Genomic DNA, 63,208 nt, shown 5'->3' with positions numbered 1-63,208 from the left:
CCTGGTACGGCAACTGCATCACCCACCACCGCAGGGCTCTCCAGATGGTGGTGTGGTCTGCACGACGTATCACCGGGGGCAAACGACCTGCCCTCCAGGACACATACACCACCCATGTCACAGGAAGGCCAAAAAGATCATCAAGGAAACAACCACCCGAGCCACTGCCTGTTCACCCCGCTACCATTCAGAAGGTGAGGTCATCAAAGCTAGGACCGAGAGACAGAAGCTAATTTTCAATCTCAAGGCCATCAGACTGTTAAACAGCCATCACTAACAGAGGCTGTTGCCTACATACAGACACTTTATTAATGCTACTTTACTCATTCGATATGTATATACTGTATTTTATACCATCTATTGCATCATTGCTCATCCATGTATTTATATGTACATATTCTTTTTCCATCCCTTTACTTAGATTTGTGTGTATTAGGTAGTTGTTGTGGAAGTGTTAGATTACTTGTTAGATATTACTGCACTGGCGGAACTAGAAGCACAAACATTTTGCTACACTCGCAATAACATCTGCTAACCATGTGTGTGACCAATAAAATTTGATTTGACTCACACACACACAGTATATGTTTTACTATCCTTGTGGTGACTTAAAATTGATATGCATTCAAAATCATGTTTTCCCTAACCCTAACTCCTACCCCTAATTGTAACCCTAACCCTAACTCCTACCCCTAATTGTAACCCTAACCCTAACTCCTACCCCTAATTCTAACCCTAACCCTAACTCCTACCCCTAATTGTAACCCTAACCCTAACTCCTACCCCTAATTGTAACCCTAACTCCTACCCCTAATTGTAACCCTAACCCCTAATTGTAACCCTAACCCTAACTCCTACCCCTAACCCTAACTCCTACCCCTAACCCTAACTCCTACCCCTAACCCTACCCCTAACCCTAACTCCTACCCCTAACCCCTAACTCTAACCCCTAATTGTAACCCTAACCCTAAACCTAACCCTAAACCTAACCCCAACCCTAACTCCTACCCCTAATTGTAACCCTAAACCCTAAAAAGTATTTGTCCTTGTGGAGACCTGGGAAATGTCCCCACAAAGGAGATTTCCCTTGTTTTACTATCCTTATGGGGACTTTTGAGGAAATCCGGGACACAAACACACACACACGTTCTGCTGTTCTATTCTCAACATAATAACAGATGTAGATGAATGACCTTTGGAGAAAAATAGGTGTTATTGCAACAACTTTAAACAGTTGTAATAACATTACTTTTTCTGGATTGGTCGAGTACACATATTTTGCAAATGTTATCGCAGGTGCAGCGAAATGCTTATGTTCCTAGCTCCAACAATGCAGTAATACCTAACAATACAAAACAATGCACACAAATTCCAAAAATAAAATAAAGGAAATACAAACATATTCAGATTTTCATGTAGATTTAAATCAAAACTGTAACTCGGCCACTCAGGAGCATTCAGTTTTCTTGGTGAGCTACTACAGTGTATATTTGGCCTTGTGTTTTAGGTTATTGTCCTGCTGAAAGGTGAATTCATCTCTCCCTGAAAAGCAGGCTCAATCAGGTTTTTTTTGCAAACAGGATGCATGTTTTGGAATATATTTTCTTTCTGTAGAGGCTTCCTCCTTTTCACTCTGTCAATTAGGTTAGTAATGTGGAGTAACTACAATGTTGTTGATCCATCCTCAGTTTATTTCCTATCACAGCCATTATGTTACAGCCTTATTCTGTACCTGCTCATGATGGCGCCGGAGGGGATGACTGCCGTCTTATCGGCTCGTAACCAACCATGCTATTTTGTTTGTTTTTCGCAATGTTCGTAACTTGATTTGTACATAATGTTGCTGCTACCATCTCTTATGACCGAAAAGAGCTTCTGGACTTCAGAACTGCAATTTCTCACATCAAATTAGACAAAGCGTTTTTCTTCAAAGAGTCAGATGGGAGGGATATACTACAGACACACAACCAGGCCCCGATCCCCGTCATGCGCTGGAGAAGGAAACTGAGATTTCGCGGATAAAGATCAGGGTGCCTTGTGAGGATCAGGCGACGAGTGGCTAATCTGTCTCTGCCTTTCGTCCTGCTAGCTAACGTTAAAATCGCTGGAAAATAAAATGGGACAAACTGAAAGCATGTATATCCTACCAACAGGATATTAAAAACTGTAATATCCTATGTTTTACCGAGTCATGGCAGAACAACAACATTAAGAACATACAGCTGGCAGGTTATACACTATTGGCAGGATAGAACATACAGCCTCTGGTAAGACAGGGGGAGGGGGGCCTAACAATATATGTAAACAACAGCTGTTGCACGATATCTAAGGAAGTCTCAAGGTTTTGCTCGCCAGAGGTAGAGTATCTCATGATAAGCTGTAGACCACACTATCTACCTAGAGAGTTCTCTGTTTTATTCATAGCTGTCTACATACCTCCACAGACTGGCACCAAACCGTACTCAATGATCTGTATACCGCCATAAGCAAACAGGAAAACGCTAATCCAGGTGGTGCTCCTAGTGGCCGGGGACTTTAATGCAGGGAAACTTAAAATTAGTTTTACCTAATTACTATCAGCATGTTAAAATGTGCAACCAGAGGGGGAAAAATCCAGACCACCTTTACTGCACACACAGAGACGCATACAAAGCTCTCCCTCGCCCTCCATTTGGCAAAAATGTAAAGCAGGAAGCACCAGTGACTCGGTCTATAAAAAAGTGGTCAGATGAAGCAGATGCTATAACTACAGGACTGTTTTGCTAGCACATACTGGCATTTGTTCCGGGATTCTTCAGATGGCACTAAGGAGTACACCACATCAGTCACTGGCTTTATCAATAAGTGCATCGTCCTCACAGTGACTGTACGTACATACCCCAACCAGAAGCCATGGATTACAGGCAACATTCACACTGAGCTAAAGGGTAGAGCTGACGCTTTCAAGGAGCGTGACTTCCAACCCGGAAGCTTATAAGAAATCCCCCTATGCCCCCCAACGAACCACAAAACAGGCAAAGCGTCAATAAAGGGCTAAGATCGAATCATACTACACCGACTCCGATGTTCGTTGGATGTGGCAGGGCTTGCAAACTATTACATACTACAAAGGGAAGCACAGCCGAGAGCTGCCCAGTGACATGAGCCTACCAGACGAGCTAAATAACTTCTATGCTCGCTTCGAAGCAAGTAACACTAAAACATGCAAGAGAGCATCAGCTGTTCCAGACGAGTGTGTGATCACGCTCTCCGCAGCCGATGTGAGTAAGACCTTTAAACAGGTCAACATTCACAAGGCCGCAGGGCCAGACGGATTTCCAGGACGTGTACTCTGAGCATGCGCTGACCAACTGGCAAGTGTCTTCACTGACATTTTCAACCTCTCCCTGACTGAGTCTGTAATACCAACATGTTTCAAGCAGACCACCATAGTCCCTGTGCCCAAGAACACTAAGGTAGCCTGCCTAAAAGACTAACGACCCATAGCACTCACATATGTCGCCAAGAAATGCTTTGAAAGGCTGGTCATGGCTCACATCAACACCATTATCCCAGAAACCCTATACCCACTTCAATTTGCATACCACAACAACAGAGCCACAGATTATGCAATCTCTATTGTACTCCACACTGCCCTTTTACACCTGGACAAAAGGAACACCTATGTGAGAATGCTATTCTTTGACTACAGCTATTCTTTGACTACAGCTTAGCGTTTAACACCATACTGCCCTCAAAGCTCATCACTAAGCCAAGGACCCTGGGCGCGTAACACCTACATCTGTAACTGGATCCTGGACTTCCTGACGGACCACCCCCAGGTGGTAAGGGTAGGTAACAACACATCCGCCACGCTGATCCTCAACACAGGGGCCAATCAGGGGTACGTGCTCAATCCCCTCCTGTACTCCCTGTTCACTCATGACTGCACAGCCAGGCACTACTCCAACACCATCATTAAGTTTGCTGATGACACAACAGTTGTCGTGTCTTTGACTATGCCTGATTTAGTGATATGACATGCTATTCTATGAAATAATTTCTCTGTAATTAATATTACCTGAATAAGCTAATCAGATAGATAATTAACTAGAAAGTGTAGTAAAACTCTTAAAGACCTGGTAATCTTTTACATCAATAGCAGTCAATATTTAATCCTCACCTTATTTAGTCTCAACCAAGAGTTTACAACTTTCAGATATCTTCACAAACCCTGGCTAACAAGTTGAATCAGCAATACAACATTTGGTTAAATTATTTATTTACTAAATAATCACACAGAATTGATTGATTACAAATTATGTCAAAGAAAACGTCCCTGGTGGACGGAACAGATACGACGGCTGGTTACACAAAGAGAGGGGGTTGGGTTTGAGTGAAAGAGCGGGAAGACTGAGGAACAAAGGGAGAAGCTATACTATTGTAAATACAGAATCTTATGCATTCTACATAACCGCCCATTTGAAAAAGGAGAATGCAATAAATATTTAATCTGAGCTGCGCTTCGGTAGATTGGTCGTCGATGAAAGGCCGGTTTGTCCTTTATGAATCTCTGGTCCTCTGAAGACTGTCTAGTGGTGAACTGGAGCGTGGTAGAATGGATACTCTGTCCGTCCTCTCCTAGCCCACGCTTAGCGACTGCTGCTAACTCAACGGCTAGGAGGTATCACTTCTGGAGTGAATAAGAGTTCAAAGTTCATACCAAGTTTCCATGCTATATGCTCATGCTATATTCTGGCTGGTATAGTCGAAATTCATCCTTCCAGCATGTAGGTCGTCAACTTCACATTGAAATTCTATGCTAATTTCGTTAGAGAACAAAGGTTGGCTTAGTTCTGTAGGTGGTCTTTGTCCTTTCAACGTGGGGATCTTAAGTCCACACGTCCTTGGAACAGCTTATTCTCTGAGCCCTTTTAAATGTAGGACTGTCGCACTAACGTCCTCGGAACAGAAAGTTACATTTTCGGGAAGGGCTTTATATAGGAGGGGAGAGAAGGACGTGTTTCATAGTTTATAAACAATGTCTGTTCACATGTGCAGGGCCACTGAGGTGAGCATAGTTCACTCATGAAAACCCAATTCTCTCATTTGGAAGCTAAAATTACATTTCATCTTTTCACAAATAGTTTCATATTTAAACATTTAAATTGCGCAACAATTTCATGTGAATCTGATAACTATAATGTGTAGACTTTCCAAGATACATTTTATGTCGTCCTATCATCAGTAATCATGTCTCAGAAGCCAACTGAACTGACATTATATTCATTAAGTCCCAAAGCATATTTTCAACTGGTTGGATTACTGAAATATGGTTCCTTTCCCCCTACCTTTTAATGTTCCCAGACTCTATGTTTAACAAAGGCTTTTCAAGAGTCCTTCTGTAGAGTCAAGAGAGAGGAAAGGGAGAAAGGTATTTATGTGGGGATCATAAACCTCACCCACAGGCCAACGTCATGACACAGTGGTAGGCCTGATCACCGACAACGATGAGACAGCCTATAGGAAGGAGGTCAGAGATCGGACCATGTTGTGCAAGGACAACAACCTCTCCCTCAATGTGATCAAGACAAAGGAGATGATTGTGGACTACAGGAAAAGGAGGACCGAGCACGCCCCCATTCTCATCGACGGGGCTGTAGTGGAGCAGGTTGAGAGCTTCAAGTTCCTTGGCGTCCACACCACCAACAAACTAACATGGTCCAAGCACACCAAGAAAGTTCTGAAGAGGGCACGACAAAACCAATTCCCCCTCAGGAGACTGAAAAGATTTGGCATGGGTCCTCAGATCCTAAAAAGGTTTTACAGCTGCACCATCGAGTGGTTGCATCACTGCCTGGTATGGCAATTGCTCGGCCTCCGACCGCAAGGCATTACAGAGGGTAGTGTGTACGGCCCAGTACATCACTGGGGCCAAGCTTCCTGCCATCCAAGACCTCTATACAAGGCAGTGTCAGAAGAAGGCCCCAAAAAATGGTCAGACTCCAGCCACCCAAGTCATAGACTCTTCTCCGTACAGCAAACGGTACCGGAGCACCAAGTCTAGGTCCAAGAGGCTTCTAAACAGCTTCTACCCCCAAGCCATAAGACTCCTGAACAGCTAATCAACCTCCTGAACCCCCCCCCCCCCCCCCACCCCCCCGCCTCTTCCACGCTACTGCTACTCTCTGTATTACCTATGCATAGTCACTTGAATAACTCTACCTACATGTACATATTACCTCGACACCGGTGCCCCCGCACACTGACTCTGTACCGGTACCCCCTGTATATAGCCCCATTATTGTTATTTACTGCTGCTCTTCAATTATTTATTATTCTTATCTCAATTTTGTTATTTTTGTATGTTTTAGGTATTTTCTTAAAACTGCATTGTTGGTTAAAGGCTTGTAAGTAAGTATTTCACTGTAAGGGCTACACCTGTTGTATTCGGCCCATGTGACAAATACAATTTGATTTGATCCTTCTTAAATGGATTAAATAAATACAAATTCCTCATTAATCTACTCACAATACCTCATAATGACAAAGCAAAACCTGTTTTTTAGACATTTCAGCTACTTCATTAAAAATTAAAAACAGAAATACCTTATTTGCATAAGTATTCAGACCCTTTGCTATGAGACTCAAAATTGAGCTCAGATGCATCCTGTTTCCATTGATCATAGTTGAGATGATTCTCAAACTTGTTTGGAGTCCACCTGTGTTAAATTAAATTGATTGGGCATGATTTGGAAAGGCACACACCTGTCTATATAAGTTCCCACAGTTGGCAGTGCATGTCAGAGCAAAAACCAAGCCATGAGGTCAAAGGAATTGTCCATAGATCTCAGAGACAGGATTGTGTCGAGGCACAGATCTGGGGAAGGGTACCAAAACATGTTTGTCACCAAGACTCTTCCTAGAGGTGGCCCGCCCATCCAAACTGAGCAATGGGGGACAAAGTCCTTGGTCGGGGAGGTGACCAATAACCCAAATGGTCACTGACAGAGCTCCAGAGTTCCTCTGGGGAGATGGGTGAACCTTCTAGAAGGACAATCATCTCTGCATTACTTCACCAATCAGGACTTTATGGACTCTCAGACCATCAGCAACAAGATTCTCTGGTCTGATGAAACCAAGTTTGAACTCTTTGGCTTGATTGCCAAGTGTCACGTCTGGAGGAAACCATCGCCTGGCCAATACCATCCTACAGTGAAGCATGGTGGTGGCAGCATTATGCAGTGGGATGTTTTTCAGCGGCAGGGACTGGGAGACTAGTCAAGTTGGAGGGAAGGATTAACGTAGCAAAGTACAGAGAGATCCTTGATGAAAACCTGCTCCAGAGCACTCAGGACCTCAGACTGGGGCAAAGGTTCACCTTCCAACAGGACAACGACCCTAAGCACACAGCCAAGACAACGTAGGAGTGACTTTGGGACAAGTCTCTGAATGTGCTTGAGTGGCCCAGCCAGAGCCCAGACTTGAACCGGACCTAACATCTCTGGAGAGACCTGAAAATGGCTGTGCAGTGACGTTCCCCATCCAACCTGACAGAGCTTGAGAGGATCTGCAGAGAAGAATGGGAGAAACTCCCCAAATACAGGTGTGTCAGGCTTGTAGCGTCATACCCAAGAAGAGTCGAGGCTGTAATCACTTCAACAAACTATTGAGTAAAGGGTCAGCATACTTATGTAAATGTGATGTGTATTTTCTTTTTATAAATTAGCAAACATTTATAAAAACCTGTTTTTGCTTTTTCATTATGGGGTATTGTGTGTAGATTGATTAGGGGAAAACGAATTTAGTACATTTAAGCACAAGGCTGTATTGTAACAAAATGTGGAATAAGTCAACAGGTCTGAATACTTTCTGAATGCACTGTATGCATGCCTCCGGAGTGGGACTAAAAGCCCACTCCGTATTCCTCTTTCTCCATCAACGGCCTCTTGGAGCAGCCCCTGTGATGAGTGGAAGTGCCTTGGGGGTACAAATAAAGGAAAGTTGAATTTCTGGTTGAAAGGCTGTCACTCACCAGCATATCTAATATCTCAGCTGTAGGTAATAATGCAATAAACACTCTGCGCAAATCATGTAAGAAATAACAAAATAATAACAAAACTAAAAATAAATATACACATATACACACACTGTTTGCTAGGAACAGGGTGACTATGTCTGTCAATGTCATCTTGTTTCTGTTCCTCTCCAGGGCCATGACTAGAGAACACTTGATTAGCCTTCTAATTATTCACCTCTTACAGTGCTTAACGAGTCATATCTGTTTAATTACATGAAGTAGGTCTCTCTGCAATCCATGTGAGTGCTCTGTTGGTCTGACTTAACATTGTATCAATACATTTTTGTTCTGCCTTTTTTAACCAAAAATGACCTGTCCTAGAAAGGGCAATGAACAGGAGATCTGGCTGGACTAATAACTAGCACACATCTAATATGTACAACACTTCACTGAGATATCAGTAAGCAGGACCAGGGACATATATTCAGCAGAGTCCTGAAGCTAGTTAGGTTAATGCCCTGACTGTGAACCTGGGTTTTTGAACCTGGTTTGTCTGCATCCAAAAGGGTGTTACCCCGAGTTTAAAGGGATAATCCACCTCCAGAAATAAAAATAATTAAATTCTTGTCAATTTGGTGAAAGCCTGTTTGTGAAAGCCAAACAATTTTCTCCATGATTTAACTTGTAAACGGTCCAGCTGTAAAATCAGGAAGTCGTGTAGGAACGTGTCATAGCTACATGGTTCTTGTCACTACAAATAGAGGATAACACACCATCATGTCATTACCTCCAGATCAACAATTCAGCCAGTATATGGTATGGGCATACTTGTCTAGAACACATCCATCCATTTATATTGTCATGACAGTGTATATATTTCATTTAGATGATGTGCACAATCTAAACAGTGTAGCAAATTATTCAACTCAGTTTCTCCTTCAAGTACCATCTCGCAATGCGCCCTGTGTGTCTGTGGGGAAACATGGGAAAGGGTCGGTGTTACCATAGCAACATGCTATGCACTCGCTCTGGGCGGAGAACTGCAAGTTGAACTCGGTGAGATACACTCCCCCAAATTGATAGTTTAGGTAATTTTACAGCTAGCTAGCTACTTCACATGCTGATATTGACTTTGGTATTATTGTGTGTAGCTATGTTTGCTTGCTTGTCGTTGATTTTCACAACAATTTTCACATTTCTACCAACCTTGTTATAACAGACAAAATAAACATTTGTTCACAAAAAAACAACAAAAAATGCACGTGTTATTTAACACTGTTTAACACAGGAATTAGTGGTTTGGTGTTGTTGTGCTTTAAGTCCTGTTCTCTTGGTCTATTTTACAGATGAGCACTGCACAAATAAATCAAACATACTAACATTTTTTTTTTTTTTTAATTAAACCTTTATTTAACTAGGCAAGTCAGTTAAGAACAAATTATTATTTACAAGGCCTACCCCGGACAAACCCTAACAACACTGGGCCAATTGTGCGCACTATGGGACTCCCAATCACGGCCAGTTGTGGTACAGCCTGGAATCGAACCAGGGTCTGTAGTGACACCTCTAGCACTGAGATGCAGTGACTTAGACCGCTGCGCCACTCAGGAGCCCTATATTTTAAACACATAAAGGGTGCAAATAAAATGAAAAGCAGCTTTACCGCCCAACTCTCTGAGGACTGAAGGGGCCTCCAGTGTTGTCCAAGCCGGAGACCGGGTTTGGTCATTTCTAAGTCTAAATGCAATTACTTATGATAGATACATAGGAAGTTTCAGCATGAGTGCTTTGTAGATAAACACAAGAAAATGCTGCTCTCTCCTTACATACAAAGAGGCCCAACCCACTTTTTGATACAAAACATAATGTGAGTTCTACAGTCGTGGCCAAAAGTTGAGAATGACACAAATATTAATTTTCAAAGTTTGCTGCTTTAGTGTCTTTAGATATTTTTGTCAGATGTAATTATACTTCAGTATTCCATAGTAACAAGTATTTCATAAGTGTCAAAGGCTTTTATTGACAATTACATGAAGTTGATGCAAAGAGTCAATATTTGCAGTGTTGACCCTTCTTTTTCAAGACCTCTGCAATTCGCACTGGCATGCTGTCAATTAACTTCTGGGCCACATCCTGACTGATGGCAGCCCATTCTTGCACAATCAATGATTGAAGTTTGTCAGAATTTGTGGGGTTTTGTTTGTCCACCAGCCTCTTGACGATTTACCACAAGTTCTCAAGGGGATTAAGGTCTGGGGAGTTTCCTGGCCATGGACACAAAATATCGATCTTTTGTTCCCCGAGTCACTTAGTTATGACTTTTGCCTTATGGCAAGGTGCTCCATCATGCTGTGGAAAAAGTGTTGTTCGTCACCAAACTATTCCTGGATGGTTGGGAGAAGTTGCTCTCAGGAGGATGTGTTGGTATCATTCTTTATGGCTGTGTTCTTAGGAAAAATTGTGAGTGAGCCCACTCCCTTGGCTGAGAAACAACCCCACACATGAATGGTCTCAGGATGCTTTACTGTTGGCATGACACAGGACTGATGGTAGCGCTCACCTTGTCTTCTCCGGACAAGCTTTTTTTCAGATGCCCCAAACAATTGGAAAGGGGATTCATCAGAGAAAATGACTTTACCCCAGTCCTCAGCAGTCCAATACCTGTACCTTTGGCAGATTATCCGTCTGTCACTGATGTTTTTCCTGAAGAGAAGTGGCTTCTTTGCTGTCCTTCTTGACACCAGGCCATCCTCCAAAAGACTTTGCCTCACTGTGCGTGCAGATGCACTCACACCTGCCTGCTGCCATTCCTGAGCAAGCTCTGTACTTGTGGTGCCCCGATCCCGCAGCTGAATCAACTTTAGGAGACGATCCTGGCGCTTGCTGGACTTTCTTGGGCACCCCTGAAGCCTTCTTCACAACAATTGAACCGCTCTCCTTGAAGTTCTTGATGATCCAATAAATGGTTGATTTAGGTGCAATCTTACTGGCAGCATGGCAAAGAGGGACTTTGCAATTAATTGCAATTCATCTGATCACTCTATAACATTCAAAAAAATCTAAAATGGACAAAATAGCCTGGACAATTTTACAAAACATATTAACAAAAGAAGACATTTATAAACATAGGTCTCCAATACTCTGAACTGATAGATATAATAACACCTTAATCTAAAATGTACATAAAAATAGCCTGGACAAATTCCTTCCAATTATCAAAAGTTCGACATGCTTTATTTGTGTAAAAGAAACCAACCTTGAACTTCAACTTCTTCACCAGCTCACTGACATGTTCTTTAAATGACAGTTTGTCATCAAGCCAGATACCAAGAATTATTTAGGAAGGAAGGAACTCAATTTGTGTTTGCATTAACTTTAGATTCAATAGTGACCTCTGCAGTGCTTGACAATCAGACTTTAAATGTGAAAAGGCTTGGCCAACCGATGGAGCAATGGAATACAACACTATCAGCAGCATACAAACTAATATATATTTTTTTACAGCATTTCCAATGTTATTTATATAGATTGTAAACCATAGTGGGCCGAATATCAAACCTTGGGGCACCCCTTTATGTACAGTGCCTTGCGAAAGTATTCGCCCCCCTTGAACTTTGCGACCTTTTGCCACATTTCAGACTTCAAACATAAAGATATAAAACTGTATTTTTTTGTGAAGAATCAACAACAAGTGGGACACAATCATGAAGTGGAACGACATTTATTGGATATTTCAAACTTTTTTAACAAATCAAAAACTGAAAAATTGGGCGTGCAAAATTATTCAGCCCCTTTACTTTCAGTGCAGCAAACTCTCTCCAGAAGGTCAGGGAGGATCTCTGAATGATCCAATGTTGACCTAAATGACTAATGATGATAAATACAATCCACCTGTGTGTAATCAAGTCTCCGTATAAATGCACCTGCACCGTGATAGTCTCAGAGGTCCGTTAAAAGCGCAGAGAGCATCATGAAGAACAAGGAACACACCAGGCAGGTCCGAGATACTGTTGTGAAGAAGTTTAAAGCCGGATTTGGATACAAAAAAAATTCCCAAGCTTTAAACATCCCAAGGAGCACTGTGCAAGCGATAATATTGAAATGGAAGGAGTATCAGACCACTGCAAATCTACCAAGACCTGGCCGTCCCTCTAAACTTTCAGCTCATACAAGGAGAAGACTGATCAGAGATGCAGCCAAGAGGCCCATGATCACTCTGGATGAACTGCAGAGATCTACAGCTGAGGTGGGAGACTCTGTCCATAGGACAACAATCAGTCGTATATTGCACAAATCTGGCCTTTATGGAAGAGTGGCAAGAAGAAAGCCATTTCTTAAAGATATCCATAAAAAGTGTTGTTTAAAGTTTGCCACAAGCCACCTGGGAGACACACCAAACATGTGGAAGAAGGTGCTCTGGTCAGATGAAACCAAAATTGAACTTTTTGGCAACAATGCAAAACGTTATGTTTGGCGTAAAAGCAACACAGCTCATCACCTTGAACACACCATCCCCACTGTCAAACATGGTGGTGGCAGCATCATGGTTTGGGCCTGCTTTTCTTCAGCAGGGACAGGGAAGATGGTTAAAATTGATGGGAAGATGGATGGAGCCAAATACATGACCATTCTGGAAGAAAACCTGATGGAGTCTGCAAAAGACCTGAGACTGGGACGGAGATTTGTCTTCCAACAAGACAATGATCCAAAACATAAAGCAAAATCTACAATGGAATGGTTCAAAAATAAACATATCCAGGTTAGAATGGCCAAGTCAAAGTCCAGACCTGAATCCAATCGAGAATCTGTGGAAAGAACTGAAAACTGCTGTTCACAAATGCTCTCCATCCAACCTCACTGAGCTCGAGCTGTTTTGCAAGGAGGAATGGGAAAAAATTTCAGTCTCTCGATGTGCAAAACTGATAGAGACATACCTCAAGCGACTTACAGCTGTAATCGCAGCAAAAGGTGGCGCTACAAAGTATTAACTTAAGGGGGCTGAATAATTTTGCACGCACAATTTTTCAGTTTTTGATTTGTTAAAAAAGTTTGAAATATCCAATAAATGTCGTTCCACTTGATGATTGTGTCCCACTTGTTGTTGATTCTTCACAAAAAAATACAGTTTTATATCTTTATATTTGAAGCCTGAAATGTGTCAAAAGGTCGCAAAGTTCAAGGGGGCCGAATACTTTCGCAAGGCACTGTAACTCAAAGAACTCAAATTTGACCCCATCTACCTTGATGGCCTGAGTTATGTCCTTGAGATCATTATGAAACAAGCATCAGTACCCAACCCTATTGAGTACAGCTTATTCAACAGAATAAAATGGTTTACAGTATCAAAAGCTTTTCACAAGTCTACAAACATGGAAGCACAATTCTTTCTAGAATCTAAGGCCTTTGAAATATAATTTACAACAAGCTAATGTTTAGGTCTGATTCCAGATTGATTAAACATTAAGAATATAATTTACAGATAGAAATGTAGCTGTTTGTTGACCAATGATTCTAGCATTTTCGCAAGACGGAGCCTGGAAATAGGTTGATAATTATCGAGATCATTACTATCCTCGCCCGTGTAGAGTGGTAGCACAAAAGCTGCTTTCCACACGTTTGGAATATTTCATGATACTAAATTTAAAAAATTGTGTAACTGAGGCAGCAATGACGGGCACTGCATACTTAAGCAAAGAGGGGTCCAAATTGTCAGCCCCTAATGACTTCTTCGTGTCAATAGCTAATAAGGCAGCAAGAACTTCTGTTTTTGTGAGTTGCCAAAAAGAAAAACCCTGACTACTATTCCCCAAGTCACGTGAGGTTGGCTGATAATTAATCGAGGCAACTGGTGGCTGTATGTTGCCAAGACCAGTATGACCACCATTTATTTCAAACAGAAAACCAGTTGAGATAAAAATAATAATAATAATAATAAAAATAAATGCTGATAAGAAGCATCACAAATCTGAACTTTTTCAGTCAAATTACTTGCTTAGGTGGGGTGGTAGAGGAATTAGCCCGCTTCATTGAATTAATGGTTTTCCAGAATTTAGAGGAATCAATAACAGTCTGCCACAGCGAAGTAGTTTGATATGGCCGGTTTAACCGAGGCGGTGCACTTATTTCTCAATTGCCTAAATAGCTGCCAATCAGCTAACGAGACTGTTTGTCTAGCCTTGAACCAGGCTTGATTTCTTATCAAGCGGTCTGAAAGTACCCGAGAGAACCGTGAATTAGTTCGGTTTTTGACTTGAAAAGGGACCTGTTTATCAGTCAGAGACGTAAAAATGGAAGAGAAAATAAAAATTTTCCAAACAGGGTCTGGAATGGAGTTATATAGTAGAAAAAAAGCTCAGAATAATGTAGATCATGAAGAAATTCCTGGGGTGACATTTAAAAATGATATGATAGTTTTTCAATTTGCTATCACTAATGCAAGCAAGCAACAGGGCTGTGGTCGCTGAAATCATTTGCAAAAACATCAATAGCCAAATACTTATAGAGACGGTTAGCCAGGATAAGGTCAATGAGGAGTTTGCTAGTTTTTCTTTACATTAATCCGAGTGGGTTTCGTTATTAGCTGAGCAGAGTTGAACTCAAGACAAATATTCTTAAACTGATCTGAATCAAGATTTAGATCTCCCAACACAACCAGTTCAGATATCAGAAATGGTTTAAATAAATCAGAAATAATACCAAACAGCCTCGGCCGAAGCAGCTGTTGTGCATATATGCACATTTTGGTTTACAGACAATTTTATAACCAACAGCTCACACTTTTTGGAGATTTTACGTAAAGCCCCCCCCCCCCCCCCCCCCCCTTTGTCTAACATCGTCAGCAATGGCAACGTCCTTAACCATAATCAAACTATTCAGCCAGGCCACTGAGATAACCAGAACGTCTCAGCTAGTGTCATGCACCTAGACATCCAGAAATTCCAATTTTAGACTTTAGTCGCATATGTACAATCCAACCGCTCTGCGAGATTTGAAAACAGCCGAAGTATCCATGGTGACAGAAGAGTCAACAGAACTGGATATGCTAGCCACAATAGGCTTCCTGGTTGGATTAAAAATTGAGCTAATAGTAGAATTCAGGTAAATGTGCACACGATTACTATGACAATACCCATGTTTATGAGCACATGTAGCAAAACGATGATATAAAACTATTAATAGCATAGATGCGCTAAGTGGGTTCCTTGAGAGTGCAAAAACTAACAGGCACAGAATTACTATTTACAATACGTCTATTAACATGGGAAGCTGTGGCGGAATGATATTGCTGTGATCTAATGGGAGTAAATACCTTCGAGGAGCTTGATTTGATCAGTCAATGCCTCAGCGCTGACTTGTAGATGGCATCAACGTCAGTGTAAATTTAACAGCAACAATACATCCAAAGTGATTTGGTTTTCCCCCATAACATTTTGTTACATTACAGACTTATTTTAAAATGGCTTAAATAAATAAAAGACCCTCAGCAATCTACATACACAAAATTAGAAACAGAAATACCTTATTTACATATGTATTCAGGCCCTTTGCGATGAGACTCGAAATTGAACACAGGTGCATCCTGTTTCCATTGATCATCTTTGAGACGTTTCAACAACTTGATTGGAGTCCACCTGGGGTAAATTAAATTGATTGGACATGATTTGGAAATGCACACAGCTGTCTATATAAGGTTCCACAGTTGACAGTGTATGTCAGAGCAAAAACCAAGCCATGAGGTTAAAGGAATTGTCTGTAGAGCTGGTGGGGGCAGAATCATGCTATGGAGATGTTTCTCAGCGGCAGGGACTGGGAGACTAGTCAGGATCGGGGCAAAATTGAACATAGCAAAGTACAGAGAGTTCCTTGGTGAAAACCTGCTCCAGAGCTCTCAGGACCTCAGACTGGGGCGAAGGTTCACCTTCCAACAGGGCAACAACCCTAAGCACACAGCCAAGACAACGCAGTAGTGGCTTCAGGACAAGTCTCTGAATGTCCTTGAGTGACCTAGCCAGAGTATGGACTTAAACCTGATCGAACATCTCTGGAGAGTCCTCAAAATAGCTGTGCAGCACCCCCCCCCCTTCCGGCCTGACAGAGCTTGAGAGGACATGCAGAGAAGAATGGGAGAAACTCCCCAAATACAGGTGTGCGAAGCTTGTAGCGTCATACCCAAGAAGACTTGAGGTTGTAATCGCTGTCAAAGGTGGTTCAACAAAGTACTAAGTAAAAGGTCTGAATACTTGTGTCCTTATTTTAATTGTTTTATTATAAATTAGCAAACATTTCTAAACCTGTTTTTGCTTTGTCATTATGGGGTATTGTGTGTAGAATTACTGAAGAGCTCTGACTTTCAACGTGGCACCATCATAGGATGCCTCCTTTCCAACAAGTCAGTTTGTCAAATTTCTGCCCTGCTAGAGCTGCCCCGGTCAACTGTAAGTGCTGTTATTGTGAAGTGTAAATGTCTATGAGCAACAACGCCTCAGCTGCGAAGTGGTAGGTCACACAATTTCACAGAAAGGGACCGCAGAGTGCTGAAGCGCTTATCGTGTAAAAATTGTCTGTTCTCAGTTGCAATACTCACTACCGAGTGCCAAACTGCCTCTGGAAGCACATGATCTGTTTGCTGGGAGCTTCATGAAATGGGTTTCCATGGCCAAGCCGCCGCACACAAGCCTAAGATCATCATGCGCAATGCCAAGCGTTGGCTGGAGTAGTGTAAAGCTTGCCTCCATTGGAGCAGTGGAAATGTGTTTTCTGGAGTAATGAATCACGCTTCACCATCTGGCAGGATGAATCTGGGTTTGGCAGCTGCAAGGAGAACGCTAAATGCCCGAATGCATCGTGCTAACTGTAAAGTTTGGTGGAGGAGGAATAATGACTATGGGGCTGTTTTTCATAGTTTGGGTTAGGCCATTTAGTTTCAGTGAAGGAAAATCTTAACACTATACAATAACATTCTAGATGATTCTGTGCTTCAAACTTCAGCATGACAATGCCCCCTTGCACAAAGCGAGGTCCATACAGAAATGGTTTGTCGAGATCGGTGTGGAAGAACGTAACTGGCCTGCACGTAGCCTTGACCTGTATCCCATTGGGATGAATTGGAACACCAACTGCGAGCCAGGCATAATCACCTAACATCAGTTCCCAACAACACTGATGTGCTTGTGGCTGAATGGAATAAAGTCCCTGCAGCAATGTTCCAACATCTAGTGGAAAACCTTCCCAGAGGAGTAGAGGCTGTTATAGCAGCAAAGGGGGGACCAACTCCACATTAATGCCTATGATTTTGGAATAAAATTTTATTGGTCACATACAGATGGTTAGCAGATATTGCGAGTGTAGCGAAATGCTTGTGCTTCTAGTTCCGACAGATGTTGAGATGTTCGACGAGCAGGTGTCCACATATTTTCGGTCATGTAGTGTATTTCTATATAAAAAAAAACAGGGCATTTGAAGACCTTGAGTGAACCAAGTGTGTTCTGCAGCTTTCACATAGCGAGACACTGCCAACTGATCACTATCTTTAGAGGATGTGTCAAATTGGCCAACAATCTCTTATCTTCTGTTAGATAGAAGCTGTTCTAACCCCCCTCATTAGCCTGAGCCTAGCAGCATCTCAGATTGTTCCATTTTTGGTTCCCCATCCCTCCCGCCTTGACCAGAGATGGTGAGAGAAGCACCCTCAAACAATCACCCCCCCATCTCGTCTGTAGTCCAGAAGAACCCGCCCTCTTCATCTAGCCCCACACACAGCAGGGTAGTGCTACTGACAATATACTTACTTCTCCCTGGTGCATTCATTTAAGATCTTGAACATAACCCTAGAATATTCTTTAAACTTTCAATAAGGCAAGTCTACCCCTAAGAATATGTGAACAGCGTTGGTCACTTAGAAAAGTACCACAAACCCAATTTTAGCTTGTTGACGTTTCTCAATCTTTTACCATCACCTAGTGGATGAAAAGAGAATAGCAGCGGCCTTTCTCATACCATATACCACGGTGCCAGTTACCATTTTAAACAGATACTCTCGCAACTGATTTAGTAAAGGACACTGTACATAAACGACCATAATTTCATGCCAACTAAAGTAGTGATTTGTTAATCATTCGTGTTATTCAAGTGAGCCCTTCCTTACAGTAAATAATTAAAGCAGTCTTCATCAGCCCAGACAGTTGTGATTCTGTGACCTGTAATTGTTTGAAGGTCTGGAAGTCTGCAATGCAGATTATACAATCATAATGTGTGTGATTCACAATCTCTTTTCATGGTATTTCTATATTCTAGGTTATATTACGTTTCACCCTTCTGAAACTGGACAGATGCTGCTTTAGCATTGACACACCACAATGAACGGATAACAGCAGGGGATGGCCACGGTAAATTAGAGATCAAATTCTGGGTGGCGATTCAACACACAGATTAGTGTGTAGTGTAGAATTTAGCAGATGTATTTAGCAAATGTAATTCCATATTATAGTAAAGACAATACGGCCACCTACTGCTTCTAACGGTTCGTCGTCGCAGTGTCTTAGTTCATTGGTTGCATGTTTCGTCACGTTTAGTTTGGACTGATACCCATCTGAGCATTCTACTCAATGCACCGTCAACGAGCGCTGATGAAGACTATCAAAAGTGCATTAGTGGCTTGGAAATACAATGCCATTCACAGGAGGCAAATACTGTAATTATAAGGAAAACCTGTTGTTACCATTTTGATATCGCCAGATTGACTTTAGATGCAGTATAACGTTAGCTAACATCGAGGGGACACCGGATTTTTGCCAGTTAACGGTAGCATTGCTAGCTAGCTATGTTTGACTTACTGTGCTAGCTAATGACATTGCCATGCCGTAAGTAAGTTGTACGACATGATAATGCTGGCAAAGTTGTTCCCACTAAACATTTGACTACTTTATAAATGTAATCTTATTTCGAGCCACTCTAGTATAATTTAAGACTAAACAGTAGTTGGCACCCATTCAGAATGACTCTGGTAACCACCAGACTTGTCACTGTTCTCAGTGCTACCACACGGCAAGCGGTACCTGAGCGACACGTCTAGTCCCAACAGGCTCTCCAACAGCTTCTATCCCCAAGCCATAAGACTGCTGAACAATCAATCAAATGACCATCCGGACTATTGCATTTACACTTCTACTGTCTGTTCCCGCACATTGACTCGATACCGGTATCCCCTGTATATAACCTTTTAATTTTAGTTTATTTAAATGTAGTTAATATTTTATTAAAACTGCATTGTTGGTTAAGGTCTTGTAATTAAGCGTTTCACGTTAAGGTTTCCACCTGTTGTATGCGGCATATGTGACAAATAAAATGTGATTTGACTATTGCGCTGTGGGGTAGAGTGGCTTGGAGGATGTTCAGAACAATGGCATGAAGACCCGGGTGGAGGTGCAACGTTGTGAATTCAGAAGTGTGTAGAATGTTAGATGTGAGTGTCATCAGCTTTTAGATAGTCCTGTGATTGACAGGTGGGAAGTAGTAAATATAAGAGGACGAAGGAGAACAATTCAGCCAGAGGATTTATTTTAGATCATGCCTTCTTCGCTGCCTCTTTCTGCAGCTTTTTCACCTCGTGCTTGATGATCTTGTTCCTCTGTGGACATAAACAGCAAATCCATGGATCATTAGTGACAAGTTTCTTAAAATTCAATTCATTTCCACCATGATGTACATTTAATTTGCAAACCAAAATACTCTACATAAGTAATAATCTGATGTAATAAATGTTCTCCACTCACCATCCTTTTGGCCTTCATCACCTTGAAGCGGTCAAAGTCGGACATCTGGGCCCTCTGTAGAGACATAACAGTTATACAACTGGGACAGAGATTAGTAGCACTATAGCAAAACGTTCTGCAACGGAAATCAAGACATTTATGTATTCGACAAATTCAAGAAGGTCCCTCCCTGTTTTGTCCCATTTGGTGTTTAGTGGATATCACCCTTAAAAGGAAAATTCCACCCAAACTCTTGGTATTTGTTTAATTAGTCCAAATGTGGATAAAGTCCCCAAATGTTTGGCATGTCAGCACTGAAGATAAGATGTACAACTTTAAAAATACAGAAAGTGTCACGGTATTTTCAAAGTTCTACATGTCGAAACCTTGAATGCTGACACACAAAACATTTAGTGACTATCAACAGTGCACTAATTAAACAAATACCAAAAGATAGTTTGAATGGTATTTAACTTTAAGTTGGAGGAACAATCCAGTAGCATAGCATGCCAAAACACCTTCTCATGAGTTAGGCCACAATCAGTGATCAAGTAGTATTGGATGCTCCACCACACACCCAAAAGGGTCAACAAATGTATAGAAATATTGTAAATCAATTAAAGATGTGCAGGACCTACTCTAGGAACAAAACCCCAAAGACAACCCAAGCAAGACCGAAGGGACACATAGGCATTGACAGTATATACAACAAGGATGTCGTTCCCAAATGTATGGGCAGTGAGTCATCTAAAGCCCATTGAAGTTTCCGTGTCCCATTTGACAAAATATGTTTAACCTCGGCCATTGAGAAACCAACTGCTACCCATAAGCAGACCCCAACCCAGAGCCATTCTGTCAGAAATACGTGGACCCCAGGAGGAGTTGCTGTTTCGACTAACAGCTAATGGCCAATCGAAATGTACAAAATATCAGTACCTTTTGTCTGGCTTCGATCTTTTTGGCCCAGTTGCTTTCTGCCCACTTCTCGGTGACTTGGGCCTTCTCCCAGGCGCGTCTCACAAACTTCTGACGAGCGCTGCAACACAGGAAGGGTTATTGTCCAGGGGACCCAAGTATGCACAGGCAAGCCCCAACTTTACAGTAGTAGCATAGTATATTCTGTGTGGTTACTGTAAGTCTGACTCAAGAATAGTCAATAAGAAAAAGTTCACTTGAAAACACAAAGCAGCTGCCACAGTCAATTCATTGAGGTGTCTGTGTGCATGTTGTACCAGCCCAGCAGTAATACAACTGACTGCACCAATCAAGGCCTTGATGAGGACCTGGGTTTATTTATTTGTGCAAACCACAGCTGAATATTTTGCAAACAGGTTTCTATTGGACAGGGGTAGGTCTCGCCCCCTTTCATTCAGTTTGCTTCTGTTTAGTTCCTAGTGAATACACACATGGTGTCCTCTCAATCACCTGTGTGGTACTTTGATGACGTAGTCAGTGAGCTGCATGCACTTGAAAGGCATCGACTGCCTCTTCACCCCTGTGCAGGGACCATCCACCAGCGCCTGAGACAAACACACCCATCAGTTCAAATAAACAAAACATGCCGATACCAAGTTGAACCATTCTTAAATTAACAGATGTGGTAATTGATTAAAGGACTACGAAGAAGGGTTGGTGGATAGACATACAAATGCTAGTAGACTACAAGATACAGGTACCAATTTAGAGCTGGGCTCTAAACTGGTACCTGAACATGTGAAGAGTAGAGTAGCAGGGTTGGCATAAAAGCCTGCACAACCAGTTGGTCTCCTAAACCAAAGTTGGGGACCTCTAGCATAAAGTCAGGATGACATCAATGCAATGCTTACTCTGTTTTGGTCGATGACATCGACGATGGCCACCAGGCTGCCTGCGTGGGGTCCGAAAGAGATGTAGGCGACGCGGCCAATCTCGACGTAGCGCTTGAACACCTGCAGGAAAAGAATGTGGGTTGTTTACTGGCGCTCTAACTAGCAAGCTAAGACAATCGTGAACAAAACCCTTCAGTGGGCGTGTGGTCACTAGTTTCTTATACCCAATGAATTTAGTTGGGTTGTCCTAACTGACTACATGTTTTACAAATGTGATTTGGCTTTAACATGGCTGTTATAGACAGCTTGTGGGAAACCACAAAACCGTGAACGCTAGACTAGCTAACCGTTAATTAGCATGCTAACTAACGTTAAGGTTAGTTAGCTGTCCTAGTGAATACTAGCTTGTAGCCCACAACCTAGCGTACATACAAAAATGGACCGACAAACCAAACTTTAAAAAAAAAGGCCGGAGGATAAGATATAGCACTCTAATGCGCTCGCCATTGCAATGCAATTGTCATGGTTGGGCTAACTAACGTTAGCCTGATTACCGGCCTGTACACCACGTTGTAGCAGACTGAACACCCGACATTTCAATAATGTCCAAAATCCATTGACAGTATTTTAATCATCAGTAATATAGCGATACGTTATCTATTTACATATTAACTGAGGTAGCTTAACAATAAGGACAATTGTATTTAATAACATTTTCTAAATCCACAAGCTTCATGGCCAACTCACCATTATGGCAGTCCTCTTAAGAAAGGACGTCAAAGCTTCCGGTCGACGAAGTAACGCGTTCCGTTCTGTAAATACGCATGCGCACCTGAGGGATGTATTTTTCAAGGTTGGATATTACAATCCGGAATGCTCACCACGCCACCTAGTGCAGAGGAATGTGTTGGATTTAAATATAAACCGTTTATATTACATTATATTGATTATATATATATATATATATATATATACACATTATTACATTATATTGATTCCTTTGATTAAACATGTTTGGTACTTTAAAAAAAAGTGTACACCTGATGTAAATGATTAGATAGTTCTACATGTAACATTTATATGAAATCCACAACATTTTTGTTGACTATTCAGTAGTACTAGGCTTGTGCAAATTATTGCTAATTAGAGACTTTCCACGTATTTTTCCATCGTGGCAATGACAAGGTATTTAGTAGGCATGCTATATGGAGTATATTAGGAGGCTATAATATCTAGTCTACTGCATACTCTTTTAAAAGGGGGCTCATCCAGAATTTGAATCTGGAATCTCTCGCCCACAGACCATGCATGGGCAATTATTTCCCATGGAGGGCCACATTAGGATATATTTTTGCCATCGCGGGCCAGAATCATATTACAGGATTATACATCATGTGTATGACTGTGTTGACAGATATTGTAAATCTACTGTAAATCACATCCAGATATGCTACTTATTTTACTTTTTTAACATGCACAGAAATAAACCACATCCATGTTCTCCTTTTGGTAGGTATTTTCATTTTTAAACATGCAATGAACTGCACATAGGGAAAAGCACACTGTGCATTCAGCACCACAGACAGAACTCTTGTTAACGGGTATGCACAAAAACACAAGAAAGAGAGACAACTCAAAATTAAATTTAAACATCTCAATCAGTGTGAGGAGAGACGTCTCTGATGGGCATTGCTAAGAGCAGTGAAGTCAGGTATAGTTTCTGACGTCGCTATTCGCAGGATTTCTAAAAGGTGAGAGTCAGTAAGAGATGATCTGTGCATTGACTTGTTATATTTCATCACTGAAAATGTCTGTTCACATACATAGGTTGACCCAAACAGTACAAACACCTTCTGAGCATGACTCCTAATCTTTGGAAAGTTTTGTTCATCGAGAGATGCATAGAACCTCATCAGTGACATTGTTTTGAATAGTTAAAAATTTTTTTATTTCACCTTTATTTAACCAGGTAGGCCAGTTGAGAACAAGTTCTCATTCACAACTGCGACCTGGCCAAGATAAAGCAAAGCACTGCAACACAAACAACAACAGAGTTACACATGGAGTAAACAAACGTACAGTCAATAACACAATAGAAAAGTCTATATACAGTGTGTGCAAATGTTAAGATTAGGGAGGTAAGGCATTAAATAGGCCGTAGTGGCGAAGTAATTACAATTTAGCAAGTAAACACTAGAGTGATAGATGTGACTTTACCTAGCAAAGACTTACAGATGACCTGGAGCCAGTGGGTTTGGCGACGAATATGAAGCGAGGGCCAGCCAACGAGAACATACAGGTCGCAGTGGTGGGTACTATATGGGGCTTTGGTGACAAAGCGGATGGCACTGTGATAGACTGCATCCAATTTGCTGAATAGTGTTGGAGGCTATTTTGTAAATGACATTGCCGAAGTCAAGGATCGGTACGACAGTCAGTTTTACGAGGGTATGTTTGGTAGCACGAGTGAAGGATGCTTTGTTGCGAATTAGGAAGCTGATTCTTGATTTAATTTTGGATTGGAGATGCTTAATGTGAGTCTTAAAGGTGAGTTTACAGTCTAACCAGACACCTAGGTATTTGTAGTTGTCCACATATTCACAAGTCCACAAGTCAGAACTGTCCAGAATAGTGATGCTAGACGGGCGGGCAGGTGCGGGCAGCGATCTGTTGAAGAGCATGCATTTGGTTTTTCTTGCATTTAGGAGCAGGTGGAGGCCATAGAAGGAGAGGTGTCGTCTGCGTAGTGGTGGATCAGAGAATCACCAGCAGCAAGAGCGACATCATTGATGTATACAGAGAAAAGAGTCGGTCCGAGAATTGAACCCTGTGACACCCCCATAGAGACTGCCAGAGGTCCAGACAACAGGCCCTCCGATTTGACACACTGAACTCTGTCTGAGAAGTAGTTGGTGAACCAGGCGAGGCAGTCATTTGAGAAACCAAGGCTGTTGAGTCTGCTGATAAGAATGTGGTGATTGACAGAGTTGAAAGCCTTGGCCAGGTTGATGAATACGACTGCACAGTATTGTCTTTTATCGATGGCGGTTATGATATTGTTTAGGACCTTGAGCGTGGCTGAGGTGCACCCATGACCAGCTCGTCCAGTCACTGCATCAGACTGAAGATCGATAAGCTTGGATGTGCGCTGTGTTAAGAAGCAGTGCGGCTTGGTTGGGTTGTGTATCGGAGGACGCATGACTTTCAACCTTCGTCTCTCCCGAGCCCGTACGGGAGTTGTAGCGATGAGACAAGATAGTAGCTACTAAAAATTTTTGGGATACCACGAAATTGTGGAGAAAAAGGGGTAAAATTCAACAAAAAAAAAGAAAAAAAAAGAAAGAGACCAGAGTTCCTAACTTGGAATTCTGACTTGGATGACGGTTCAAAATTATTTTTCCCAGTCGGATCTTGTTTTTCTCCGAGTTCCTAGTAGTCAGAGATTTCAGAGTTCCCAGTTGTTTTGAGGGCGGCACAATACTTAACCAATCAGGCGGTTGTTCGACAAAACTAAGCTTTGAACGTCATTGATCACGTGCTTCTAATAAAGTGATACAGACATCGGCACACTGATTCGAAGTACACTGCTTAGCGAATTTGACTCATGCCTCAGAGTTCTAATAAACTAATAAATGCTGTCCAGCTAGCTTATTTCAAATGTTTTGTTGGCTAGAGTTATGCTAACCTGTTTGCAATCCCTTTACCTTTGCTAGCTAGCTTGCTAGCTAGTTAGCTAAAGTAATTGCCTACTGATGAAATTGTTGTTGTGCTATTAACATATTTAGCCTGTTCCACCATTTTCAAAATCCATTCTGGCATTTTAATGTAGCGCAGGACAAGGGAATATGGACACAATGTGGGCATGGTAGAAACATTTACATGTAGGTGTAGACCAGGGATGAGTAACTGGCTCCAATTTTGTAGGCCCGCTGGCCAATAAAAAAAATAAAAAAACATTATTAAAAAAAATTGTAAGCCGAAACCCGTCGGATTTTTAAAACTTTGTTTCTATTGAACATACCATACTAATAAAGGCATTTTAATCAATTATGTGAATTGTCTGCATCTGGTTCTTCCCTGATACGTGATAAACTAAGTAGAATTGCATAAAATTAGTTATAAAATTGCAAAATCATCTCCCCGCACCATGACAAAACGTGTAGAATTGCAGGGAATTAACTTTAAAACATATTTTTTTTGTCTTCACTGTCACAGGGGGTGCCACAAATGTTTTGCTCTCAAGGTTGGGAGGGTAGGGATGTGTTTTTTACATTTTTGTTTGACTATCCCTGGTGCATGACGTGTTCAGAATCTCATGATCAGAACAGCATTATCCCAATACAGAAACTACACGGACTATCATGTCTAGACAAGGCCATAGTTTCATTTACTATTTGTTCATACTCATACTGTGTCACTGTAGGCATAATTTTAACCCTTTGCAGGGCACATCTTAGGGTCAGACATATCACAGCTTGATAATATGCTTTTTGAGATTGAGTCTAGAATATTCACTTTTACTGCACCGGAAAGAGGACAAACAGTTTCCCAAATGTCTATGAATTTAATGATCTCAGTCAACATGGAATTGACCCAATCCAAATCCACTCACCTTGTTTAGAACTACCTCTAGTTTTAGTTGATCTGGTCATGCAATTCTTAACATGGTGAGCTTGCCCTTATCAATTCCATTGGTATTAGGTTAGCAGTGGCTATTGGATGTCTCTCTTGGCACCATAGGGTACTTTCATGGTAAGTGAAAAAAATAGTGAAGAAATCTTTTTTTTTCTTCAAATAGCCAGTTCATCATCAATCGTTGATTATTTTAATCAGCTGTATAATGCTACGGCAAAAAACAAAACATGCACCCAGGGGTGGCCCCAGGACCGAGTCTAGGAAAGCCTGGTCTAGGGGTAGGATTCTCACTTAGGGAGTGAGATGTCCCAGGTTCAGATCCCAGATGAGCCCCAGTTTTAAGGCCAACCTGCATTGATTTATTTTTATGAACGTAACCTTTATTGAACTAGGCAAGTCAGTTAAGAACTAATTCTTATTTACAATGACGGCCTACTAGGGAACATTGGGTTAACTGCCTTGTTCAGGGGCAAAACAACAGATTTTTACCTGTCAGCTCGGGGATTAGATCCAGCCAGCTTTCGTTTACTGGCACAATAAAGTGAGGAGGAAAAGCCTAGTCCATGGGCCCACCTGTTCAGTGGGTCTTTTCAGTAGTAGGCTAGTAGCCTGTTGTAATATTGATTGTGGTATAAAGCATTTTGGATTTGTTTATTTAGTTTATTTATCCTTTATTGGTGCAGTTGATCCGGCTGATATGATCCCACTGCCATTTCTTTTAAATATATTTCAGAGTGATTTCTCCCAGGAGAGAGAGCAATCAAAATCTGGTTGAATCGATGTTCTTTCCTCATCATTTCAACCAAAACGTTCAATGTGATGATGTTGAATCAACTTGGAAAACTGATTGGATTTGCAAAAAGTAGTCAATGTAAGGAAATCTCCCATTTTTTTCACCCACCTTTCAACCCAAATACAATGAAAGGGTGATATTTTTATTTTATTTCAAATTGAATTCACGTTAGTCGAAAACTCAACCAAATGTAAATCAAAAATAGAGGTTGAACTAACGTCTGTGGACAGTGGGATATGTTTTAACTATGAACAATACCGAACATATTCATTAAAACCCAGTAACCTGATTTACAAGATAAATAAACAACAACTGCATTCTTCCACTGCTGTCTAAGTTTTCATTCCTGCTCTGTCTGTACTTTTATCCAATGTAAAAAACACCATTTCAAATTTTGCAACATAAGACTGAAAAGAAGTGCTGGGTCACATGTACAGTTATGAAAGAAAGAAACTTGGAATTCAGGCAAACTTTGGGTGTGTAGGAGGAGGGAGCTTGATTTGGACTCTTCCAGGAAATCTTAAAAGTGGTTTTGATTGAAAAGAAACTTCAGGGTAAAGGAGGAGGAGCTGCGGTGTTCAACCAACAGGACACTGGCAGCCACAGACTGACATGTCTGGATGTGTTTCATTATCCACACTGCATTGAAAATGCCTTTAGGCCCAGGATTCTGCCAATCTGGAACTGAAAGTGGTAAAACACCCACATAGGCCTACCCCTTACTGCAGAATGCAAACACAATACATTTCCTCATTATAAGTGGTATGCTAATATAGACACACTTCAGGTAGAAAAAGAATCCACATCCATCACTCTAGCATTTACCAGAGTTTTACCTCAGTCAGTTGGAGAAGAAAATGAGTTTGTCTGAGTTTGAGATTAAGCTTGCCAGGGAGGTTAAGAAATACCCCAATCTTTACAGTTCAAGAGATACAATAATTAATTATAATGATTGGATTATAGTAGCTCATATTCTCAATAAAGGTAAAAGAGAAATGGACTTCAGCTTTTGCAGGACAACGTGGAAAAAGTTGAGGAAAAACTATGTCAGAGCGCATAATACAAAGATCAAGAGCGGCAATTCAAGTGTTGGACTAAAAGATCCGGAGATATTACAGGAGTTGAACTGGCTCTCCCCCTTCATAAAACACAACATTCCAGGAGGAGAGGTGAGCTGTGTGTTTGAATGAAGTACCACAATTAGAATCACACTGAACATTTAGAGGACTTTCTTGTGACTTAATAAAATATTCTTCCTACTTATACTAGGGAGTTTTCTCCTGCTTAAAACAGCATGCTAATTTCACTGACTATTTATTAATGTGGTTTACTTAATCCTGTGATGTTCAGTGTGTGTGTGTGTGCGTGTGTCCCATTAATGCAGGGTCTGGTAGCAAGAGGGCGAGGAGAGACTGGAGGCAGTTGTGATGCGTCGTTGGACAGATACCACCATTTCGCCACCTTGTCCACCCCTGCAGCAGACAGCACCTTTACCCCTCCTGTAACCACACACATCAGACCCTTCAGACAGATGTCTACCCTAACACAGTCTGGGGACGGCCTCTCTTCATCTAAACCAAGCTCCAGTTCTACCAGTGGACCAGTCCAACCAAGGAAGAGGACACAGGACAGAGTAGATCAAGCCCCCAGAAAGAACCCTAAGAATGCTGATAATACCAGAGAGCATGGGGTCAGTAGTATGGGAGGTAGTGATGAAGGTGCCGCCTTACTTGTGAGTTAATTGTATTTTTGAGTTATCTCCTGCTTAAAAAATATGCTGATGTCAGAGTACAGACCTAATGTGGTTGACTTAATCCTGTAATGGTCAGCGTACAGTTTTTGTGTGTGTGATCATTAATGCAAACACTTGTTTTTTTTATTATGTCACCAAGGTTCTGTTAGCCGTCGCGAGAGGACAAGGAGAGACTGGAGGAAGTGGTGAGGGGTCGATGGACAGATTCCCCTGTCGTTTCACCCCCTTGTCCACCCCTGAAGCAGACAGCACCTTCACCCCTCCTGTAACCACATCCATCAGACACCCCAGACTAGGGTTGCAAAGCTACCGGTAAATTACTAAAATTATCGGAATCTTCAGTAATTTTGGTAAATGCCGTAGATTCTTTTGTTAATCTATGTAATTTTGGTAATTTATACTTTAATAACTTGTAAAACCTTTCATCGTTTATATATTATTCATTTATTATATCTATAAATCGGTTTCCATTCAAGTGACGACAGATTTTCATATGAATATTCTAAAATCCGCAGAAAGAACACATGCTCATTTTCCCACCAGTGGCGTTTCCACCAAACTGACTTGTTGTGATAAAAATCAATGACAGCACATATGACAAAAAAAGAAGATATTTTTCGCTTACATTTTCACTTACCAAATTAAAATGTAAAATTCAATGTGTTTCCATTGCATTTTCAACTCTACCATCGCTTTATAGTTTTGCCTCAAAAATGGTTGCGTTAAATAACAAATGTGCCTACTGTGGTCTTGACATTTGCACTTTATCAATAACTAGTAGATACAGTGTGGGTAGTTTACATGGGATTATTATAGATTTTATTGGTCATACAGCTGTAAATGCATCGTCACCAGAATAAGACCCTTTATATTTATTGGAAAGGAGCATCAAGCTCATGCACTGTGCACTTTCAACAACCTGTGAAGTTCATCATCATGTATTTATCTGTAGCCTAATAAAATCCATGCTTTCCCAAATCGTAGTGGGAGGACCACACGACAAACTGTCATCGAGTGACTCCGAGTTTACTTTGATATGATGCTTATTATGTCAATATTTGTGCATAAAAGTGTTTCCAACCGCCATTTCTCGCATCATATATTTTACTGACAGAAAAAAATCAATTTCCATCAAGCCTGGCCTGACATTACTTATCCGACATGTAGGCCTACTACTCGAAAAAAAGAGGTTGGATTGAAACTCGGTTACTGACAAAGAGAAATAACTACAAGTAAAAAAAAAGAAATATAAAGTTAATTTCATGCTGAAACCCATATTAAACACCATCGATATTCACTAAATTGATGGTTTATATTTAGGATGTTTTACAGCTTTGTCATTCTGTTTTTTTATTTTAAAATCATCTTATTCAATTATTTAATACATTTTACATGTGATGATGCCACACAGAGGGACAGAGATAATTACAGACGCCTGTGATAATCTAAAGCACCCAAAAGGGCCACTAGATATCTTGTGATAAATTACATAAAATTCTGTTAGTTTACTGTTAAACTCTAGAACTTTCCAGTAATATATCCTCCATTTGCAACCCTACTTCAGACCCACATCTACTCTGAAACAGTCTGGGGACGGACCCACTACGTCTAAACCAAGCTCCAGCTCTACCAGTGGACCAGCCCAACCAAGGAAGAGGACACAGCACAGAGTAGATCACGCCCACAGCAAGAACCTTAAGAATGCTGATAAAACCAGAGAGCATGGGGTCAGTAGGTTAGGGTTAGGTAGTGATGATGGTGACGCCTTACTTGTGACTTAATTGTATATTCTTCCTACCTGTACTAGAGAGTTTCTTCCTGATTAAAATAGCATGTTGATGTCACAGAGAATAGGCCTAATGTGGTTTACTTAATCCTGTAATGGTCTGTGTGTGTGTGTCAAATCACATTTATTTGTCACATATACATGGTTAGCAGATGCTAATGCGAGTGTAGCGAAATGCTTGTGCTTCTAGTTCCGACCATGCAGTAATATCTAACAAGTAATCTAACCTAACAATTTCACAACAACTACCTTATACACACAAGTGTAAAGGAATGAATACGAATATGTACATACAAATACATGAATGAGTGATGCCCGAACGGCATAGGCAAGATGCAGTAGATGGTATAGTGTACAGTATATACATATGAGATGAGTAATGTAGGGTATGAAAACATTATTTAAAGTGGCATTGTTTAAAGTGGCTAGTGATACATTTAATTACATCAAGATGGCAAGATGCAGTAGATGGTATAGCGTGTGTGTGTGTGTGTGTACCCATTAATGCAAACACTTGGTTTCTATTATGTCACCAAGAGTCTGGTAGCGAGAGGACAAGCAGAGACTGGAGGCAGTGGTGAGGCGTCGATAGACAGAGACCTCTGTCGTTTCAACCCATTGTTCACCCCTGCAGCAGGCAGCACCGTTACCCCTTCTGTAACCACACACATCAGACCCTTCAGACCCACATCTACTCTGAAACAGTCTGGGGGCGGCCCCACTACGCCTAAACCAAGCTCCAGCTCTACCAGTGGACCAGCCCAACCAAGGAAGAGGACACAGCACAGAGTAGAACAAGCCACCAGCAAGAACCATAAGAATGCTGATAATACCAGAGAGCATGGGGTCAGTAGTAATGGAGGTAGTGATGATGGTGACGCTTTACTTAGCTATATTATAATTTCAACGCTAAGTGAAATGCCGCCTGAACTGAAGTCCCAAGCTAAATCAGATATGCTGAAACTGCTTTCTGCAATGCAGGAAAAGTTGTCACAGCATCAGAGTAGTACCAATGTTAATCACTGATTATGTTTTTCAACAGTGAACTTCCATCATTTATACATTAGAATTCACATCAGTATACATTTTAAATAGTAGGAAAATATGTTCTGAATGCTACTTGTGCAGATATTGCATTAACTAGATACTAAAGGACAAAGGCTACATTGACACAGGCAGCCTAATTCTTATCTTTTGCCAATACATGGGCAAAGTATCAGAATTAGGCTGCTTGTGTAAACGTAGCCTAAGAATCCTAGTTTACAGATTGAATACTTTTTTCATATTCATTTCAGTTAAATTTGAATTTAATTTGGCAATCATATCCCCAAACATATGTTCGTATATGACCGAACAGTGTTATAACCGAGGTCTACAGCGCACCACAAGATTGTGTTTGCCCTGTGAGCTAAAGCTTAGGCATTAGTTCAGGGAGCCTCATTGGCTAGTAGTTACACTACATGTTCAATTGTAGAAGATGTTGCACCGTCTACATCTATAAATAATAAAGCTTGCCAACATTCTTTCCTGTCATGCCTGCTAATATGAAAAGCTACAGTTTTCCAAAATAAAATGTCAAAACATTGTCTATTTGTGTCAAATATTTGTTTTGTTAACAGACTGATGGTAGTCTTCTTTTCTGGTACATGGGTTATGTGGGGTTGTTTTGTGGCGTGATTGTGTTTTACTAATCCGTATATGATACAAGTCTTGTGACGTGACACTTCTTCCAACCTCTCCGAAGACTGACATGATGAGAACAGATATAGACAATAGCTCTGGGCTGTATGCATCAAGCATCTCAGAGTAGGAATGCCTATTTAGGATCAGTTTTGTCTTTCAGATCACAAAGAATATGTGGATAAGGGGGACCTGATAATATACAAATAAATATTTGTGGGAGTGGAAGACCTGATCCTAGATCAGCACTCGTCCTCAGGGATGCTTTATACTGTACATTCAGTATGGCTCCAGATGCCAAGGCACATCACATGACTTATTGTAAAACCTGACAGATTCTCTGAAGGAAGTTCTTCACCAACCCTGTGTTTCAGTCTGTAAATATTGTTATTTGACTGGGATGGTTGCAAGGGTGCATGTAAACCCAACCCACTAATAAATCTGTACAATAGCCATGTTATTTTTGTCGACCTGCTCGTTACAAATGTTGATCTGAGTCTGTCTCTCCCAGTAGTCAGGTCCCTGACTTGGCAATCCCCTCCTGTTTCGGAGTCACTCTGCGGATGTTACTGTCACAGAATACATTTGATATATTTTGTATGGAGTAGCATAAGTTCCATGACTGAAATTGAAATGAATTGTTTGGTGACTAGGGTTTCAAGATAGTAAACTGGAATACGATTAATAAATTCCCCTTTACAGTAGTTTATCAGTTGTCAAAATGTCTCCTGGCAGCACCCACATTAACTTTAGCACGTTTTATTATGTAATAATGGTTGTTTATTATGTCCCAATCAGTAAACTTGTCAAAACATTCAAATCACCACAACATGCAGAGGTTAACATGTGAGAGGGAGTAATTATTTCCAATTCAACATATAAAATGTCTGATTCTAAGGCAGGGGTAGACACCAGGACCCCGGGACAATATGTATCAAGCTGCTCACATTATTAGTGCTGATCTAGTATCCGGTCCTCCCCTGTCCATGTACTCTCATTCATTATGATCTAAAACTGATCAGTATTATAAATATGATAATTTTGGGGCGGAAGGTAGCTTAGTGGTTAGAGCGTTGGGTGCTGGATCGAATTCCTGAACTGACAAGGTAAAAATCTGTAGTTCGCCCCTGAACAAGGCAGTTAACACACTGTTCCCCGGTAAGCCGTCACTGTAAATAAGAATTTGTTCTTAACTGACTTGCCTAGTTAAATAAAGGTTAAATATAGAAATAAAATAATAATTCATCCTAAATCTACTTGCCACAGATTCTTTACATGAATGTAATGCCACAAAATATATAACAATGTCTGGGTGGTGGTTACAAAAGGTACAATTTCAGTCAATGTCTTTTTTAAACTTCTTCATATTGTGGTTGGCAGGATAACATTTATTACTAATTTAAAAACAAACTTCCTTAATTTTGTTAATACAATAAGTAGGTATGTGTGAGGCAACATCGATTCCAATAAGGCATGACAGAAAATACAGCATCCTGTTGGAACAAGGCATGATATAGATACAGCATCCTGTTGGAACAAGGCATGATATAGATACAGCATCCTGTTGGAACAAGGCATGATATAGATACAGCATCCTGTTGGAACAAGGCATGATATAGATACAGCATCCTGTTGGAACAAGGCATGATATAGATACAGCATCCTGTTGGAACAAGGCATGATATAGATACAGCATCCTGTTGGAACAAGGCATGTATAGAAACAGCATCCTGTTGGAACAAGGCATGATATAGATACAGCATCCTGTTGGAACAAGGCATGATATACAGTAGATTCAGCATCCTGTTGGAACAAGGCATGATATACAGTAGGGCTTGTATAGATACAGCATCCTGTTGGAACAAGGCATGATATAGATACAACATCCTGTTGGAACAAGGCATGATAAACAGTAGATTCAGCATCCTGTTGGAACAAGGCATGATATAGATACAGCATCCTGTTGGAACAAGGCATGATATAGATACAGCATCCTGTTGGAACAAGGCATGATGAGTCAACAGAGGTTATAAAAGGTAAGTTCTGAGGGTCAGGTCTTGACATGTTCCTGAGGAAACATAATAGCATAATAGAGTTGAGTCAAATAAACAGTCTTGTGACTTCGGGGAAATAGAGATTATATACCTTGTCTGCAATATTTGCTATTGTGAGAAGGTATGGCACAGAGGAGGAGGAGAGATATCTCCCACTGTTCTGTTCTAGCCACAACATGCTCTTCCTCACACCGTCTCTCTCTCAGGCACTCTCAGGCACACCCACACACAGTCCTCACTGCTGCACATCTTAGCCTGAGTCCCAGTCTGTTTGTTCCATCATGCCAACTCCTTTTCACTCATGGTGATGCCAAATCTTTGGTAGATTGTAATACAAAAACACACACACGCATGCATGTGCACACACACACACAGTACGTTATATCTAAAGGATCATGTGGTGGTAACCCTTTAGTCATCCAGCGGCCATAAAACACCTCTGATTGGTAGTATTACAGACACACCAGCACACAAACACCCATTGCTTCTACCTCTCTGGTGAGCATACATACACACACACACACACACACACACACATTCTGCAGTCTGTTTATGTTGTCTAATCTCTGCAGAACTTCCAGCTGATAGACTAACACCTGGCTATCTTCATCACTGTGATGCTGGCCAGGAAACTGGTGTGGAGCATAGTGTTAGAGCTATACACCTTCTACCTCTCTGTCTTACTCGGACCCTGGAAAACAACACATTTCACAGCAACTATGTGGTGTGTGACAATATAACAGATATATTTTTGACCTCCTTCCTCAACCTGTTCTTCCCGCTGGTGGTACCACTGTCCACTCTCATTTGTCTGTGTTATTATAGGTATTCTGTGGTACAGTTATACATCTCTCTATCAATGACTGGGTAACTAACACATGATAAAACTAATGTAATGAATTTCAAAACTCACTAAAAACAAGAGGCAATAGTGAGAAGTATACTGTTATATACATACACCATACTTTTACTTTTGAATGTGATGGAATTTATGACGGTAATCTATGATTGCAACCAGTTAACAGATATCAATGGTTATCATTGTAACCAGCTCACAGTATGCAAAAGCCACTGAAATGCAAGGAAGGTAATCTATGTCATTCATTGATGACACGTGGGCCTGCAATTTCTGTTGATGTTATTTGGAGTAATGCATGTTAATCCAATTGTTGGCAAATCATCCAGTTCAAGTAGGGGACACATCAGAAGATTGTGTATATCTCCTTTCAAATAACAAACAGCTGTTTTTCCAATACTGTGCAATGCTACAACATACTGGACTGGATCTGGGATAGTTACACGTTGTTTCTCATAAGTTGTGGGCATATCATGGCAGTGGCTCGTTCTTAAAGTGACGGACATTTAAACAGTATTGGGGAAAACAAGGGGGTGCAAATAAAATTATTTGTAGTCTTGACTGAATAACATCAAATCCCACTTTAAATACTGTATGTGCAAATAGTTCACCAAAAGTATCAATTTAACGTGACCTCATGGTGAGAGCAAGAGTGACATATCTCCACTTATAAATGTGGCTTTGTATTCGCACACATCCTGTGGCCAGTTAACATGCATGAGGAAATGTCTGCCTGTCCTCTGATCATGCAGGTAACATCAGTGGACCATTCCTCTATATGTTTGTCAAGGGGGAAGGATAATAACAATGAAAGAAACTACAGAAATGTACAGAAATACAGATGGGAAAAAAAGCAGATGTACTCTCTAAGTTCTCACCATGATTCCTTGTGCTCTCTAAGTAATCATCTCACACACAGTGACACTGTCAGTGATTATTCCTTGGCCAGTCACTGTATTATGGCTCATCCCATGCACACACTGACAGTTTTGCACACGCTCAAAGCAACACCAATCCCAGGGAGCCATTTCCAATAATACGAAATCACTGACAAGGATGAGTAATACTGGCAACATAATGTAATGCATACTGAACTGGACTGGACAGGATTGCTGTAGGATTTCTGAGCCAGTACCTCAGGGGCTGCCAGAGACAACAAACTCATGATTTCATCACTCCATTCTGTGTCATCATCACATTTCTGCTTTGACATCATAACAAACTAGATCACTAATGGAGTGTGTTTGCTCTCAAAATAAACTGAATCATAGACAATGGACATACACTCCTGAAAACTATAGCAACAATCAAGTTGAATGCTGCGTATTGTTTTTATACTAAAGGGAATTAAATGTAGCGAATACATAGGTTGTGTCATTGTGTCCTAGCCGTACAATGCCTCCCACATACACCATCATGTTCATCTGAAGGGCCCAGACATGGATCTCACACTGCCAGGAGGTGGACAGGGGTACCACCAGCGGGAAGAACAAGTTGAGGAAGGAGATGGTCTAGATGGCCTTTACCATCAGCCAGAACACAATTACTCCCTCTGGGGACAAGAGATGAAGGAGAGGGGAGATACTGTAGAAGAGAGAAAGGAGAGTGGAGAGAGAGGAATGTAAATTGTCAAAATAATGAGAGAATAATACTGCCAGTTAAACATGATGTAAAAGATTGAAGACTAGGTTTACTTAAACCAGGAGTGAACAATCTTAACACTCTTGACTAGTCCATAATGTTATAACTATCAATAATGTAATAGCTTTTTTGTCATTTCTAATGTAATAATTGGCCCATAGCAATAGATAGAGAGAGATAGAGTAATATAGACAGATACTGTATAAGGTGTAGTACCTCTGACACTACGGTCCACACCAGAGCCTTGCATAAATATGTAAAGAATGTGTGTGTGTGTGTGTGTCTCTCTCTCTCTCTCTCTGTGTTTGGGGAGGGGATGTTAAACCTGCTTATTATAGTACAGTACTGTACCTTGTCCATGTGTCTCTACATATACAGTGGGGAGAACAAGTATTTGATACACTGCCGATTTTCCTACTTACAAAGCATGTAGAGGTCTGTAATTTTTTATCACAGGTACACCTCAACTGTGAGAGACGGAATCTAAAACAAAAATCCAGAAAATCACATTGTATGATTTTTAAGTAATTAATTTGCATTTTATTGCATGACATAAGTAATTGATCATCTACCAACCAATAAGAATTCCGGCTCTCACAGACCTGAACTCGTTACCTGTATAAAAGACACCTGTCCACACACTCAATCAGACTCCAACCTCTCCACAATGGCCAAGACCAGAGAGCTGTGTAAGGACATCAGGGATAAAATTGTAGACCTGCACAAGGCTGGGATGGGCTACAGGACAATAGGCAAGCAGCTTGGTGAGAAGGCAACAACTGTTGGCGCAATTATTAGAAAATGGAAGAAGTTCAAGATGACGATCAATCACACTCAGTCTGGGGTTCCATGCAAGATCTCACCTTGTGGGGCATCAATGATCATGAGGAAGGTGAGGGATCAGCCCAGAACTACACGGCAGGGCCTGGTCAATGACCTGAAGAGAGCTGGGGCCACAGTGTCAAAGAAAACCATTAGTAACACACTACGCCATCATGGATTAAAATCCTGCAGCGCACGCAAGGTCCCTCTGCTCAAGCCAGCGCATGTCCTGGCCCGTCTGAAGTTTGCCAATGACCATCTGGATGATCCAAAGGAGGAATGGGAGCAGGTCATGTGGTCTGATGAGACAAAAATAGAGCTTTTTGGTTTAAACTCCACTCGCCATGTTTGGAGGAAGAAGAAGGATGAGTACAACCCCAAGAACACCATCCCAACTGTGAAGCATGGAGGTGGAAACATCATTATTTGGGAATGCTTTTCTGCAAAGGGGACAGAACGACTGCACTGTATTGAGGGGAGGATGGATGGGGCCAAGTATCGCGAGATCTTGGCCAACAACCTCCTTCCCTCAGTAAGAGCATTGAAGATGGGTCGTGGCTGGGTCTTCCAGCATGACAACGAAACCGAAACACACAGCCAGGGCAACTAAGGAGTGGCTCCGTAAGAAGCATCTCAAGGTCCTGGAGTGGCCTAGCCAGTCTCCAGACCTGAACCCAATAGAAAATCTTTGGAGGGAGCTGAACGTCCATATTGCCCAGCGACAGCCCCAAAACCTGAAGGATCTGGAGAAGGTCTGTATGAAGGAGTGGGCCAAAATCCCTGCTGCAGTGTGTGCAAACCTGGTCAAGAACTACAGGAAACGTATGATCCCTGTAATTGCAAACAAAGGTTTCTGTACCAAATATTAAGTTCTGCTTTTCTGATGTATCAAATACTTATGTCATGCAATAAAATGCAAATGAATTACTTAAAAATCATACAATGTGATTTTCTGGATTTTTGTCTCTCACAGTTGAAGTGTACCTATGATAAAAATTACAGACCTCTACATGCTTTGTAAGTAGGAAAACCTGCAACATCGGCAGTGTATCAAATACTTGTTCTCCCCACTGTATATCTGTGTGTTGTCCCTCCTCATCCATTCCTCACCGGTTCCTGTGTCCGTTGCTGAGGCTGTCTTCTACCAGTGTCTGTATCGAGGAAAGAGCAGAGCGGCTCATCTGCTATCTACTCGGCACTCTACTGTCCCCGGAAATAGCCTGGCACGGTCACTTACTCAACACCCACAACAACTCCACTGCAGGCTCGTCCTGCCTCTGGCTCTCTGCCTAGACAATCACACAAAGACCACCACCTCACAGGCTGGCCCAACGCCACAAGGCCCTTTGGGAAATAAGAAAAGATAATATGTCTGCCAAACACAGGCTTCTCTGGCATTATCACTTAAATGAACCCAACCCAGCCTCAATAAGGAACACGTTCAAATCAATACAAAATCAACAGGGTTGAGTTCAGGTGGATGAGAATGTACACATTGAGTATTTGTGTGTGTGTGAGTGAATGAATGGACAATGGAGGAGAATCCTAGGCTGGATGCCTGGTTGGATATAATTTAAAGTTTGCGGTAACAGTACACACACACAGCCTTTTCATTGAGTGGATACAACACAAAAGAGTTAGTGAGAGCCACACAGTAAGGCCATGTAGCTAGCTAGTAGACCTATACCTTGATTACTGAAGAAGCAGGGAAGGGATAGAAAGGTGCCACCACTGCCACATTCAACTTAGTAGAGCAAATGAATGGGACTGTACAGTAGTAAGCTAGACTGTTCTTTCATTCTTCCACGTTGCTGTAGATGAGTGATGATGACTTTAAGAACATCAAATGTATCCATAATTCCATCAGGACATGGCGACCCTTTGCTTGAGTGAGTGAAGCGAGGAGGTAAGGAAGTCGGAAGGGCGATGACTCAAAAGCGTAAGAATGACGCTGTTAAGATCAGAGATTCGCTTCCTGAGCATACACCTTTGTTCGAGGTGTACATACCTTCGTCTCCTGATTACAAACCAAGTAATCATACTTATAGGTCTTCATGCTCTCTTGAGAACCTTGATGATCTCGAAATGGAGCAAGTCTGCAGTGGTAAGTGTTCTGAAGTTCAGACGGTCCAGGATATAGTGTGCCTTCCTGCTGCGACAGGTGTTATAGAGTCCTCTGACGTTTGCCCTGATTCCTACCAGCGATGATTTTGGACCGGTAAGAGTGAGATTTTTGGAAAGAGTGGATTCCTGTTTTTTTGCCAACCCAAACGTTGTGTCAAGCTGGGTAAAGGACGAACTGGGAGTGGTTACATCTGTGAAAGTTTCGAGAAGTGGAAAGGTTCACATTTTTTGTATTTGCCTGCCAGAGGAAGCAGTCGCTTCAAGTCCTGTGGCTCGGGGCTCAACCTGTGGTGTGTTTTGCTCTCCGGAGTAGATACCGCTAAAAGGGGTGATCAGTGGGGTAGATTTGAGTGTAGAGGTGGATCAAGTGAAAAACAATATTCCTAGTGTTCTGATGCCCGCCGTTTGGTGAGACGTATACCCAGTGGAAATGGCAAAACTGAGAATACCCTGTCTGTCTTGTTGAGCATTGACACAGAGTTTCTACCTGAGAAGGTCAGGCTAGGTCATATTTGCTATTCTGTGAGGGCCTATGTTCCGAACCCGCTTCAGTGCTTTAGGTGCCATGGATTCGGACATGTTGCAGCAGTGTGTAGAAGGCAGATCCCATGATGTGAGGAATGTGCAAGAGGGCATAGTCAGAGGGAGTGTACAGTTGGGATAGAGAAAGCACTGTGTGTCAACTGTGAGAGAGAGACAGGTTGATATTACCAGAGTTTGAGTAGGGCAGTGAAGAGAGTAGAGGATAGCCCAAGGATGAATGTGTTGACTGGGAGGCCCCCAGAAAGTAGGCCTGAAGAGAGAGAGCCAGAGAGGATGCGTTTTAGTAAGGTTGGATTTCTTGAGTTTATTGCCATGGTGATCACCTACACTGCACTTTGTCTCTGAACACCTTTGTGTAAACAGAAGACAGACGCCACAAACTTGTTGTTACTGAAAACTCCTATAGGTTTAAAACAGCGCACAGTAAAAGTGTATTTTGCATTTGTGAAATTAGTCCAGGCTCTGGCTGGACCACTCAAGGACATTCAGAGACTTGTCCCGAAGAAACTCCTGCGTTGTCTTGGCTGTGTGCTTAGGGTCGTTGTCCTATTGGAAGGTGAACCTTCGCACCAGTCTGAGGTCCTGAGCGCTCTGGAGCAGGTGTTCATCAAGGATCGCTATTTAGTGTGCTCCGTTCATCTTTCCCTGGATCCCGACTAGTCTTCCAGTCCCTGCCGCTGAAAAACATCCCAACAGCATGATACTGCCACCATAGGGCTGGTGCCAGATTTCCTCCAGACATGACGCTTGTCAGTCAGGCCAATGAGTTCAATCTTAGTTTCATCAGACCAGAGAATCTTGTTTCTCATGGCCTGAATATCCTTTAGGTGCCTTTGGGCAAACTCCAAACGGGCTGTCATGTACCTTTTACTGAGGAGTGACTTCCATCTGGCCACTCTACCATAAAGGCCTGATTGGAGGAGTGCTGTAGAGATGGTTCTCCTTCTGGAAGTTTCTACTATCTCCACAGAGGAACTCTGGAGCTCTGTCAGAGTGACCATCGGGATATTCGTCACTTCTCTAAAGAAGGCACTTCTCCCCCAATTGCTCAGTTTGGCCGGATGGCCAGCTCTACGAAGAGTCTTGGTGGATCCAAACTTCTTCAATTTAAGAATGATGGAGGCCACTGTGTTCTTGAGGACCTTCAATGCTGCTGACATTTTTTGGTACCCTTCCCCAGATCTGTGCCTCGACACAATCCTGTCTCGGAGCTCAATGGGCAATTACTTTCACCGCATGGCTTGGTTTTTGCTCTGACATGCACTGTTAACCTTATATAGACAGGTGTGTGCCTTTCTAAATCATGTCAAATCAAGTAGTAGCAATATCTCATGATCAACGGAAACAGGATGCACCTGAGCTTAATATCCCTCTCTCTCTCAAAGTAAAGATACAGAGTAATAGTAGAAATACCTTAATAGAAAATGACTTAAGTAAAAGTCCCCTAGTAAAATACTGCTAGAGTAAAGGTATTTGTGTTACGGCTTTCTTCCTGCGAAGGAGAGGCGGACCAAAACGCAGCGTGGTTGAAGTGCATGGTTCTTTAATAAGAGACACTTAACATGAACAAACTACAAAACAATAAACGTGAAAACCGAAACAGTCCTAACTGGTGCATAAAACACAAAGACAGGAAGCAATCACCCACAAAATACCCAAAGAATATGGCTGCCTAAATATGGCTCCCAATTAGAGACAACGATAAACACCTGCCTCTAATTGAGAACCAATCCAGGCAACCATAGACTTACCTAGACTCCTAAAAGAACACAACCCCATAAATCTACAAAAACCCCTAGACAAAACAAAACACATAAATCATCCATGTCACACCCTGGCCTAACCAAAATAATAAAGAAAACAAACATAACTAAGGCCAGGGCGTGACAATTTGGTTTTAAATATACTTAAGTATTCAAAAGTAAATGTAATTGCTAAAATACTTAAGTTTTGCAAGTAAAAGTATACATAATTTCAAATTCTCTATATTAAACAAACTAGATTGCATCATTTTTTATTTATTTTTATTTAAGGATAACCAGGGGCACACTCCAACATAATTGACAAAATAAGCAGTTTTTAGTGAGTCCGCCAGATCAAAGGCAATAGGGATGACCATGTGTGGAGTAAAAAGTACATTATTTTCTTTAGGAATGTAGTGAAGTAAAAGTAAAAGTAGTCAAAAATAAACATAGTAAAGTACAGATACCCCAAAAAACTACTTAAGTAGTACTTTAAAGTATTTTTACTTAAGTAATACACCACTGGTTTCTTCCTATGTTCCTTCCTTTCTAGGGAGTTTTTCCTAGCCACTGTGCTTCTTTATCTACATTGCTTGCTCTTTGGGGTTTTAGGCTGGGTTTCTGTATAAGCACTTTGTTACATCTGCTGGTTTAAAAAGGGCTATATAAATAAATGTGATTAATTGATTGAGGAGATCCATCTGGTAAGCACAAATTCCCCACTGGGGGATGATTGATAAAAGGGTTGAAGCTCATCTGAATTGTAGTCATGCATGTCAAATGATGCACATAAAGTATTATATCCCCAGAATCAAATGCAAAGATAGCCATCTATGTCTTCTACTGTAGCATGCAAAGCAGACTGTAAAGGGGAGAATTTGATCTTTCAAACGATACCAAATGTATGTCTGTATGGCAAATATTCAAGTAGTACCTGTTGATTGTAACATGGTAATCTTGGCATTGAGAGAACACATTCGCTGTCCGCAGCAGTAGAGATAAAAAAAAAACTACCAACTGTGTGCCAGCTATAGCTGATCCGAATCATTTGATATAATTGAAGTAGCACCAAACTGACAATAATATTGAAGCCTTTAGGGGGGTAGCTAGCATTATCACTAGAACAAGATTGACTGTCAATAGCATTGTTAGCTAGAATATGAATGGTACAATTTATTTTCTCAAATCAACCTGCATTTATATAGCTTGATGTTCACCTAATGCCACCTTGTGCTGTTAAGTTGAATTACAACAGAGATAAAAACGGGTTCTACATCTGAATTAATAAACTAATTGGAATTCCAGTTTTGACATATCCTTAAGCGGACTGTGTCATTTAATATAATTATTGTTATATTTCTATGATGATAGATCACAAGGCTCTTGAATTTAAACCTCAATGCAATTTCTTACTAGAACAGTATTCTTGGCTTTACAATCATACCTGCTTATCAAGAATGATAGATGAATGTGTTACGTCCGTTGTTAGATGAATGAGACCAAAGCGCAGCGTGGAAAGTGTTCATGATTTTTAATACTGAACTCCGACAAAACAACAAAAACGAACGTAAAGTTCTGCAGGTTATACAGCAACTAACAAAATCAAGATCCCACATGGGAAAAAGGGCTGCCTAAGTATGATCCCCAATCAGAGACAACGATAAACAGCTGCCTCTGATTGGGAACCATACTAGGCCAACAAAGAAATAGGAACATAGATTTTCCCACCCAAGTCACACCCTGACCTAACCAAATAGAGTATAAAAAAAATGCTCTCTAAGGTCAGGGCGTGACAGTACCCCCCCCAAAGGTGCGGACCCCGGCCGCAAACCTGAACCCATAGGGGAGGGTCCGGGTGGGCATGTCATCTCGGTGGAGGCTCCGGTGCGGGATGCACTGCTTAAGGCTCCCCCACTTTGGTGGCGCATCTGGTGCGGGGATCGTCGCTGGAGACTCCGGACCGTAGATCGTCATCGCGGACTCCGGACCGTAGACCGTCGTTGGAGGCTCCGGACTGCAGACCGTTGCTGGAGACTCCGGACCTTGGATCCTCATTGGAGGCTTCACACCATGGATAATCTCTGGAGGATTCGAACCATGGGTCATCACTGGAGGCTTCGGACCATGGATCATCACTGGAGGCATCGAACCATGGGTCATCACTGGAGGCTTCGGACCATGGATCATCACTGGAGGTCTGGAGCGTAGAGCTGGCACAACCCGTCCTGGCTGGATGCTCACTATAGCCTGGCAAGTGCGGGGCGCTGGCACAGGACGCACTGGGCTGTGAAGGCGCACTGGAGGCATAGTGCGTAGAGCCGGTGCAGGATATACTGGGCTGTGGAGGCGCACTAGAGGTCTGGAGCGTAGAGCTGGCACAACGCGTCCTGGCTGAATACCCCCTGTAGCACGGCAAGTGCGGGGAGCTGGCACAGGCTGCATTGGGTTGTGCTGGCGAACTGGGGATACCTTGCGTAGAGCTGGCACAGGATATTCTGGGCCGAGGAGATGCACCGGACACCAGGACCGCTGAGTCGGCACAATCCATCTTGGACAGATGATCACCTTAGCACGGCAAGTACGGCAAGCAGGCGCAGAATGCACCGGGCTAGGGGTGCGCACTGGAGGCACCTTGCGCAGATCCGGAAAACATGGTATCTGAACCGTGACCAACTCCTCATCGTAATTACAGGGAGTTGGTTCTTGTTCCCACCATGCTCCGCTCGCCACCCCATGTGCTTCCCCCAAATAGTTTTTTTGGAGGCTGCCTCTCAGGCGGCCGTCATTTCCTTGATTCATGGTTTCGTCGCCTTTCCTCTCTCGCTGCCTCCGCCTGCTTCCATGGCAGGGTCTTGTACCCTGCCATTACCTCCTCCCAGGTTCAGGATGTCCTTCACTCCTGGGCACGCTGCTCGGTCACTTGGTGGTGGGATCCTCTGTTACGTCCGTCGTTAGATGAACGAGACCAAAGCACAGCGTGGAAAGTATTCATGATTTTTAATACCGAACTCCGACAAAACAACAAAATACAAAACGAACATAAAGTTCTGCAGGTTATACAGCAACTAACAAAATCAAGATCCCACATGGGAAAAAGGGCTGCCTAAGTATGATCCCCAATCAGAGACAACGATAAACAGCTGCCTCTGATTGGGAACCATAGTAGTCCAACAAAGAAATAGAAACATAGATTTTCCCACCCAAGTCACACCCTGACCTAACCAAATAGAGAATAAACAAGGCTCTCTAAGGTCAGGGCGTGACAGAATGAAACAATATTTCTGTGTTATATTATGATTCACAGTCACTACATTATCTATTCTGATTTACTGATATTTATACATTGAATTGATAATCACTTTTCTGTCTTTGTCTTGTATTTGCACATGACACATTAGTTTTAACCAGCAGTGGGATCTTAGAGCCTTGTCCATCAACTTTTTAAGCAGGAAAAATAGAGCTTGCAGTTGTCAGAGTGAGCCAGTAAAAGGTTAGCATCTTCTGTAATACGTCAACCTACCACATGATTTCTCACACGGCTTTATGATTAAAAGCTGCTCTACAGAAATTGTTTCACCTTTCCATGGATTAAAGTAGTCAGTCATAAGGCCTGCGAGGCCGTGGTATATGAGATATACACTGAGTGTACAAAACCTTAATAACACCTTCCTAATATTGAGTTGGACCCTCCCATTTTGCCCTCAGAACAGCCTCAATTCGTCGGGGCATGGACTCTACAAGTTGTCGAAAGCATTCCACAGGGATGCTGGCCCACTTTGACTATAATGCTTCCCACAGTTGTGTCAAGTTGGCTGGATGCCCTTTGGGTGGTGGACCATTCTTGATATACATGGAAAACTGTTGAGCGTGAAAAAAAAAGCAGCATTGCAGTTCTTGATTCAAACCAGTCCACCTGACACCTACTACCATACCCTGTTCAAAAGCACTTACATCTTTTGTCTTGCCCATTCAGCCTGTGAGTGGCACACATACACAATCCATGTCTCCATTGTCTCAAGGCCTAAAAATCCTTCCTTATCCCATCTCCGCCCTTTCATCTACACTGATTAAAGTGGATTTAACAAATGACATCAATAAAGGATCATAGCTTTCACCTGGTCAGTCTGTCATGGAAAGGTTCCTAATGTTTTCTACACTCAGTGAAGCCGTGACATGTATACTGCTAAGTGGTGTTCTTGGCACAACGCACAGTGGAGTGCTTGTACACACCCCTTAACCAGGATATGTATCCCATACCTCATAGCCTCAAGGGCCTAATTGTTTTTATGAAACGGTTACCAATTATTCAGAACAAGATTTATGACATGTTTTGTGATCAGATTTGAAGTAATAAGCTCCTTTGTTTACCTTTCAGAATGGACAATCTCAAGGAGTTCGAGTCTTTGTTATGTTGCTAGTGTGAACAGTGTGTTGGAATTGTACAAAAGGAAAACTTCAACAACTTAGTATAATAACCTCATTGTCTTTCAGTGTCAACCCTAACTACATGGACAAGACACCTTTCTCCACAACACTTATCCAATTGTCCAAAAGCAGCAATCCCAAGATTGATTATGATGGTGTTCCATACATGCCTGGTGGTCAGAAGATTATGGAATGCCAATTCGGTCCAGAATATAAGAAGAAAATCTATGAGCGGACACCTTGCTCAGTAGACAAGAAAAGACTGAAGCTGCAAGGTTCAAAGAAGGAGGGTTGTGAATCAACTATATCAGTCCAACAGACATGTAGGTTACCTGACTATGCAGTGACAACAACAAAATACATTGACTTGGCTAAAGTCAGGCTGACAGAAAGTCTGCTAAACAACTTAGCACATGGCAAAGAAGTGAGAGTTGGCCAGAGCACATACCATGCATGCATAGAGGCCTTTTAGGGATGGCTCAGACCGGGCAAAATACAGTGGATTGACTGACTGGTAAGAAAGGGAACATTAGATGCTATAGAAGGCACTATGTCAAGACTAGGATGTCCAATGTTGCTCCCAACCCAATGGACAGAGCATAGTATCCCTGTATCTCTGAAATCACATACACCGGTCAAAGGTCAGACAGAGTACTTCCAGCCTTGACCAATAAAAACTGTCTACAGCCAGACCAGAGCAGTCAGACCAGACCAACCTACCATAGACAACAAGCAGTATGATGACATCCTCCTCTTCTTCCACCAGGAGAAGATGGAGGTACAACACCACCTGTCTAATTGATGCTACACATTAGACCACAAAATACGACCATGCTCTCTTCCTAATGTGTCCAGACCAACTGTGGATACATTTCTGTTGCATCCTTTATCATCCACTCAGAGAAGAGCTGGAACTCCACATGGGAACACCCATCCTGGATGTGCGACTGCAGTGATGCAGAGTGCAACACTCTCCAGTGTTTTTCCTGCTGCACAGATTTATCTCTGTGATTTCCATCGGGAGCAGGCTTGGACTTGCTGGGTCAGGAACAGCAAGCAAGGACTGACATCTGAGGAGGAGACGCTGCTAAGGATGCTGCACAGAATTGCCTCTGCACCACCAGGGAAAGAGAGCATAGATGGAATCTACAGACTTCGTGTTGAAGGCATCTACTTTGTGGGAGAAAGCACAAGTTCGATCATGGCTGGAAACAAATTAGTTATCCATTCCTGTGAGGAGGTGGGACATAACACTTAGCATGCAGCAATGGACACCAACAACAGTATGGAATCTCAGAACAAGGTACTGAAACACACTTATCTGAAGAGAGTGAAAGGAGACAAGACCCTCAGCGGCATCGTGAGCATTCTAAACAAGTATCTCCGTGCACAACATCATGAGTGTGTTCAAGCAGTTCACATTTTTTCTTCAGCACAGTGGTATTGTGTTTTTATGAGTACATTGCATTCCTCTTATACTGGTCAGATGGCTGCAGGACAATTTGATCACGTGTGACATCAGGGTGAAGCCGTCTAAATGGTTTGATATACATTTAAATATGAATTTATTGCAGCTTCACATGTGTTGTTACAGAAATAAAAGTATAGATAGGCACAATGAGACCATAACTCCACCTGGCAACAACAAAACATCTACATGTCATTCGAAATGTCACAAGAAACATGGTCAGCGCATGTTTCCTTTCATTCCTAATGGCCAAGTCTTCAGTCAATTCCTCTATCCTTTATAGCCATGCTAAACATTCCCGAAGAGGGAAAAAGATGAACAACAGCATTTCCTTATGTTTTAATAGTTGGTATAATAATATAATACAATAATATAATAGGTTCTGTCAACAAAATCATTGACAATAATAATAATAACCAATAATGAAATCAACATAATCAGTAAACGCTTCAAGCAGAGGTCCTTATCTGTTTTATGGGCCTACTGTAAGTAACCTATACGCAGCCAAATCAGAAAGATGAATGTGGTCAGAAACCTACTAAAGCAGCACCGCCCCTTCAAGATTCTGAGCCTGCCTGGCAGGGTCGGTCCTGCAAAGCCAAAGCCCCTTGATTGGAGAGCATAATATACAAGGACATTCTCAAAGCTCCTAATGAGACCCGTGACGTCCGTGTACCTAGGGGATTCCAGTGGGGTGCCCCCACCCAGGCAGTGCTGGTGTTACGGTTTTCTTCAGGTGAAGTAGAGTCGGACCAAAATGCAGCGTGGTATTCTTGATACATGTTTAATGAAGAATAAACATGAACAATACAAAACAACAACCGTACCGTGAAAACCTATACAGCCTATCTGGTGCAAACTAACACAGAGACAGGAACAATCACCCACCAAACACTCAAAGAATATGGCTGCCTAAATATGGTTCCCAATCTGAGACAACGATAAACACCTGCCTCTGATTGAGAACCACTCCAGACAGCCATAGACTTTGCTAGAGAACCCCACTAAACCACAATCCCAATACCTACGAAAACCCCAAGACAAAACACACCACATAAATAAACCCATGTCACACCCTGGCCTGACCAAAATAATAAAGAAAACACAAAATATTAAGACCAGGGCGTGACAGCTGGCAACACTAGCTGAGGTAACCCATGGGGAGTGGGTCACACTCCAACATTCAGAGGGGGCATATTATTGTGGCCCTGACTGCACAGAGATGCTTGGGGACCAGCGTGTGTGTTTCAGGGGAAGGGGGTGTATCTGATCTCCATCACGTAGGACTTGACAACGGTTAATTAAATCTCTCCATTTTTTGGTCAATTTTGCATGCCTTATCAAACAGCTGCAACTGTATATGTGTAGCATGGTTCATTCTGCGTTGTGTACTTTTAATTAGGAGGCTGCCACAACTGAAGGTCTGCTAGTTGAATTATTTTTATTTGCCCTGCACACGAAGAGACAACACACATTATGTTAACCCTTGGTGCAGTCACAGCTCTCAGGCATCTTGCTAGCCGAAGGTCAGGCAAAAGAGAGCCAAAAGGAAATAACAGGTGCACACCATACCATACAAGTAAAATGATACAGAACATAATTCGGACAAAATAAAAGACATACCTGCACACGAAGAGACAACACACATTATGTTAACCCTTGGCTCAGTCCTAGCTCTCAGGCACCTGCGCAAGCACATGGCCACTCACTCAAACACTGTCCCAAGTACTCACAAGTTACAATAGATACCCCAGTTAGCGAGCTTTGTGAAACTTGTTAACATAAATCTTTATATTATCAAACTATTAACAAACTTATGGTAGCATAACAGTTTGTGTAACATTATGACGGTTTTATATTAAACAATGTCGGAGCCAAGGACAACATACCTTGCTAGCCGAAGGTCAGGCAAAAGACAACAATAAGGGGGTATGGAAATACAGATAACCCGCGATGGGCCAAACCAAAATATACAAAACTTTTACAATCACATGTATGTACAATATTGATATGAAAAAGTGTTTGTACACCAAAGAAAAACATTAGCTATGCAGCTGTAATTAAATTAAAAATACACTGAATTATTATTATTATTATCAAATTATTAACATCCCCTCTTGACCTGGCCTATTTGAATTGGTCCCTGTGTGCAATTTGGTGCATAATCTAGGGGAACAACATCACACTGCTACATATGCATTCGTAAATCAAGTCCTTTCTTGAGTTGGGCTCTGAGATGGAACTACTGTTGAGCATCTGAGTTCATGGTTGTTTGTTGGGAAAGGGTTTGAGTGTGTATGAGTGTTTTGTGTGTGTGTATGTATCCCACAACTGCTGCTAGGGAGAAAATATGTTATGGACAATATGGGATGAATTACAATAATTGTTTGCTAAAATAGTAATTTCTTGCCAAAAATGTAATTTTTGTAATGGCAATAGTGGGGGACAATTGGAGGTTTACAACCTTTTCTGGCCCATGGTGTTGCATGTGAATGTTTATCCATTTAAGCTAGGAAAAGAGACCCTTATACCCAGTCCTGGACCACACACCCACTCCACTGAATAGCAGGCTAGTGATTGCTTTGCAGCACTTGCAGTTAGCCACTAATTCCTTCCAAACCACTCATTGCTGAGTTTGCGATTTCCAACTTATTGTGTAATGTTCATGTCCAATGGCCCATGAGCACTGATACGTTTTAGAATTAATTTCTCTTCATATGACAAGGATTGAAAATGATTTGCCAGTAGATTGTCGACTTGATTCATGATGATGACTGCTTGTCTAGCTTGCTAGCTAAGATTTTGAAAGTACGGTGTTGACATGATCAGTCCAATCAAAGCTATGGTAGATATAACATGATTTGATGTCATTTTATCTGTGGCCAATGACTTTGAGCCTTCTTGGATAGGCACTTCTAATGTAAATATATGGCAGCACCCAAGGGGCTTGAAATCTCTGTGAAGACTCCAAGCATGAGAACGGGTTAAAACAGAGGCTTTGATTCCACTCATAAATAATATTACATGTAATTCAATTTCAATTTAAGGGGCTTTATTGGAATGGGAAACATATTTTACATTCCCAAAGCAAGTGAAATAATGTATCTACAGTTGAAGTTGGAAGTTTACATACACCTTAGCCAAATACATTTAAACTCAGTTTTTCACAATTCCTGACATTTAATCCTAGTAAAAATTCCCTGTTTTAGGTCATCTAGGATCCCCACTTTATTTTAAGAATGTGTATAGTTGAGAGAATTATTTATTTCAACTTTTATTTCTTTCATCACATTCCCAATGGGTCAGACATTTACATACACTCAATTAGTATTTGGTAGCATTGCCTTTAAATGGTTTAACTTGGGTCAAACATTTCAGGTAGCCTTCCACAAGCTCCCCACAATAAGTTGGGTGAATTTTGGCCCATTCCTCCTGACAGAGCTGGTGTGACTGAGTCAGGTTTGTAGGCCTCCTTGCTCGAACACGCTTTTTCAGTTCTGCCCTCAAATTTTCAATAGGATTGAGGTCAGGGCTTTGTGATGGCCACTCCAATACCTTGACTTTGTTGTCCTTAATCCAGTTTGCCACAACTTTGGAAGTATGCTTGGGGTCATTGTCCATTTGGAAGACCCATTTGCGACCAAGCTGATGTCTTGAGATGTTGCTTCAATATATCCACATAATTTTCCTGCCTCATGATGCCATCTATTTTGTGAAGTACACCAGTCCCTCCTGCAGAAAAGCACCCTCACAACATGATGCTGCCACCTGGAGCTAGTAGCTAGCTGTGCAAGATATTATATAGATGAAATGATAAGTACCATATCGTTTTTAAATGTGTGCATGGTCTTTCCTTTGAGAAAACAACAGCTGATTCAAAGAGGGTGTGGCGGATATTACAACACCTCAGCAGTAGCCGCCAGGAGGATATTCTTGTGCATCCTTTGCTGAAGTAAGTAATCGAGGAGGGGAGAATACTGCTCCGTTCACCTACTAACAAATGTACACTTTCCTGGGGCCACTCGACCACTTATCGGTTTACGGGTCAAGGACAGAGTAATCGAGTCGAGGACAGAGAACAGACTTTACCTGATTGAGAATTTCCCTGTGTGAGAGTTTGAAGAGAAACCCCTGCTTGCTACATCATTCGTATTAAACCACCAGATGGCGTTATCCTCTTAGGGAAGATCCCTCTAGTCTAGTAGGGTCACTGTGGCCTGCTATGATGGTAAATGTGATATTTCAGATACATGAACAGGGTTCCAGTGCCCACAGACACCCATCTCATTCCCAGGACTTTAAGAGTCTATTGACGCACCGGCGCGTCAATTTAAGTAACATACAACAAAAAAAACACATCAAAATGTGTCAATTAAAGCTAGAGATGTTTTTTTGCATGGGCCGCATCTCAACTCACTGCATCTGCGGTGGTAGGGGACCGAGCTGCAGTGGTGTTTGTCAGACCATGAGACAACCCGAAAATCAATCTTCTCACGAAATGTCTGTAGCGTCCGAATGGTCTACAAACTATTTACACTCTATGGAAAGGGGAGATTCTCACGACCACTGGTGTTCTCTGTTCTGCTCTATGTCCCTCACAAGTGGACTCGTCTGAAGGTAACCGGTACCGCTTAAAAAAATAGTTGGAGGTAGTTTTGTGTCCTTTGGTCTGATGAGTGCAAATTTGAGATTTTTGGTTCCAACTGCCGTGTCTTTGTGAGACGCAGAGTAGGTGAAAGGATGATCGCCACATGTGAGGTTCCCACCCTGAAGGATGGAGGAGGTGTGATGGTGCTTTGCTGGTGACACTGATTTATTTAGAATTCAAGGCACACTTAACCAGCATGGCTACCACCGCATTCTGCAGTGATACGCCACCCCATCTGGTTTGCGCTTAGTGGGACTATCATTTGTTTTTCAACAGGACAATGACCCAAAACACACCTCCAGGCTGTGTAAGGGCTATTTGACCAAGAAGGAGAGTGATGGGAGTGCTGCATCAGATGATCTGGCCTCCAATTGAGGTGGTTTGGGATGAGTTGGACCGCAGAGTGAAGGAAAAGCAGCCAACAAGTGCTGAGCTTATGTGGGAACTCTTCCAACAGTCTTGAAGAAGGATTCCAGGTGTAGCTGGTTGAGATAATGCCAAGAGTGTGCAAAGCTTTCATCAAGGCAAAGGGTGGCTACTTTGAATAATCTAAAATATATTTTGATTTGTTTAAAACTTTTTTGGTTACTACATGATTCCGTGTGTTATTTCATAGTTGATGTCTTCACTATTATTCTACAATGTAGAAAATAGTAAAAAAAGTAAATGCAAAACCCTTGAATGAGTAGGTGTGCCCAAACTTTTGACTGGTATTGTATGTAAAAATAAAATAAAAAAATTTTGTTTAAATATTTTGTGTATGATACTTAAAGCAGCCACGACGTCTTAGATTTACAGGGGTAATGGCACAGAGTAAATTGTAGCAATGTAAAGCACTCATAGGCCCCTTAGTGAGTGAATGAGTGTGGGAAGAGTAAATATCCTAGGATGATTGAAAACAATGTTAACAACCTGCTTGAGTTATTGTTATTATGAGTTATGGAGCTGGCAACACCAAGGTTGTGGGTTCAATTCCCACATTGGCTACATTTACTGTGTGTGTTAAGTGTACGTGGTTTAGGATAGAGCCACCTGCTGAAGTGACTGTAGCACAGAGCCGTGAGAGACATATTCAACCGGTCTTTGTGTCTGTGTCTGCGTGTGTGTTAGCGTTAGAGCCGCTCTGTCATCCTGTGGGATTAACAGTACTTCTGAACAGCCCATGGCCCGGTTTCCCATCATCCTATGGTTCTAAAATGAACTTAGCCTTCATATGCTTTTTGGGAAACCGGGCCCTGATTACTCCACTCCTCTAAACACGTTATAATCCACACGTGCCACCTGGGCAGGACAAGCACGTCACGCCTCTCTAAGAGGAGCGCTGAGGCAGTGTGGGAATCAGAACACACACACACTCCTGAGTTGCATGAGGATTGGACTAGGAGCAGTTTGACTCGTACTAAAAAGAGAAAGGAAGTTATATAGTGTAATGTGTGTGTAAATAAAAAGTGTACTTTGCCCTTGGTCAAAGTGATAGTCTACTTGTGTGATGCTTGATAGAGTGCAGTCCCGCCCCCCCACCCCCCCACATGATGTAGGCTTATGAGGAAGAGCAAACAAGGCATCTGACACCTCAACACACAGCCAACACAGAGAGAATGCATCCATAACACCTTCTCAGTGATCACACCACACCACCAGAGCCACGGGATGATTACACAACGTTACAATAATGACCAGATCAGCCTTTTGGTTCATAACAATGTCACCTTTTAATCGAATTTCCAATAATCAGAGAATATATCAATCCCTTTGTACAAAAATACCTGAACAGGAGATACAACGTGGTTGATTCAGATGTCTTCCTGACATTTAGCTCTCAGAGAGAACAGGAGTGGACAGACACCTCCGTTAAAAGACATGAGCCGGGACTCAAACAATGCGCCACCCACCGACAGCACAATGCATTCGACTATTAAAAGGTCATTTTGCTGACATTCGCGGAGATCCTATTCTGGGTAAATGCAGCGGGTATTGGCTAAAACATCAATTACCCTCAAAAGCCAAGTGCAGTGCGATGTCGGTTGTTGTGGATTGTGGGTTTGTTTGAATCCTTGCCCATGGGCTTGAGTGGTGCAGAACAGATGGGTTGTGTTCAGTAGTGAACAAAATGTATTAAACCAAAGTGTAACAAAGAAACTACCTGAACATATCCAATTGAAACAAACAAGATTATAGTTTCACCTTGCAAAAAGGTTCTGCTAGAGTTTGCCGTATGGAACAGGACCCTGGATACGGTACATGGAGTTAAGGGCAGAGAGACAGGGAAGGTATAAGGCTAGACTGGCACAGAATAAACTTTTGTCCAACCTTACATTTACTTTTTTTTTTTTCCCTGGCTAATTTGATAAATGTATGAGAGAGATATCCTTAGCTAGTTCCGTTTCAGTCTCTAGTCCCTAGCCCCCTCAAACTCAAGTCTGGACCTCGAAGCCAGTTAAAACTGCATTTTTTCATTGTTCCCCTGTGATCAGGGAGTGATTTAGACCTGGGACACCAGGTGAGTGCAATTAATTAGCAGGTAGAACAGAATACCAGCAGGCTCCGGACCTTGTAGGGTAAGAGTTGAATACCCCTGCCTTAGACTATTGATCATGCCCTTTTTATGATGTAGGCCTAGATCAGAAAACCTGGATGGGTGAAGTAAGAAATATGTTCTCACCATTGAGTGTAAGGCAGGATTTCCCAAACTGGGTCCTGGGGCCCCCATGGGTACACATTTTTCTAATTTGTATTATTTTAAATCAGCTGTGCAGTGTTAGGGCAAAAACCAAAAACGTGCACCCTTTGGGGTCCCCAGGACCAAGCTTTGGAAACACCGGTGTAAGGAAAGCTGCATGGCCCGGATTCAATCAAAAGGTGCTTTGTCGACAAGTGCATTGCACTTTAAGGTAATTTACGCTTGTGCCGACATCTGCAGCGTTTACCATAAATGTGATCTCCACAAACGTCAGGGAAATTGCATTTGAAAGGCGCATTGTCGACAGTGCAGTGGGCTTGTCGACAACACGCCTTTGACTGAATCCTGGCCTAAGTCATGTTCAGGACAGCGACTCACGACTTTGACAGCATCGAAAGTCCTTACATAGACAGTTAACATTCTCTGAGCCAGTCAGCTTATATATCCTGCAGAATTCAATGCATGCTAAAAGAATCCAGTTTGAAAGCATAATTTAATACTGTTTATGTTCTGGTATATTATTTTATATACATATAAAAGCTCAATTTGTGATAAAATCAAAAGCAAACAGTCAATGAATCAAATAATGAAAAAAAAATCTTCACCTTCATTTGAGACGGAGTGATGAGTAAAAGCATAACGCCCAATACATAGGTAATGTCCTAAATGGCACCCTATTCCCTTTAATACTGCACTATATAGGGAATAGGGTGCCATTTGGAACGCACTCATAGTGATCTGTAACCTAGATACAGTGTTAGATCTACAGCTTTTCCATAGTTTCACATTCTATAAAATAGATATTCATATGCTGAATTTATATATACTGTACATCCATATGATTGGACTTCTGTGAAGGATTGCATTATAACACAGTGAGTAAGAGGCAAAGACTGAGAGAGTGAGACAGAGAGACAGAGAGAGACAAAGGGGTGGTTATAATTTTAGCCTGCCCTAACTGACTAAGATGTCCAGCCAGAGCTTCTGAGTGAGGTGAAGTATTTGATTGGTTGGTAGTGCAGACTCCTGTAGAGCTGTAGAGTCAGGTATGGTTCAGGAGTGATGGGACGGGAGTAACAACAGTGACGTTATTCAGAGAGCTGGCCTGGCAGAGTGCCTGGTAGCCCCTTGCTGATGTATGTGTTTGCGCGTGAGTCTAGTAAATCTGGTGGAAGCTTTGAGCAGGTATTATGTCACACACTCGCTAGGCCAACAGCTCTGCTGCCTCACGCTAGAAGACTGAGAAGGACGAGACAGGATAAGACGGGACAGGCCAGAATGGATCGGGACAGAACAGTTTAGGACAGAACAGTTCAGGACAGAATAGGATAGGACAAAACAGGACGAGACCTTACAGGACCAAACAGGGGCTGGCTGAGTCCCAATACTCACAGAACTCTTCCTACTCTACCCTTTTTTCCATTCCTAAACAGGAGAGGAGGATTTGGAACATAATACATAAAAGGATAGGTGGACTATGTGCATTATAATAGTATGACTTCACACACACGCTCACACACACACACACACACACACACAAGTCGAGATAAACTAATTTAACTATGGCTGCAGCAAAGTCAACGTAGCATACATTTCAACATAAATACAGGCATGTTGGGGAGTGCTTTAAATGGATCCCTGTATTCTGAGAATGAATACCCTCTCACATCTATTGGTCACTGATCAGTTAGGAACTCCCCTCACCTGGTTGTCTAGATCTTAATTGGACACAAATTGAAAGGACAAACCAAAAACCAGCAGACACTAGGTCCTTCGTGGAATGAGTTTGACACCCCTGGTCTACAACATCAGGTGTGGGTCAGGGACAATACAGCCAAACCTAGGTTCAAATACTACTTGAAATCTATCAGATACTTGGGAGATTGCCTTGAGTGCCAGAGGGGTGGGGTTTGAACTTTTGGGACTGTTATATTGGTATATTAAGCCAGGCAAGCTCAATCAAGCACAGAAAGTATTTGAAATGATTTCAAATAGTATTTGAACACAGCATCATGCTGACTGCAGTAGGAAGCTAACAACTGACTTGGAGAACACTTATTGACATTCATACAATACTGACTGGCGGTGATGAGGTTTTGTTCACTTACAGTGAAAAAATGCATTGGACATACGTTCTAAGTGCAATATTAGTGTGGGTATTGGAATGTAGCCTGAAAGATTGAACTCTTGACAGTACAAATTGAAGGTGCAGGGGGCAGGTTTGTGAGACTTCTCTTCCTTCCGTCCCGTTCTCATCTCTCTGAACTTTAGGGTTGATTTTAGGGAATGTTCTGGATTTTTCAAATGTTCTGATGGGATCAAGTAGAGCCGGACGTAGCAGGAACAGAGAGTCTGGGGAGCCTTTCAAGACTGAGAGGCATGGCTCTCAGTCCTGAAAGACTCTCCAGCCTCTAATCCAATCTAATCCAATCAGCAGGCTGGGATTTCTTACGCAGAAAGAGAAAAGGAATAGCAGGACAAGAGGAGAAGAAAGACAGGAGGAAGAGCATGAAAAAAGGAGAAGAAAGAGAAGAGGAAGAGCAGGACAAGAGGAGAAGAATGAGAGGAGGAAGAGCAGGACAAGAGGAGAAGAATGAGAGGAGGAAGAGCAGGACAAGAGGAGAAGAATGAGGAGGAAGAGCAGGACATGAAAGAGGAGGAAGAGCAGGACATGAGGAGCAGAAAGAGAGGAGGAAGAGCAGGTTGAGAAGGAGCATTCAGCTTCATTCAGTTTCCAAGAGAACTGTAGGCTGTCTGTTCAGAAGTGCAAATAGTTCTGCAACAGTAATACAACATCATCGCAATGCCATCAGCTCTGACAGGGAAGTTCACATCTCAAACAATCACCTGCCACTTCAAACAAACGGCCAACACAGTTTGCTTTTGTTCTGTTTGTTGTTCTCTTCCTAGTGGCCGTGTATAAAGTATCGTAGATAGAGTGAGATGGTTGGTCCAATAAGGAAAGCAGAGGAAGGGCATGATGCCCCCAGGCAATATCACGCTTCAGGATGCCCCCCAGGCAACGTCACGCTTCAGGATGTCCCCCAGGCAACGTCACGCTTCAGGATGCCCCCCCAGACAACGTCACGTTTCAGGATGCCCCCTCCAGACAACGTCACGCTTCAGGATGCCCCTGAGGCAACGTCACGCTTCAGGATGCCCCCTAGGCAACGTCACGCTTCAGGATGCCCCCCCCCCCAGACAACGTCACGCTTCAGGATGCCCCCCCCAGACAACGTCACGTTTCAGGATGCCCCCCCCAGACAACGTCACGTTTCAGGATGCCCCCCCCAGACAACGTCACGCTTCAGGATGCCCCCCCCCAGACAACGTCACGCTTCAGGATGCCCCCCCCCCCAGGCAACGTCACGCTTCAGGATGCCCCCCCAGGCAACGTCACGCTTCAGGATGCCCCCCCAGACAAAGTCACGCTTCAGGATGCCCCCCCCCCCAGACAACGTCACGCTTCAGGATGCCCCCCCCCCCAGACAACGTCACGCTTCAGGATGCCCCCCCCCCCAGGCAACGTCACGCTTCAGGATGCCCCCCCCCAGGCAACGTCACGCTTCAGGATGCCCCCCCAGGCAACGTCACGCTTCAGGATGCCCCCCCAGGCAACGTCACGCTTCAGGATGCCCCCCCAGACAAAGTCACGCTTCAGGATGCCCCCCAGACAAAGTCACGCTTCAGGATGCCCCCAAGACAACGTCACGCTTCAGGATGCCCCCAAGACAATGTCAGCCAGATGGCAGCATGAAGCATCAGGTGATCAGCTTATAAAGACTGGACTGCACAGGTTGATTTTTACACATGGTCAATCGTTGTGATCGATTCGATTCCTGATGATCAATAAAGAAGTGCGGGGAAACCAGCCCCCTGTCTATCGTCTGTCTGAGGTGGGTGAAGGAGGAGGAAACAGGGGCTTGGTTGGATCCACAGATTACTATAGTACACCACATGTCTGTTTGTCTGTAGATTTATCTATCTGTGTGGCCACTTTCCAATTCCCCCCCCAAAGTGTGCAATTGTTCACTACCCCTCATGCATTTTAAAAGCATTGGTGTAACTAAGCATGTCCCATCAGCTTCCAACACTCCATTCCTTTTAAATCCACAAGGAACGAGTGAATAAGTGCACACTTGACGAGCTAGTGAACAAGGGGTAGAGAATTTAACTGCAGACAGAGGGTAGTTTAGTGAGACCAGAGGGCAGGCGTATGGTTCACGGGTCAGAGGTCAGGGGTGAAGGGTCACAAGGCAACGGCGGTACAGGGGTGTTTGAGCTTGCAGGGCAGCACCCCTCTGTTGAGCTGGTAGAACTCCACCAGGTGGATCAGGTCTGTGAACTTAGTGGAGCCATCATCCAAACTGAACAACATCTGACCTTCCTCTTCACACTGTGAGAGAGAGAGAGGAGACAATATACAATACGGTTGAGAAGGAGGCAGGAGATAGGATGTGAGAGCAAACTGAGATGGAGCCAAATTGGATGAACAAGAAGGAAGTGGAACCGAATAGAGGTAGATGAGTATAAAGAACTGACCGGTAGGATCTGGAAGTGTCTGATCTTCTGGTGGTGGCACATGGTCAGGACAAACGCCTTGGGGTTACTTTGACTGTCTCTCAGCAGGAACAACCTGACACACCCACACATAAAACATTTTCACTTATGCTGTACATCTATACATAGGGATGGTCTGTGGGTACTAGGATGGATGGTTGGGAGGGTGGCTTAAGAAGGATTATACAGCTTCTAAGTCTTACCCGTCTACTTGTCCTTGTTGCATGATCATCTTGTGGGACTCTTCTCTAATGATGCGACCATGGAACCATAGCTGTGTTCTGTGGATCACTGAAAGACAACATCAGGTTTCAGGTGTCTGAAAGCTATTTTCGGCTTTCAATGTATAAACACAAGACGTGCACTATACAGCTTTACACATGCAGAGATACAAGCAGCCTGCATCCAAAATGACACCCTTTCCCTATATAGTGTTCTTTTTATGACCAGGGCCCATAAGTAGTGCACAATGAAGGAAATAGGGTGCCATTTGGGAGGTAACCACAGATATAGGAACTGCTTCATATCCCACTTGTGTAACAACAACTTGTGTAACAATACACTCCATTAAATCAACCCTTAACCGAAAATGCAGTTTTAAGTAAAAAGTGAATTAAGTAAAAACTTAAATAAAAATAACACAATTAAAGAGCAGTAGTAAAATAACAGTAGTGTGGCTATATACAGGGGTACCAGTACAGAGTCAATGTGCTGGGGTACAGATTAGTCGAGGTAATTGAGGTAATATGTACATGTAGGTAGAGTTAAATTGACTTAAAATAGATAATAAACAGAGAGTAGAAGCAGCGTAAAGGGGGGGGGGGGGAGACAATGCAAATAGTCTTGGTAGCCATTTGATTAGCTGTTCAGAAGTCTTATGACTCGGGGGTAGAAGCTATTAAGAAGACTTTTGGACCTAGACTTGGCGCTCCGGTACTGCATGCTGTGCGGTAGCAGAGAGAACAGACTATGACTACGTTGGCTGGAATCTTTGACAATTTTTAGGGCCTTCATCTGACACCGCCTGGTATAGAGGTCCTGGGACGGCAGGAAGCTTGGCACCAGTGATGTACTGGGCCGTACGCACAACCCTCTGTAGTGCCTTGCGGTCAGAGGCCGAGCAGTTGCCATACCAGGCAGTAATGCAACCAGTCAGGATGCTCTCGATGGTGCAGCTGTAGAACCTTTTGAGGATCTGAGGACCCATGCCAAATCTTTTCAGTCTCCTGAAGGGGAATAGGCTTTGTCGTGCCATCTTCACGACTGTCTTGGTGTGTTTGGACCATGATAGTTTGTTGGTGATGTGGACAACAAGGAACTTGAAGCTCTCAAGCTAGTCCACTACAGTTCCGTTGATGACAATGGGGGCGTACTCAGTCCTCCTTTTCCTGTAGTCATCAACAATCATCTCCATTGCCTTGATCACATTGAGGGAGAGGTTGTTATCCTGGCACCACACGGCCAGGTCTCTAACCTCCTCCCTATAGGCTGTCTCATCGTTCTCGGTGATCAGGCCTACCACTGTTGTGTCGTCGGCAAACTTAATGATGGTGTTGGAGTCGTGCCTGGCCATGCAGTCATGGGTGAACAAAGAGTAGAGGAGGGGACTGAGCACGCACTCCTGAGGGGCCCCCGTGTTGTGGATCAGCGTGGCAGATTTATTGTTACTTACCCTTACCACCTGGGGGTGGCCCATCAGCAAGTCCAGCATCCAGTTGCAGAGGGAGCTGTTCAGTCCCAGGGTGGAGTGCAATAGAGATTGCATCATCTGTGGATCTGTTGGGGCGGGGATGCAAATTGGAGTGGGTCTAGGGTATCTGGGATAATGGTGTTGATGTGATCAACCTTTCAAAGCACTTCATGGCTACAGATGTGAGAGCTTTGGGGCAGTAGTCATTTAGGCAGGTTACCTTAGTTTTCTTGGGTGCAGGGACTATGGTGGTCTGCTTGAAATATGCTGTCAGGGAGAGGTTGAAAATGTCAGTGAAGACACTTGCCAGTTGGTCAGTGCATGCTCGGAGTACACTTCCTGGTAACCCGTCTGAACCTGCGGCCTTTTGAATGTTGACCTGTTTAAAGGTCTTACTCACATCGGCTATGGAGAGCGTGATCACACAGTCTTCCGGAACGGCTGATGCATGCTTCAGTGTTGCTTGCGAGCATAGAAGTTATTTAGCTCATCTGGTAGGCTCGTGTCACTGGACAGCTCGTGGCTGTGCTTTCCTTTGTAGTCTGTAATAGTTTGCAAGCCCTGCCACATTCGACGAGCGTTGGTGTAGTATGATTCAATCTTAGTCCTGTATTGATGCTTTGCCTGTTTGATGGTTCATCGGAGGGCATAGCGGGATTTCTTATAAGCGTCCGGGTTAGAGTCCCGCTCCTTGAAAGTGGCAGCTCTACCGTTAAACTCTGTGCGATGTTGCCTGTAATCCATGCCTTCTGGTTGGGCATGTACGTACGGACACTGTGGACGACATCGTCGTCGATGCACTTATTGATGAAGCCAGTTACTGATGTGGTGGACTCCTCAATGCCATTGGAAGAATCTGTGCAAGAAAAACAGTCCTGTAGCTGAGCATCTGCGTCATCTGGCCGAGTCACTGGTGCTTCCTGCTTTAGTTTTAGCATGTAAGCAGGAATCAGGAGGATAGAGTTATGGTCAGATTTGCCAAATGGAGGGCGAGGAAGAGCTTTGTACACATCTCTGTGTGTGGAGTAAATGTGGCCTAGAGTTATTTTTCCTCTGGTTGCACATTTAACTTGCTGATAGAAATTAGCTATAAATGGATTTAAGTTTCCCTGCATTAAAGTCCCTGGCCACTAGGAGCGCTGCCTCTGGATGAGTGTTTTCCTGTTTGCTTATGGCCTTATACAGCTCATTGAGTGTGGTCTTATTGCCAGCATTGGTTTGTGGTGGTAAATAGACAGCTACGAACAATACTCTCTTGGTAAATAGTGTGGTCTACAGCTTATCATGAGATACTCTATCTCAGGCGAGGAAAACCTTAATATTAGATTTTGTGCACCAGCTGTTGCTTACAAATATACACAGACTGCCACCCCATGTCTTACTTGAGGCAGCTGTTCTATCTTGTCGATGCAGCGTAAACCCTTCAAGCTGAAGGTTATCCGTGTTTATCGTTCAGCCATGACTAAGATGTTACAGTTTTTAATGTCCCGTTGGTAGGATATTCATGATCGTAGCTTGTCTATTTTGTTATCCAACGATTGTACGTTGGCTAATAGGACTGATGGTGGAGGCAGATTACACACTCGCCGTCGGATCCTTACAAGGTACCCAGACCAAAATCCCAGATCTCTCCGTCTCTTTCACATGCGACTGACGGGGATTTGGGCCTTGTCGGGTGTCTGAAGTAAATTCTTTGCGTTCGACTCGTTAAAGAAATAATCTTTGTCCAGTACGAGGTGAGTAATCGCTGT

The 63,208-nt window shown here is 42.5% G+C and overlaps 2 protein-coding genes across 3 annotated transcripts in view; both read right to left on the bottom strand.

Annotated features, from left to right (window-relative positions):
* Positions 1 to 19,533: 19,533 nt before the first annotated feature.
* Positions 19,534 to 39,633, bottom strand: LOC139372356 (large ribosomal subunit protein eL14-like). Its single transcript, XM_071112073.1, has 6 exons — positions 39,586 to 39,633; positions 21,576 to 21,677; positions 21,175 to 21,269; positions 20,686 to 20,785; positions 19,771 to 19,824; positions 19,534 to 19,625 (listed from the first exon to the last, which is right to left on the bottom strand). The coding sequence occupies exons 1-6, from the start codon at positions 39,631 to 39,633 to the stop codon at positions 19,563 to 19,565; spliced, it is 462 nt and encodes a 153-aa protein (XP_070968174.1). The 3' UTR covers positions 19,534 to 19,562.
* Positions 39,634 to 59,008: 19,375 nt separating this feature from the next.
* Positions 59,009 to 63,208, bottom strand: part of LOC139373627 (growth factor receptor-bound protein 10-like) — a 55,508-nt gene continuing 51,308 nt past the window's right edge. For both annotated transcript variants that reach the window (XM_071114350.1, XM_071114351.1), the window contains exons 15-17: positions 59,971 to 60,058; positions 59,750 to 59,843; positions 59,009 to 59,603 (exon numbers count right to left, since the gene is read on the bottom strand). In XM_071114350.1, coding sequence (XP_070970451.1) covers positions 59,457 to 59,603; positions 59,750 to 59,843; positions 59,971 to 60,058 — 329 coding nt within the window. In that variant the 3' untranslated portion in view covers positions 59,009 to 59,456. The remainder of the gene's footprint in view (positions 59,604 to 59,749; positions 59,844 to 59,970; positions 60,059 to 63,208) is intronic.

This window comes from Oncorhynchus clarkii, chromosome 18 (genome assembly GCF_045791955.1).
Source record: "Oncorhynchus clarkii lewisi isolate Uvic-CL-2024 chromosome 18, UVic_Ocla_1.0, whole genome shotgun sequence".
In the NCBI taxonomy this organism is placed as follows: domain Eukaryota; kingdom Metazoa; phylum Chordata; class Actinopteri; order Salmoniformes; family Salmonidae; genus Oncorhynchus; species Oncorhynchus clarkii.
This window is presented reverse-complemented; position numbering and strand designations above follow the sequence as displayed.

Excerpts from the sequence above, each read along its gene's own strand:
- LOC139372356 (XM_071112073.1), bottom strand. The coding sequence starts at position 39,633 with ATGAAGACCTATAAGTATGATTACTTGGTTTGTAATCAGGAGACGAAG. Across the intron at positions 21,678-39,585 it reads TTTGTAATCAGGAGACGAAG|GTGTTCAAGCGCTACGTCGA; the intron begins GTATGTACACCT and ends CTTTTCCTGCAG. Across the intron at positions 21,270-21,575 it reads ATGTCATCGACCAAAACAGA|GCGCTGGTGGATGGTCCCTG; the intron begins GTAAGCATTGCA and ends TGTTTGTCTCAG.